The sequence below is a fragment of the Spinacia oleracea genome, chromosome 2, assembly GCF_020520425.1.
Source record: "Spinacia oleracea cultivar Varoflay chromosome 2, BTI_SOV_V1, whole genome shotgun sequence".
Classification (NCBI taxonomy): Eukaryota; Viridiplantae; Streptophyta; class Magnoliopsida; order Caryophyllales; family Amaranthaceae; genus Spinacia; species Spinacia oleracea.
The window spans coordinates 22,819,062-22,891,150 of NC_079488.1; the positions used below are offsets into that span (position 1 = coordinate 22,819,062).

At 37.9% G+C, this 72,089-nt stretch overlaps 1 protein-coding gene and 1 pseudogene across 1 annotated transcript; one reads left to right on the forward strand and one right to left on the reverse strand.

Moving 5' to 3' along the window:
* Positions 1–12,990: 12,990 nt before the first annotated feature.
* Positions 12,991–23,411, reverse strand: LOC110792043 (O-fucosyltransferase 20-like; annotated as a pseudogene).
* Positions 23,412–42,901: 19,490 nt separating this feature from the next.
* Positions 42,902–44,141, forward strand: LOC130467274 (protein FAR1-RELATED SEQUENCE 5-like). Its single transcript, XM_056835744.1, has 2 exons — positions 42,902–44,025; positions 44,138–44,141. The coding sequence occupies exons 1-2, from the start codon at positions 42,902–42,904 to the stop codon at positions 44,139–44,141; spliced, it is 1,128 nt and encodes a 375-aa protein (XP_056691722.1).
* Positions 44,142–72,089: the final 27,948 nt, after the last annotated feature.

The window sequence follows — 72,089 nt, forward strand, 5'->3', positions numbered from 1 at the left end:
ATATCGTATCTGTGCATTCTGAACATACCTGCTAATTATATATTAAATAGAAATATGGCTCTGTCGGCCCTGTTACATCGGATTTTCATACAAGACTTCCATACATAAAATTTCCTCAGGGTGTCTGCGTTCCATGAATTTTTCAGTGATGTTCCATCCATTTGCATTAGCCTGTACGATCCGGATACTACTTCCTCCCATATCTGGTATGGTCCTTCCCAGTTTGCTGTCGGCTTGCCTTGTTTTTGTGCTTTTCCGGTCGCGGCGGTTCTGCGGAGCACCAGGTCGCCTACCTCCACTTTTCTGTGCTTTACCCGCTTATTGTAGGCTCTGCTCATCCTGTTCTTGTACGCTGCTGACTTGATTTCTGCTTGTAGTCTAACCTCTGGCAAGAAATCTAGCTGGTGTCGGAGCAAACTGTCGTTCTCATGCTCTTCATAATGTTGAATACGAAAGGTGGGCAGTGCCACTTCTTCTGGTATGATTGCTTTCGATCCGAAACACAACTTGAAAGGACTCTCTCTCCTGTTGCTTCTTTAACCGTCGTTCTGTTTCCCTATAGCACCTCACGGACTGTGTCTGCCCATTTCCCTTTGATTCGTCCAACTTTTTCTTTAGCGCCGTGAGTATTTGCTTGTTGGCGGCCTCTGCCTGGCCGTTGCATTGGGGGTGACACACTAAGGCGTAAGCGAATTTGACTCGGTATTTTACCAGGAAAGCTCGGATAGGTGTCGAACACTATTGTTGTCGGTATTTCGAACCTTGTTATTATATTCTTCTAGATAAACTTCGGTACTTGGTTGGCCGTTATCTTTGCTACCGGCTCAGCCTATATCCATTTCGTGAAGTAATCTATGGCGACAATTAAGAACTTCCTGCCTCCAGAGGCTGTCGTGAAGGGTCCCACGATATCCATCCCCCATTGGGCAAATTGGATTGGGTTTAAGATGGGCATCAGATCATTTGCTGGCATTCGGATTACCGGAACGAATAACTGACATTTTTCGCACTTCTTAACATAATTATGTGCGTCTTCTAGCATGGTTGGCCAATAGTATCCCTGCCTTTGACAGATTAGGGAAAGTGTTTTTCCTCTCACATGGTTTCCGCAGATTCCCTCATGCATTTCTTTGATCAATCTTGTTGATTCGTATGCCGTTAGGTAGCGCAATAGGGGTAAGCTGAATGCTCTCTTATAAAGTTGTCCCTGGTATATGACGTACCAGCAGTCGTCTTTTTTCACCTTTTTTGCCTCATTGGTGTCGGTTGGTAATACTCCTGTTATCTTGTATGCCCAGATGCTGTCGTACCATTCCTTATCTGTCGTGATTACCATCACCTCTTTCCCTTTTTCCTCGGTACTTCTTCTGTGCATGGTCTCTATCATCACAGATCTGTCAAGCTTAATTTCTTTCGAGTTGGCTAGTTTGGCGAGGCTGTCCGCAGCGGCGTTCAACGCTCTTCGGACCAATATGATTTCGAAGGCTTCCAATCTTGCTGTCAGTGTTTTCAGCTTATCCAGATACCTCCTCATTGACGGCTCCTTGGTCTCATAATCTCCTGAGAATGGATTTGCTACCAGTTGGGAGTCGGTTGTCATTGTTACTTTATTGGCTTCTGCCAACAGACATAGTTGCACCCCAACAACGGCTGCCTCATACTCTGCCTCGTTGTTCGAGGCTACGAATGTGAATCTGATTGCGTATTCGAACTTGTCACCTTCCGGCGACGTCATGACTATGCCGGCTCCAGCGCCGGAGTGTGCGGTCGATCCATCTACTGCGATTTCCCAAGATTATGTTTCTGTATCGTCTTCTTGGTAGGACGCTTCGACCACAAAGTCGGCCAAGGCTTGGGCTTTTATTGCGTTGCAGGGGTGGAACTCCATGTCGTACTTTGATAATTCTATTGCCCATCGCAATAACCGGCCGGCTGTATCCATTTGCTGCAGAGCCTTTTCTAATAGGAAGTTCGTCAGAACCTCTATGGTATGTGCATCAAAGTACGGTCTGAGTTTTCTAGCGGCTATCAGGACCGCATAGGCTAACTTTTCTATCAACGAGTACCTCGTTTTAGCCGGGTTCAGGATGTGGCTGACAAAGTAAACCGGTTGCTGGCATTTTTGTTTCTCGATTATCAAGACAACTGCGACTGTGCGTGGTGACGTTAATACATATAATTGTAATATGTTGCCTTCTTCCGGCCTTGCTATGGTTGGTAGTGCCCTCATGTGGTTTTTTACTCCCTCAAAAGCTTTTTCTTCCACTTCCCCCCACTGAAATTTTCCATTCTTCTTCAAAGTGTTAAAGAATGGAATTGACCTGTCTGCAGATTTGCTGACAAACCTCGTTAGCGTTGCCATTCTTCCGGTCAGCCTTTGTACGTCTTTGATACTTTTTGGTTGTGGTAAATTCAGTATTGCTTTCACCTTGTCTGGGTTCGCATCGATGCCCTTCTCGCTGACCAAGAAACCTAAGAACTTCCCTGATTTGACTCCGAACACACACTTCTTGGGGCTTCATTTGATACCGCCGTAGAGTCTCGATTGTTCCTTGAGGTCGTCCACATAGTCGTTTTCCATTTTTCTCTTTACTATAGTACCTCGATGTTACGGCCCTTCTATTCTGCGAACACCCTGTCTACCAGATTTTGGTAAGTTGCTCCGGCGTTCTTCAGCCCAAACGGCATAGCTTTGTAACTGAATACTCCCCCATTTATTATGAAGGCAGTTTTTTTCCTGTCGGCCTTAGCCAGGCTGACTTGATGGTATCCAGAAAATGTGTCCAAGAAGCTTAGTAACGCATGACCGCTTGTCGAATCGACCAACATGTCGATCCTTGGCAGGGGGAAGCAGTCTTTTGGGCATGCTGGATTTAAGTTTGTGAAGTATACACACATTCTCCAAGAGCCGTTCAACTTCTTTACCATTACGACGTTGGATAACCACTCTGGATAATCACATGGTTCAATGAAACCTGCCGGCGGTAAATTTTCTACCTCTTCTTGTATTGCTTGAATTTTTTCGGTCGATAAGTTTCTCTTCTTCTGCTTTATCGGTCTCACCGTTCTATCGGCGTTCAACCGGTGTTCAATGACATCCGGGCTGATGCCGGGCATTTCGTCGATAGAGAATGCGAATACATCGGCGTGTTCCCGTAGCAATCCGATCATGTTCACCTGCAGCGTGGGTCAATATCGGTTCCTATCTTGACTGTTCTATCTGGCTTTCCCTCTACCAGCTCTATTTCTTTCGTTTCTCCTGCTTCCTCTAGCCTGGGTCTTCTGTTTCTCCTCCCGCCTCTAGCCTGGGTCCTGTTGCCATTTCATCCAGGTTTTCTATTTCTGGGGTTTGTCGTTTCTGTCTCTTCTCTTGCTTTAGTAGCAAAGACTGCTCACCTTATGTTCTCGAGTTTAGAACTTTTGCGGGCCTCTTCGTTGCCGCCTCTCTTGTTATGTTCATGGATGGGGTCAAATGAACTGGTGTTTTTAAGGATGTGAGGTAGAATGACCTGGCCGACTCCTGACTATCTCGAATACTCTCGGCCGTCTCTAAGTTGGACATGTATATCATTGTTAAGTGGTACGTTGACACTACTGCCTGTGCGTCGTGGATGAATGTTCTACCTACGATGATGTTGTATGCAGTCGGCACTTTTATTACCAAGAAATCTACCATTAAATCCCTTGCCGAATTACCCTCTCCAATCTGTATCGGTAGCTTGATGCTTCCTTCTGGGAAGACGGTAGCTCCTGAGAATCCTATTACCGGATAGTTGACTCACTACTACAAAATAGGGCTATAGCAACGCCCTTTTAGACAATAGTTTTCCCGGCGTTGCTATATCATAGCTATAGCAACAGTGAAATTATTATTAATTTGAGTAGACTTTGACTTTGGAAAAACGTTGCTATAGAAAAACTATTGCAACACTTCTATATTATGACTATTTTATTGTAACAGTTTTTAGTTTTTTAATGAGATATTGCAACGGTTTTTTTTGTTAATCATTTAAAACAAGTTAAAAATAAAATAAAATAAGAAATAGGTTTATTGAAAAACATTCAGTAGATCAGCTCGTTTGTTTTTTGGTTTCCCTCCCCAGTCCCCATTGCTTTTGTTCACCCAAAACCCTTAGAAGGCTTATGCGTTCTTTTTCTCTTCCGCTCTCTTTGTCGTTGTATTTTATCTTCCATCATCGTTCCTTGAAGCAACATGCGATTGTAGATTGACGTTTCTGAATTGGCTATTGCGGCTCTATATAGGAGATTAGAAAGTGGCGAAATCCAGTTCTGAATTGGCGAGAAGAACCGCGTTAGTTTGTATGTATCTCTTCAAATTTGACGTTTAATTTTCACAATTTCACAAATTTGTGTTGTTTTGAGTTCTAAATTAGGGTTCTTGATTTGGGAATTCGGTTAACTTGGGAATTTGGGTAATTGGGGAATTTGGTTCATTTTCATTCATGTGTGTATTGTTGATTCCAATGGGTTATTTCGGGTTATTTATTAAACATTCAATTGTTCTGCCGCAATTTTGTTTCTTTTTTTTGTTGTGTAGATCAAGTGGTTGTTTGGGGGTGATGTTGAGTTTTAATTCACAACTATGTTCTATACTATTGCTATATTGTTGTTGGTTTCTTTCTGTTTCTTGTTTCTATACTATTGCTATGTGCTTTCTGCTGCTCTGTTCTATATTGCTACTGCTGCTCTGTTCTATACGACTGCTCTATTCTATATTGCTGTACTCAGTGGCGGACCGACTTTAGGTCAGGGGTGGCACGAAAATAATAATTGCTAGTATATACGATGTGTTAATTTTGGGTATTATAAGTTGGTAACAGATTATTTATTTCATGATTTAAATTTTTGTAGTTGATTCCATACACCACAAATTTTAATTGATTGAGGTTTTTTTTAACTGAATCTCTAAAAGTCTAAAAATAATGTATAAAAATGAAAATGACGACTATTGTAATAGAGCAATCGTTGAAGGAAATTATTTTAATCTTGTTAAAGAGTTTTTTTCTTCTATAAAGAAAAACCTTAGTACAAGTTGAAAATATGAAGGTCTAATTTTTTGGTGGTTTGATTTGTAAGAAAAAAATTAACAATAAGAGCTTCGAAAAAAATAGAAATGGACATAATAGGAAAAAAGATTTAGAACAAAAAGAGACGGTGGAAGGGAGAAGAAAACAATCTTATTTGAGTTGGTATTCTAACTCGCGACCTTAAGTCATCCTTGATACGCTCGGACCACTACAGCTTGTTGTACTTAGGAACTCATTTTGTAGGTTTAAACATATATACGGTATTAGTTGTTTTTCTATAATGTTCACTTAAGCTTTTTTTTCCTTTCTTTTTTTCCTGCCCTAAGTAGGTCCGCCAATGGATGTACTACTGCTACTCGTTTTCAACTTCATAATATATAAGGAAATATATGGTAAAGTGCTCTGGTGTATACGGATGTTGCCCTTGTTGGTTGCAACTGGAATTGGGTTCTTTCTTGCTTTGTTGGTGTTGTTGAGCAGCATAGAACCTTATTCCCTTTGTACCTCGTGATATCACTATCAAATACCATGCCAACTGCACTTATAAACCCACGTACTTAGGGTCAAAGAGCTTAGCTTGATTTTGATATTTTAGAGGAGATGGGACTGGCCTAGGTAATGTAACTTAGAATCTTCAATCCAGAGCGGTCCTTAAATGAAAAAAAGAGGCAGAATTAGGGTAAGTATTTGTTGTGAAAAAAGTGTGCCTTAATCTTGTCTACTTTGGCAGTGACTTGTGAGGCTTGGTGATGACAATGTGATTGATATGAAGTTAAAAAAAATCAAGTTTTCTTTGTAATAGAATTCTCTGTAATAGTATCAGGATCACTAACATAAAAAAAAAGGAACTCAATGGTCTATTAGGAACACTAACATCAAACAGGAACTTCATGGTCTATTAGGATCACTAGTATTCAGTGGCCACATACTCACAAACACAATGGGTTATTAAGAAAATATTTGGTTGTGTTCTTTCGTCACTAATTTGTTTCTTGTCTTGTCTAACAGTTTATTTTTTGTTTTAGGAGGGTTCTCTAGCTCACTTGCCACTGTAACTTGTTTACGTTTGCTTGAGCTAATAAATTCTTCTTACTTTAGGGTGTTGTTTCTTGTTGTTCTTTTGTTTTCTGGTTTGTTCTAGTTGTCAAGTTTCTTTTGATGTTTTTGGCCGGCCTCTGTCTTTAGGCATCCAGGAAAGTTCCATTCTCTGCTGGATTGATAGATTTGTTGCCCTCTGTTTTGTTTCTCCCCTTATCTGCTGGAGACTGCTAGACGGGCTCCTATGACAAAGCAGTCACTCTGGTCCATCTTTTTTAAGTCCATCAGAGAGCGTTACAATTCTATTAGATATGCTGCTACTATAGTGTTTACCAGGTATGGTTTTTTTAGAAGACGAAGTTCTACATTTCTCTAGTTGAGTAGTTGTTAACTTATTTTATCTTGGCATTGCAAGTGAAGGAAATTATTCAACATATAATTACCCTTTATTTTTCACAATGATTTGATAAATCTTGGATGCTGATCTTGATGATATTCTTTTTGTTCCAGACCTACACACATGGGCATTTATCTGGTTTCTTTCTTGTATGAGTTTGGCATGTCTGGCATCAGCAGTGTCTTATTGGTATGTTTCTTCAGTAGCAAATATAGTTGTCATGTTAGTAAATTATGGTTTTTACCGTTTCTAAATTGAACAAGCGATGTTTGTTAATTCTGACTTCGACTGTTTTATACAGCTGAATACAGTAATATTCACACAAAAATAATACTCCTTCCATCCATTCTACTTTAAGCGCCCCCTGTTAATCTTGAATATATATTAGGAAATTGCACGAAAGTGAGATGTCTTTCTATTTTACTAGAGACTTCATGATTTAAGTCACAAAAAGAACTCATTAGAGTAAAAATCTGATGAAGATATCCTTACTACTAGCTGTCTTGGTAAATGATGCAGGCTTGTTGTCTTGCTACTTACCAGAGAAATATTTCTCTTTAATGACAAATCAAACAATGACTAAGAAATGCTAGTGTTTAAGGGACTTCCAATCAGAAGACAAAACTTGGCGAACTTTTGGTTTGAATTGTACATGCACTTATTTTGCTTCGCTGGAGCACTGAACATTGGCTTTAATTTCTCAATACGAGTAGCTTTTCATGTTCAATCCTGTTGTTTGAGGGTACTGCTGGAAAAAAAAAATTACTTTTGGATAACCTCCTTTGCAGTTCTATATGAAGGATGCAATAAATTTGAATGAAAGTAAATTTTCAAAAACACTGATGATTAATGTACAAGTTGGATCAGTTTTCTCACAGGTACTGTAACTTTTTTGCAGCCCTTACCCAGTAAAATGGTTGGATGCATCATACACAGTGGTTCAGTAGGGAAGTTAAATCTCACTACAACAATGAAAATAAGAAAATGGTTGGATGCATCATAAACAGTGGCCCAGTAGAGAAGCTTTTTGGTTTTTCATCATGGAAGATAGATGTCGTACAATATTATGTTAGCTAGGATCATACTTTTTTCCCCTTTTCTCTTGTTTCTGGAAATCTATTTCAAACACAGAATGGAGTGAACTGTACCTTACATCACAGCCAACTTGAAAACCATTTGTTCATTCATAGTCCAATATTTTTTCTTCATTGTTCGTAAGTTGGGATCACGAGTTTTTCATTCTGAATTATGTGTTCATATCTTTTTGTTCATGTATGGTTTTAGACATCACCATGATCTGTTCGTTCAAATTAATCATATTATTTCATTATATTTACATGCATTAATTTTCCTATTATATTGATTATTATTTTTTTGTTTACTGGATGGTAGATAGAAGGAGAATGATAGATAAAAGGATGGAAGGAAGGGAATATATTGAAGTTATTTTGGACTGATTTTGGATGGATAAATTAAATACTAAATAGGTTCTAGATAGCTTGAACTATTAGTGCTTTTTGGAGATTCATTAGTTTCCTTAATGGATGTATTTATATTATAACAATAATTTTTGTTATGGATATTTTATTTTAATAATAAGTAAAACAAAAATTTGAAATAAATGTTTTCTTTTTGTAGTAGTGTGATATTTTGGTATAATATTATCATCTTGATGTGCTACTAAATAAACGTGTATGAAACTGTTGCTATAAGCTCACATTAAAGTTACGCAATAGTTGTAGCAATAAAGGTTGTTATAGACTCACATAAAAATGTCGCAATAGTGTAGCAAGAAACGTTGCTATAGAATCATGTAAAAGTGTCGCAATAGCGGTATCAAGAAATGTTGCTATAGACTACAAAAGTGTTGCAATATTAGAGCAATAAACGTTGCCAAAAACCGGTGATAGTGCTGCTATAGCTAATTAAAGTGTTAGCCTAAAGATTAAAACTGTTGCTAGAAATCCTAAATAATTGTTACTAAAACTTAATAATTGTCGCCTTAGATATAATATAATTGTTTCCAAAAGTAAAAAATTGTTGCCTAAGAAAAGCGTTGCTAATGATAACTATGGCAGCAGTTTTATAAAGTTGTTGCCTAAGGCATCACAACTGTTGCCATAGAGTTATAGCAGCGCCACCTATTGGCAACGCCATATAAACTGTTGCTATAGGTCTATGGCAACATTTAATGGATCTTTGCCAACACATTTAGGCCGTTGCTATAGCCCTATTTTGTAGTAGTGACTCTCGTGAGTTCTTTCTCGTCTATTTGGAGCTGAGTGAAAGCTTCCAAAAATATTATGTTGGCTGAGCTTCCCCCATCCACTAGTATTCTTTTTACTGGAAAGTTTGCAACTTCCAGACCTAAGACTAACGGGTCGTCATGAGGATAAATGATTCTGCGGCAGTCTTCCGGTGAGAACAAAATTTCTGGCATCATAGGGGGTGATGGCCACTTTCTGGTGCTGTGGTAGTTTATGAGATGGCGATGCTCTTCCAAGCTCTTATCGGCCCCACTTATAGTTCCTCCATGGTATGGACCGCCGGATATTACCCACAATGTCGGCTTCTTTTACCCGACATTTCTAGCCTCTGCGTTACGACTGGTTTCTGGTGCTTTTTGTTCGATTCTGAGTGGTGCCTGGGTTGTCGGCAACCTATTGTTCGAGTTATTATTTTGCTGGCTGTGATTGTGCTGACTATTGTTGTCTTTCCGGGCTCTATACTGTGTCACGTAGCCTCTTCTGATCATATCTTCGATGTTATCTTTCAAGTCTCTACACTCTTCTGTGTAGTGCCCACAGTCCTTGTGAAAGGCACAGTATTTCGACTGTGGCCTGGGCTTGTTACTCATTGGAGGTGGTCTCTTCCAGTTTTCGTTCTTATTGATGTTGTAGATGTCAGCTCTTAAGGCATTCAGAGGGGTGTATTCGTGGAATGCCGGATAGGCATGGTTTTTCTGCTTTTGGTACCCTTTCCCCTGGTACTCTTTTCTCTGACTATCTCTCCTGTATCCCCCTTATTGTGGCTGGTGTGTTGGTTGGACAGGTCTGTGAGCGTTAGTCTTTGTCGGGGCCGAGTGAAAATGGTTTAGGATTGTCATTAGCTCATCGCTTTTGATGTATACATGGGCCTTCATCAACGCACTCCCTAAATTCGTGAACGATTTCCTTCCCAGGTACTTCTTGAATTCGCAGTTGTTCCTTCCACTCATCAGGGCTACCACGGCTATTTCTTGCTGCAAATTAGGTATACTTGTTAAATCGTTGTTGAACCTGCTGAGGTAATCCCTCATGGATTCTCCATTCTTTTGTGATCGTCATTAGCTCCCCGGGTGTTTTCTTTCTCTACTGTCGACTGATGAACCGGAGCATGAACTCTGCCTCCAACTGTGGGTAGTTATACATTGAGCCCTTTGGTAATCCTTTGTACCAGCCAGACGCTACCCCCAGGAGCGTGGAGGGGAACACTTTTCACCACATGGCGTCAGAGTCTGTATATGGCATCATATGTTGCTCGAACATGGTGCAATGGACCTCTGGGTCGGTTGATCCGTCATACTTACAGAGTGGGAATTTCACTTTTTTCATTGGTTCTTCTAGGATTTCCATGCACCGGGGTGAGTTTGCTGGCTGAATGGTATAGAGGCGCGACGCATACCTATGGGGTGCTTCTCTTGCTTCCTCTATGACCATGTTTTCGGGCTGGTTGCACAGGACGACCACATTATGCCTATTGTGCTGGGGTTCGGGTTGTTCTACGCCATTACCTCCAAATAGGGTTCTTATTGGCAATCTCTTCCTCTTTTTTCCGATGAGGATTTCCGTTGCTTGGTTACCGGCTAGTCTACCTGCGAGTGTAGGCTCTGTGTTGGTTTTTCTTCCTGATTTCAAGGCTGACGGTGCTGTCATCACTGCCTGTGTTGTGGCCAACTGTTCTTCTGAGAAATGACTGGTGAGTTCTGATGGCATTTGGGTAGGGTTTCTTATCGGGCTTTCAGATTCTGCCTCGGAGTCGTCGTCCTCGATCGTGTATCCCAGAAACTGGAAGGTGTGTCATTTTTTGTGTTGCTCGCCGCTATCGGGGTTTTGCTGACACCCAATTGACTTCCTAGGTGAGGGTTGGATTGTGATTCAACGGGCGTTACAATCGGTTCTCCTGCTGGCTGCATGGGTTTTAGGGGTGGTGTTTTTTTGATTGTCGACCGTATGCTTTGCGGGGTTTCCTTCGAGGTGTGTTTTTTTCTTTTCTTATTCGAATCCGACTGTGTACTTTCCATCTCTTGCTGAAGCTTATGGGTTTGGGGTATTTTTTTATTTTTTTTTACGGTTGTAGGTTTTATTTGTAGGTGGGGGTTCCCCTCCTTCTATTGCCAATTGTTCTGGTTGTGGACTTGGAACAGGATAAGGTTGACTTGTCTCTGGTACTTGATGCTGATTGTGTCCTGCACAATAGAATGGTTAACTTGCCTCGGGGGTGATCCGAGAATTACCCCTCCGATGCTTAAGTCAGATTACGCTGATAGCTCTGTAATAAATGATTGTAAGAATGATTGGGTGAGATTACGTACCTTTGGCATTGCATGGGGGTCCATATTTATAGACGGGTCCATTGTACGGAGAATACAGGTTATTACCCTTCGGTCCCGGATCCTCCTTTTGGGATCCGTCAGGTAGGTGCTGGCAGGGAAATCCGACTTCGGTTAGCCAGGCCCCAAATACCGACTGCGGTCTTGGCTGCCTTGCTTACTTTGTATCTTTATTTGTGACATGGGATGTCCTACCGGCTTTCCGGTAGGACTTCCCGTACAACACTGTAATCACATCCGAGTTTTGTTACAATTATTATGTAGCTTTGAATACCAGCATGCCGTAATATGTAAGATCGTATTCTGCTACCTAGATTAATGCCCATTTGATTGGGTCTGTTTAATTAACTGTATTCGGAGTAGTTCATATTGACCAATCAAATGTTGCTCTTGGGGAGAGCTCAAACTAAAGCAACACAATAGTAAATGATAGTTTTCAGCATTCTAGATGCTTCATTCAGTTGCTAAATTATGTGTATGTGATAGCATATACCATGTTAGAGTGGAAAGAAACATTCATAGCATCATTCTAACTTAGATTTTACCAAAATGAGCTTATGTTTGCTTCTTTCCTTACTTACAATTCGTTTTCATGTTCATGTGTTTTGATTTGTGAAAATGAGATTTCTAGCTCGGGAATCATGTTATACAGAAGACAAAAGTGCAACTCGCATTTATAATTTTTGGGAAGGAACAATAGAGAAAACCTTGAAAGAAAGTATAGTATGGGAAAGATCACCTGTCTCAAAACATTGAATTTAATATAAGTTCATTTTTTTATTTATTATTATGCTCAAATTCAAAGAATTGCAGCAAAAATTATTATAGATGAGTATTTTAATCAATATAACAAATAACAAAAGAGAAATAACCGGAGAAAAATATGATATAATCGACACATATATTGTAAAAATAATGGAAAGGCCTGTTTCTGCTTAAAGATTATCTTGACCGTAGATCCATCAATGGTTATTATACGTGAATCATCAAATCAAAAACAGTAGGGAGGTTTAAAAATCTCACAATTCTCAGAGTTTAGCAAAGGAACATAGGGAGTAAATTAGAAGCTTTTCATAACACAATTTGTCATAATTACTATTATTACCTTTTGTATAATGACTTCCGATAATTGATTTGTTGAACACGAGCCTCCTTAGATATATTGGTATTGTATTAGAGTTGTTAGTCCTTGTTACTTTCCCGACATATTTTTTTTGTTACATGTTTCGAAGATTGGATTACATGTTCCGATGGTTAGACTACATCAAATATGTTTAGAAAGAATGACTCCAATAACAAGGTATACATTTGATCCGATTTTCCACTGAAGGGTGCATATGAATTGCAAGATACGCTGAAGGGCCTAATTATCATTTGTATGCATATTTATCTCCAAATACAAGCTTGATCATTGTAAATATGTTTGCATTTACCATAAATTTTTTTGCACCAATCTTTTACGTAACTCTATCTAGCGCACGGGCCAACAACTAGTTGAAAATAAAATGGAGATGAGCACTACAGTTTAAAAAAAAAAAGTTCAGGTAATAGTACTCATACTGTCATACAATCATACATAGAGCTGAGAGCCTGGTACAAGCCTAGCTTGGAAACTAAAGGCACATCTCAACATTCTTTAGCACAAGTATAAGCACACGCCCTTTTATCCTAATCCAAACTGCAAAAGGACCAAGCTAAAACGTAGAAAACAAACTCCAAATCCTAATCCAAACTGCAAAAGGACCAAGCTAAGCTCAAATATGCCAAAATAGTCATGTAGAGGATAAAATCACATGTCTTTTTGCAATTTTTAATCACATTTTTCTCCATGATAAACCATACAGGCGACAATCATCTAACCACATACATTCACACATAAGAACATAATTACTGTTAAACTAGCAAGCGCTTACACATGATTAAAGCTTACTAATCTTGTATAACAGGAAAAAGAAATCAACTATTAGTGGTAAAATATGATTGGAACCAAATAATCCTCTCTCATTATTTTATAACAGCCATTTCAAAGCTTACATTACAATTGGTCTCTGCCATATTAAAGTTTAACTATTAGTTACATTGGGAGGATTTTGAAGTATCCACAATTGGTGTCTGGTATAATAAGTTCTGCAATTGACAGCTTGCAGATTGTTGTCATAGCAATAATAGAGCTCCGTTAATAACTCCTGTGTATAGTAAGTGTTGCAAACATCATATGGCATAGGTTTTCCACTATGAGCTGCTACAATGTCCTTCTAAGAATATACTGCAGTTGGACTAGGTAGGAGTGCTGAAACAAATTTAAGATATGTTAATATTAAGTATAAGTTATAATAACAAATCAAATGTAACATTGACAATAACACATTTAATATTTTAAAATATACTCACTTACTGTTAACTCACTTACTTGCCGTCACATCTATGAAGTCTCGATTGTAAATATCAATACTGTGTTGAAAATACTCCGGCTTATTAAACTGGCTGCATGTCCCGTGCTTTTCCCATTGCTTGCTCCAAAACGTGAAGTCTTGACCTAACAAATAATATTTCATGTCTGGCCAGTTCCATGTAAGATCAGCTTTTAATGCGTCGCTCAGATCACCCTGCTGCAAGATGTTGCTGGGATCACAATAAGTGAAGCAGAAGGTCTCGTTGTAGATGCTGGTTTTGAATTAGGCCAGAGGCCGTGAATTGTGAAATCCTCAAAGTCAATTTTGTTTCCGAAGCATGTTGTGGTCTTGCAGAAGTTAATCCCGTAAACCAGTGCAAGGATGTGGTTCTATGCACTAGGGGCAGCAGGAAGAACATTTGTTTCATTTAGTGGAGTACAATGCGTAAGTGAAGATGAGCATATTAGTATGATGAATATGAACAACAATTTTTGTGATTTCATTCTGAATTTAAGTAAGAGGATTAATTGGAAGGATTTTTGTGTTGTAAATAATCAAGTTTGTGTATCTTATTTATAGGGCTTACTTACAACATCATGGAATGAACAACGACACACACTAACACAGTACATTAACATATATGGTAGTATATCCACTAACATAGTACATAAATAGATCTTACAGCATGATTGAATAAACAATCAGCATACGCTAACCCACTAATAGATCTTACAGCATGATTCAATGAACAATCAGCATACGCTAACACATAAATTGCATTAGGTAGTAACAAACAAAGTTATCTAAGCTTATACGCATTCTACACATGCATTCACACCTTTATTTAAATTTTTTTCTTTTAAACTGTGCAAGGGCATTATCAAATTCATATAGGGATAAATGGTAAAAGATCATGCATGTACCAATTGTGCTCTGTAGATAAGTTTCAACGGGAGCAAATACCAGACCCCGTACCACTATGCTATCCACCTTCAGTCTTTGTTGTCTGCAGGCTGAATACCACTCTCCTCAGTCCTCAGTTGCAATTCATGGGCATATATTGATTTCACGTAGTATGCAAAGGATAAGACATTTTCCCCAAGATTTTCGCAAATAGGTATTCCTAAACCAGTTCTGCCATACCTGTGAAACGTCAAGTTTCAGGTCTTTATAAAACTCTCCCAATAACATAATGCACAAACAAAATGGCATATACCTTCGTATCCCAATGGTTTCTTAGCTCTGGCAATGTAAAGAAGATCACTTAAACTGATGAATGTTGTTAGTCATGATCCGTGGGGGAATGTTTTATCTGCTTCTCTCGTATCAACTCTCAGAAACTTCTGAAATTTTCATCAGCATTGTTTCAGTTTACCCAATGGAAAATCATCTGATAAGCAACAACAAATAAAAAATCATGTGAGTCTCAGTCAATGATAATTACAATGTAAGTTACAAAGAAAATAAAGAAAAGAGTCAGCATAAGTGTTAAACAGTTGGATAATTTTGTTGCGTTTGAGCGGCCAATTAAGTCCAGTACAAATGAACATGGTTTATCTTCTGATTGATGGAAGTTATGGAACATTTACAGATATAGCTGCATTAACCAGGCGACCAATTAAGTCCAGTACAAATGAACATGGTTTATCTTCTGATTGATGGAAGTTATGGAACATTTACAGATATAGCTGCATTAACCAGGAACATCTCAAGAAATAGTAATGTCGTAAACCATTACCGAGCAACCTCGAGGGCATTCAAGGGGCAAAGACCAGCAAGCTTTCTTTCATGGGAAGTCATGTTGGACTTGCCGGTAAGAAGTTAGGGCACCGCCTCCTTTCATTGTTTATCATTTCATCATACTCTGGGCTTAAGCCGGGTGAACATCCAGTTCTTATCCACACATCTTTCTCCATGCGCAGATGTAGAGCTACGTAAGGGCCTCTGCTGCTTATCCTCTGCGCGATCTTATTACCAAAATGTTGAATGTGGGGAGCAAACTTGAGTGCTTGAAATGCAACCTGATAAGAGGAAGTAAAAAATTGTAAGAAACAAAATCATTAACAAGTAAACAATATAGTAATAGATGATTATTGTAAGTCATGTAAGACATATATGATACCTTGCAACGGAGCTTCTGAAGATCAGACGGGAGATCCTTAGATAGCCTGGAATCTAGACCACGTAACAACAATACACAATACTTTCTCAGCTGCAAGGAAAACAAACACGTACTATGATTAGTTGACTCATCTAATGCAAATAAGTAATTATTGATAAAGGAAGATTTTAGCTTATCCATAAACAAAATACACAGAAAATCTAGCAAGCCAAATTGAATCTGTATAGGAAGTTGATCCTCTTAATGTTGCAGTAATTTAGATGTTGCAATAATCTGTATAGGCAACTTGCCTCTGCTTACTTCTTAATTAAGGTCCAGATCGTAATATTAACAAGTCAAAACGTAAACCCACTACAGAAACACAATATGAACTAAGTACAGAAAAATGATGCTAGCAGGCGACTCTAAGAATGGTAAACTGAACAATTTTAGGTGAAATACAGAACTGTTTCTTATATTCTTATTTTACTTGATTTGGGAGAACGAATTTAAAGCAAGAATAAGACGGTTTCATAACAATAAAAAGACACTAAAACATGCATTTAAACCCTTGCTCTTTCTCGGATTTACTGTTCGATACACTGCAAGAGACCAGAATACAGAACGGATGTGAAACCAATCTGAGGACGGAAGACAGATATTAAAGGTCGCAGGACAGATATAAGAATTTTTCTTCTTCTCAAGTCTTATCTTCAGATCTTCATTCCCTTATCCCGTTCAAAATAACATCAAGTGAAAATTCCAATTCAGTATAGTATTCCGACAACTTGCTCCTGGGATTTGAGGAAGATCCTAAGCCGTAGAGAGTATGTTCAGCAAGTTGGTGGTTGGAATGAGGTGGCTAATAATTGGAAATTCTCCGTAGGGAGAATGTACAGGAAAATGGAGGGTGATTTTGAGAAAGTTTCATGGAGAAGAAAGATTGCAGCTAGAGCATATTTATAACTTGGCTAGCTGCTCAGAATAGGCTCTATACTGCTGACATGTGAAAAAAATGGGAGATGCAGTGTTCTGTAACTGTGTGTTATGCAACAGCAAGCTGGAAACTATGGAACATCTGTTTTTTGAGTTAGTACTTCAGCTGAGGTGTGGAGCAGAATTTTTTGGCTGATCAGCTTGAACTCAAGCTAGCTGAGATTGCCCGAAGGAAAACATGCATTAGGGATATTCTTTAGTCTTTACAACATGTTAGTTGCTGAGACTGTTCATCGGTTGTGGATCAATAGGAATGCTGTAATGTTTAAGCAACAGAACATGCACAGTGAGTTAATTATGTCAAGTCAACGTATAGTTAGTAGATTGTAATCTAGTGTAATAAGCCACATTGTATTTATTGGTCAGGGTGATATAACTACCACCTCAAACAACATACCATATGCTAGCTAAGGCAACACTAGCTAAAACAACACTGCATAACAGAGGATTACTTCTCGTGTAATTGCCTACTCAGTGTTTGTTACAACAAAGATTACATATCAGCTAGATATTAGTTGATTAATCGGATTTTTCATGAAATACCCCCGAGTTTTTGCAAAATTCACCAAATGCCCCTCGACTTTCAGAAATTCACCAAATGCCCTCCACTTTTTAACAAATACACTAGATACCCTTATTTATAAACTTAATACACAAGATGCCCTTAATGACAGTTTTCCGTTAGCTCCGTAAACTTTTCCGTTAACTTTTCCTTAACTAACTAATTAATCTAATTAACTACCCCTTAAAAAAATCTAACTGCCAACTTACCACTAACCTTCCTCCTAAGTCATCCCTTTTATTTTCCCTTTCTCCTTCTTCCATGGATGCCTAATCCCTATCTGCTACTTCCCTCAGTTCCCGAGCTTCGTCTCCTCTCTCCCTTTCAAATTTTGAAAATAAAAAATCAAAATAATCCCTCACAAATTCAGTGAACATATGGAGCCTCTCCAATTCCAATTCCCCTGCAACCTCCTTCTATTTCCTCCACCACCTCTCTCCAATGGCGCCCTTCCACCGTATTTCCCCCAATTCTTACCATAATTTCCGCCAAAATATGCAATTTGAATCTGAGTAATAATCAAGCATATATCATGAATCGGTGATTTGATCTCGTGGAATTGATTTTTTTTTCAATTAGTTAGATAAAAAATGGAGGAATGACCGAAGAATTATGGGGGAAGGAGAGAGATTGGGCGGCGACGATTGATCTTCAGATTTCATTGGTGAGGAGAACAGGAAGAATGAAGGGGGAGGAGAAAGATTAGGGGGCGACGAAATCCCATCCCAACTTCACACAAACAAGTACTCAGCCCAGATCCCATCCCATTAGTTCTTATCACCAAAAACACAAGCCCACGTGAATTAAAATCCTCCAAAATCTGTAATTTTCCTGACTTTCTCTCTCCTCTGACACCGGCCACCACCATGAACACCCCAGCATCTCAAGATCAGATCACAAAAACCCACAAACAAAATTTCCCCCAAATTATCAATAGAGGAAGATAGAGAAAATAAGGAGATTTAGTAATGGTGTACCTGATAACAAGTTCATGGGCGAGATCTCTGGTATTTCCCCATATCGCAAGCCCTTTTCTTTAGGATAGTTAATTAGATTTTTTTTAGGGTAGTTAATTAGATTAAGTAGGAGTTAATTAGTTTAGTTAAGAAAAAGTTAACGGAGAAGCTAACGGAAAATCTCATTAAGGGCATCTTGTGTATTAAGTTTATAAATTAGGGTATCTAGTGTATTTCTTAAAAAGTGGAGGGCATTTGGTGAATTTCTGAAGGTCGAGGGGCATTTGGTGAATTTTGCAAAAACTCGGGGGTATTTCATGAAAAATCCGTTGATTAATAAATAGCAAGTGCTGTTTTCCTATTGGTCCTAACGGAGTAACAGGTCATAAGTTGTAATCTAGCAGTAGTATAAATAAGGTATTTTTTCCTAATAATTGCTTATTCATTCGTTTGCATAGTTTTCAACTTTTCTCAGTATTAGCTTTAAGCCCAGATCTAAGGATTTGGCAATGAAGGTATAAACATATCATCTTTATGTTAATGATTCCGCAAATGATTACAGTATTGTAACTATATAAAGTATCCCAAGTCACCTTATATTCTTATTTGATTTTACTATTTTCTCTGTAAAAAAGTTTCTTACCAAAATAATACGATGTAGAATTGTACATTCTTAGTTCCTAAACCTCTAAGCTTCAAGCAACCTTTAATGGCTAATCCTCTACTTTTCTGATTTAAATTTGTTGGTAATTCTCAAAGTAAGACACCTGGTCTATCCAAAACAACAACAGCTAAGCACACAATTCCTAACAATAGAATATTGAATTCAAATCCAAGTTGAAATCAGCTTATCAAGTATTCTAATTCAAAATCACTGAGCTATGAAACAAAATGAGCAAGTTACCCTTCCAAGGTAGTGATGGCGGATCCAGTGAGGGGTGGCATGAAAGGGAGTTTGACTCTCCTCAGCTGGTTTTTTCCTCAAAAGGGTTGATGGAAGTGAGGAAACAATCCTTACATCATCTGCATGCACACTCTTTTAGTGTTCCAAATCGAAAATATCCGAGAATTCACTTAACACAATTCAATTCAATTCAATTCAATTTGATAAACAATCTAGATAAGGAAATGAAATTGGAGAATGGAAAATGGTTTAAAGGGGCAACCTTTCATCTCCCAGATGATAATTGACTTGGAAAACTGGAACAACAAGGGCAGCTCCCAGTATTCTAGCAATAACAACAGCATCTACAATCTGATTTCGCTGTTGATTAGTACCGCCACTTACAACCACCATGAGATAAAGAAGATCTGGCAATGTAAAGAAGATCGCTTAAACTGATGAATGTTGTTAGTCATGATCCGTGGGGAATGTTTTATCTACTTCTCTCATATCAACTATCAGAAACTTCTGAAATTTTCAACAGCATTGTTTCAGTTTACCCAATGGAAATCATGTGAGTCTCAGTCAAGGATAATGTACAATGTAAGTTACAAAGAAAATAAAGAAAAAGAGTCAGCATTAGTGTTAAACAGTTGGATAATTTGTTGCGTTTGAGCGACCAATTACGTCCAGTACAAATGAACACGGTTTATCTTCTGATTGATGGAAGTTATGGAACATTTACATATATAGCTGCATTAACCAGGAAAAGCTCAAGAAATAGCCTTTATGCAATGACCAACCCATCACGATAAACAGTTGTATAATTATAAATCAATACCTTCTTTGAACATACCTTTGAGAACATACCAAAAGGAATGTCAAATTGTAGGTCCAATGGCATTGATGTTGAATTCTTGAACCTAAAATAACCAAGTGTTAGAAAACAAGGGGGGAAAGTGGGTAGAAAGATTAGAAACTATGTTATCAAGAGCTAGCCCTCTCACTCATAGCGGAATATCATCTTATTGTCCCTTGGAAACCAGAATGATTTATTATGGAAAGATAGTATCATAGTACTAGACAGGGTGCACCTATGAAGCTGTGTGTCTAGACCTGACAATGATGAACCAATACACGATTACTCGATCAGGACTTATTCGCAGCCAAAATTATTATCAAACCTGACTTGACCAAACCAAATATTGACCCTAACTAAAATTGGTGTGACTAAAATGTATTAAGTATCATTGAACCATTATAAGCTAATTGACCCTTGATATCTAACTTTAACTTTTTTATTTACTAAAAAGGACTAACATTAACTACTAAGGTTTCACTTAAGTGAAAAATTAAGAATATCAATATACTTCATAAAAGTTAAGAATATCAATATAAAAGTTAGCTATGGTGTAGTTAAAGTTAAGAAAAGTCTTATACTCCCTCCGAATCTAAATGTTTTTTCCATTTCCTTTTAAGGTGTCCCAAAATAATCTTCCCATTTATTTTCTTTCCTTTTTAATCTCTTCCTTGTAATTTTAACTTTGTAATTCTATTGATCAATAAAAAAACCTTGTAATCTCATATTCTCATTGGTTGGTTTAAGTTTGGATGGATTAATGAGTTGGCATTTTTATTCCTTAAATTCTATTGGCTCAACTATTTTGTTTTCTTGTGAAAATGGAATCAAAAAGCAACAATTCCCCATATAACTACATTAATAATAGTTAATCTTACAATGTTTCTTTTTCCTTAATAACCACGTAAAGTGACAAACGGGAAAAACATTTAGGTTCGGAGGGAGTATCACTTTATCTAACTTTTATTACATGCAGGCTAACTTTAAATGCAAAAAACCTAACTTTTACTTTTTGTTACTCAAAAAGGCAAACTTTAACTTCTAATGTTTTACTTAAGTGAAAATTTAAGAATATCAATACATACTCCCTTAAAGTTAAGGATGTGAATATAAAAGTTAGCCCTAGTGTATTAAAAGTTAAGAAAAATTTTATATCAGTTTATTTAACTTTTACTACATTAATGCTAACTTTTAATGCAAAATCGCTAGCTTTTAACTTTTTTTTAGTAAAGAAATGCTAATTTTAACTTCTGATGTTTCACTTAAGTGAAAAGTTAGGATATCAATATCAAAGTTAGTTATGGTGTAGCAAAAGTTAAGAAAAGTTTTACTTTTTCAGTTTACCTAACTTTAACTATGTGAAGGCTAACTTTTACTTTTTTACTCAAAACGGTTAACTTTAACTTTTGAGGTTTTCACTTAAGTGAAAAGTTGGAATATCAATATACTCCGTAAAAGTTGAGAATATGAATATAAAAGTTACCTTTGGTGTAGTAAAAGTTAAGAAAATTCTTATATCGATTTACTTAACTTTTAATACATGAAGTCTAACTTTTAAAACAAAAAAAAAACTAACTTTTACTATTTTACAAAAAAAAAGTCTATTTTACAAAAAAAAGAGTTAACTTTTACTTCTGAGGTTTTACTCAAGTGAAAAGTTTGGAATATTAATATAAAAATTAAGAATGTAAATATAAAAGTTAGCTCTGGTGTAGTAAAAGTTAAACAAAAGATTTATATCAATTTACCTAACTTTTATTACATGAAAGCTAACTTTTAATGGAAAAAAGCTAACTTTTACTTTTTGTTATTAAAAAAGGCTAACTTTATCTTCTAAGGTTTCACTTAAGTGAAAAATTAAAAAATTAAGAATATCAATATACTCCGTAAAAGTTTAGAATATCAATATAAAAGTTAGCTCTGGTGTAGTAAAAGTTTAGAAAAGTCTTATATCACTTTACCTAACTTTTACTACATGAAGGCTAATTTTAATGCCAAAAAAGTTAACTTTTACTTTTTTAAAGCTAATATGCAAATGTTTGAAAATTAAGGCTGTTAGCTGAAATGGTAGAGCAATGTGCATTTATGTACATGGTGTGGGTTCAAGTCCCATGTAGCCTACATATTGTTAGGTTGCGTTTTGGTTCGATATACTGAGAAATGACTAACAAATAAAGTTAGGCCAAAATTGGTAAAAGTCGTCCCAAAATGCCGATTTATTTTTCATAATAAAACCAATAGCCTATGTAGGCTTGAATCTACATCTCCGCGCAAGTTGCACGGTGCTCGCCCAGTTGAGCTAATAGGCTTACATTTCAAGTCAAGTACTAGATTCAGATAATAAAGTCACGGAAGAAGGTTGTTGAAATGCAGAACTCTTCCTTTCCTAAAAGTTAGAAAGCAAGCCCTTGACATCTTAATGGTTCCCCTGAAACTAAGTATTGTATTTTTATTTAGTACTTCACAATTGTTATGGGAGAAGGCAGATTTTCATTTGAATAAAGAGACTGCTGATTATCTGAAGCAGTTCCTGCTTTGCTAAACGCTTCCCTCCAGAACTTAAAACCTCTAGCTGTTAGTCTTTATTCAGCAGTTTGTAATTTTACATGGTCTGATCAGAAATGATATATTTCTGAATATAAGCCTATCTATTAAGGAGCAGATACAACTAAAGAATTTCCTCCAAGTAATTAGTGAATAAAGTTAGAATTGCACCTTATATAATTTGTATATTGGCTGCAAAAGGCAGTAGGAAAATGCTAGGTAATTAGGTATTTCCTCTTAACACCCTGTTACCCTAACTCCCTAACCTACTATAGTGCTGTTTCTGAAGACTTAACTACCTGATGCTAATCTCCGCAATAGCAATTCATACAGTAAGTGCTGGACAGTCGGTAGGCCTAGAAATATTTTACAAGGTTCTAGTAATAAAGTTAGTGTCAATCTAGTGACTGAGAGTGGAGCACTAAAAAGGTTACCTTCAGTATGAGATCTGGTTATACACCACCCCACCTCTCCAAAACCCACCCCACCACATTCATATCAGGCATCCGACTAATTCATGGAAACCCCCATACAGCAGTAGCCCGTGTACAGGATGAAACTTTTTCCTTCGCCACACTCATGTCCCTGTAGCAAGCTCACATCAACAACAACCAATTACTAGGTGACTTTGAAAAAAAGAAACCAAAGCATTAAGAGTTACAGTTACTTACACGAATTATTAATGCAGATGAATCAGAATAAAGAAGATACCAAAGTAAAACAATGCAGTAAAGGTATTCTACAAGATAAATGTTGTGCAATTTAAAAAGAAGAAAAGAACGTTTAAACCGCACATTACCATATGATTTTGCCAAACAACGCTGAAGCTAGAGCTAGCTGATCTAAAGCTATACTTATTGTAGAGACAAACATTTTATGTGTTGAGGTTTCAAATTAGCCTGTACACCAGCAAACAAAGATGGCATGAGGGACATGCTTTCCAACACTAGTCTCGCTAAATAATGTGTTAAAAGCATCATGCCCAACTCCAATTGTACTGTCACTGCAAATTTCAAGTAATCCAGAATTGAATACTCAGCCATGTAATAATATATTGTATAATTCCAAATACTCAACATCGATTCAAAATCCAAAATTTAGGGAAATCTATCTGTTGCAGTAATTATAAGATCTTGTAAATTTGGGGGAAGTGTATCTATGGCAGTAATCAAGTGTACAAAATCAAAAACTTCATCTTTAATTGAACTAGAAGAAAAAGCAAGAGAGAATAGAGAATGATAAAAAGAAAAAGAAGTACCTGGGCATCAAACCAGCAGGTTGAATGCCATGTTCAAGACAATAGAGCTCCCAGCAAGAATCCGACTTGAATTTTTTTTGTTTATACGATGAAAGCAAAATGCCTTCCTGAATTGCAGATTTTTTTGCTTCTACTAGCTCCTTCACGATTGCAGATTTTCGTTCGTCGCTCCCCTTGTTTTGCGCTTTTGCTTTGCTATTTCTCTCTCCTATTTTGCAAGAGGTGAAGGTTGGCAGTTTGGCACGTGTGAATTATTGGTGTACGTTAATATTGACTTACACCTGTTGCGCACAAGACATTAATACCAGCTCCTTTAAAAGGTCCCTTAACTTACACCTATTGTCCCTTAATTTCATATTTACAATTTGTTAATTTACGAAATCATAAATTAAGTCAGTGTTTAAAAATCACCTTTTGATTTCCTTAAACTTAAAAAGATCCCGTAAATTTTTATTCAGAGTTAAAATGAAAAAAGATTGTTGATATCAGGGATCGAACACTCCTCGCAGGCTGAAAGTAATATAGGAAGCATTGCAGTGACCATTGAAGCAAGGGGTATTAGCACATAACCTTTGGTAAAGTAAATTATTTTATCTATGGCTTCCATAATTGTATTAGAATCACTTTATTTGATTCTATAAAACAAATGACCCCGTATATTCAATTTACCTTGATTTCATTATTTTTTAAATGATCCCGTTAAATCAAAGGCATATAAAAAAAAGATTGAACAACTTTAAGATCTAGGTCATTCATCTGGGTTCCCAACCAGCCGCCACCATCACCGTCTTCACCACCATCAACAAACCTCCCTTCTCTTTCGAATCTCTTATTGCTTTTTCCTTCTAATATTACCCCTCTTACCCTAGATTCCGGCCGGAAATAAGAACACCAACGACCCACCGCCGTCGCGGTTTGACTCCAACAACCGCCCTTGGGTCGAAGACCACAACCGCCAAAACCCTAAACCGTAATTTGGGTTTATGAATCTGGGTTTATGAACAACATGAAGAACATAAGAAAATCAAAGTTTAATTACAAAAACTTTAATTCAAGGAAGAACGTGAAGAAAGGAAGAATATGAAGAACAGAAGAAAATCAATGTTTTCTGTGTATGAATATGAACGTGAAGAAAGGAAGAAAGGAAGAAAATCAAGAACAGAAGAATATGAGAATGGATGAAAAAAATTCAACCCAAAAATATGTTTTCTCCCTCCTGTTGAAAAAAAAATCTGAACAAAAAAATAATGCATTAATTAAGTTTATTGTAATCTGTGTAAAATTTGAAATTCAAATTTTAAATTAAATTTGAAAATTTGGAAAATTTTAAAAAAGGAGGGCATCTTTAAAGATGCCATTTCAGCCAATGAATGGCATGGAGTACAAGATTCCATGTACTCTAGAAGTACATGTAGCACCATCCCATTTTCAACACATACTTTAGTTATTGAGCACTTTTAGGCCTTTAGCAACGAAATCTTAGGATGATGCTAGGGATACACTTGGTGTACACTAGCATCTTACACACCACCTATAAAATGTTGCCAACTCATTTTTCTAAGATTCCCTTCAAATGAAATTTTCAATTTGAATTTCAAACTCAGTTTTAAAAATTCTAATTTTGAAATTCAAATATCTTTTACCTTTCCAACAAACAATAATTAATTTCCAAAAAAAAAAAAAAGAGGAGAGAGAAAACATTTTTTTCAATCTCCCTTTCACGTTTCTCTCCATCTCTTGTTCTTCCTTCTTGTTGTTCTTCGTTTTTTTTCAATGGATTCAAGTTTTTTTCTGGTTTATCATTTTTTACATTGGTCTTGTTCTTATGGATGTTATACGGTATTTTCCGCTGTGTTTTTTCCCGGGCTCGTGAAGAGGGGCAACACCACCGTAGACCGCCAGCGAAATAAATTAATTGTTCTTGTTGTTATGCATGTTCTTGGTTTCAATTAATTGGCGGATGACTTTTACCGGCGGCGGAAAAGCGGCGGTGGTGGTGGTTTATCTTGCTTTTCCTTGTGGTTGTTCGTGTTCTTCGTAGTTAATTAGGGATTTTAGGGATTTCTGTATTTTCAATTTGCTTCATTGAAATAATTTAATATGTTATTCTGATTTTAGTTATTTTGGGATTTCACTTACTGTGGGATTCTAGTTAAATTGGGATTTAAGAGTTTTTCCGATTTTAGGTTGTTCTTGTTGTTCCTCTTGCTGTTCATGTTCATTGATTTGGCCGGATGAATGGTGGCCTCTGTCGGCGGCGGAAACGATGGCTTTTAGCGATGGCGACTTTTAGGGTTCTCGAATACCTGTAAAGCCAAAAAAAATTCATTATTATGACTATAATTTTTACGGGATCATTTCAAATTTTCAGAAAATCATAAAGAAATAGATACGAAGTATTAATACAGGGTTATGGAAATCAAAAACCTTTATATAGGATCATTTTCTCTATGAGAAAACGAAAAGAGGAACTGAAGTTACTTGTTAAAAATGTTTATGATGTAATTGTTGATGTGCTGATACCCCTTGCTATATTGGTCACTGCAATGAATAAGTTTCTTAGTAATTATGAGTGTACCTGGGTTCGATTCCCAGTAAGGCCAATTGTTTTTTCAATATATTCACTTTAATTTTACGGGATCATTTTAATTTTACGGGAGCATGAAATTCATTTTTACACAATAAAAAACCTGTTAGGTTATGATACATATGACATTTACATAAATCATGCGGAAACAACCATTAACCCAGGAAACATATTATTTACACATAATCATTTAGCATAGTTTAGATGCATACTCTTTGTTGCGTGCCTTCCCTAGCTGCGCCCGAACCGAACAAGAACAAGTCTTTTAGGACTCCAAGTGTCGTCCCTCCGTAGAAAGTCCACAGCACGTCCGGATCCGCCTTAAGATTGACCAACTAGAATCGCCCTTAAGGTACTCAGAAAATTCGGCACTTTTGGGGCAAGATGGGTTTTAATTTTCTCTCAAAAAACTCACTTTTGAATACTTTGAAACTTGTATATAAATTATGACCCCTAGGCCTTTATTTATAGAGTTATGGAAAAGGAATCGTAATCCTAGTAGGATGCGAATTAATTGGAATTAGAATTCTACATGAATTCTACTTAATCAATTTATCCAATAGGAATAGACATTTAATCATACACTGACTCTTGCAGATTCAGGAATCTCGCATGAGCTCAAACTCACACACACACGGCAGCCACAAGGGCTGCCCACGCATGCGAGCAGCAGCCCACGCAGCGCGGCCCACGCATGCGCGGCCTTGTGCGCGCTGGGCTGTGGCGTGCGTGCTTGCTGGGCGATGGCCTGGCTTCGTGCTGGGCCTTCGTCCGGCAGGCCTCGTCCGATGCTAATTCGTACGATACGCTTCCGATTAAATTTCCATTTCCGGAATCTATTTCCGATACGAACAATATTTAATATTTCCGATTCCGGAATTAATTTCCGTTTCGAACAAATATTTAATATTTCCGTTTCCGGAATTATTTTCCGATTCCGGTAATATTTCCGATTCTGACAATATTTCCGTTTCCGGCAATATTTCCGATTCTGGTAATATTTCCATTTCCAACAATATTTTCCGATACGTACCATGTTTCCGTTTCCGGCAACATCTACGACTTGGATACTATTCATATTTCCGATACGATCCATATTTCCGTTTCCGGCAATATCATCGTTTCCGGAGTATTCATTTCTTGCCTGTGACGATCTTAGCTCCCACTGAAACCAAGATCCGTCGGTTCCGAATATTCATAGATGGAGTATTTAATGCCATTAAATACTTGATCCGTTTACGTACTATTTGTGTGACCCTACGGGTTCAGTCAAGAGTAAGCTGTGGATTAATATCATTAATTCCACTTGAACTGAAGCGGCCTCTAGCTAGGCATTCAGCTCACTTGATCTCACTGAATTATTAACTTGTTAATTAATACTGAACCGCATTTATTAGACTTAACATAGAATGCATACTTGGACCAAGGGCATTATTTCCTTCAGTCTCCCACTTGTCCTTAGGGACAAGTGTGCATTTCCTAATTCCTTTGTCGCTCGATGCTTGCTCTTGAACATAAGGTAAGAGTTGTCATCCTTATTATGTCCAGAGGTGTTCCTCGGTTTCAGAGTTCAACTGATCAAATAAACAGATAATCATAGCCTATGATTCATCCGAGCACGGCCATGCATTTCACAGTTTCTAGCTCTCCGAGTGGCCTTGTACAACTTTTAAGCATCTCATCCCGATTTATGGGAGGACAATCCCAATCTTGCGATCTTGAGATTAGACTTCGTTTGATAGGTGATTACCTGAGCGTTGCCTTTATAGCCTCCTTTTACGGTGCGACGGTTGGTCAACGTCAAAGCAACCAGTTCTCAAACAAGTAATCTCAAATCACTCAGGTATTGAGGATTTAGTGTCTAATAATTTAATGAAATTTACTTATGACAGACTTTCATCTCTTACAGTAAAGTTTCATAGGTCTTGTCCGATACTAGTCTTCCCAAAGTAAGTATCTATGCAAATGATTATGACATTGCCATGTCCACATAGTTCAAGAAACAGAACTACTAGTCATCTTGCATTCTAATCGTCTAACGTTTTCTATGCGTCCAATTTTATAGAAAACTCCGACTAGGGACCATTTTCAACCTTTGACATTCAAGTTCACTTGATAGACATTTCTTAGTCACAGGACTGGTCCTGACAGTCTATCTTGAATATATCGTCAAGTTGAAGGGACTCATCATTTAATAAACCACAAATTAAATGGAAAAATGAATTCCTTTCATTTATTGTGAATGATTAACCAATAATGTTTTACAAAGATTTAAACTCTAAAACTTTAAAACATTAAACAGAGACATCAAAGCCATTCTCCAATATGCTTGATTCCCATAGCTGCAGTGTGCGAGTTGTGCTTCGCTTGCGGCAGAGGTTTAGTTAATGGATCTGATATGTTGTCATCAGTTCCAATTTTGCTTATCTCGACTTCTTTTCTTTCAACGAACTCTCGTAGAAGGTGAAATCTACGAAGTACATGCTTGACTCTCTGGTGGTGTCTAGGCTCTTTTGCCTGTGCAATAGCTCCGTTATTATCACAATACAGGGCTATTGGTCCTTTAATGGAGGGGACTACACCAAGTTCTCCTATGAACTTCCTTAGCCATATAGCTTCCTTTGCTGCTTCATGTGCAGCAATGTACTCCGCTTCAGTTGTAGAATCCGCAATGGTGCTTTGCTTAGCACTTTTCCAGCTTACTGCTCCTCCGTTGAGGCAGAAGACAAACCCAGACTGTGATCTGAAATCATCTTTGTCGGTTTGGAAACTTGCGTCCGTATAGCCTTTAACAATTAATTCATCATCTCCACCATAGACCAGGAAGTCATCTTTGTGCCTTTTCAGGTACTTCAGAATATTCTTGGCAGCAGTCCAATGCGCCTCTCCTGGGTCTGACTGGTATCTGCTCGTAGCACTGAGTGCGTACGCAACATCCGGGCGTGTACATATCATAGCATACATTATTGAACCAATCAATGATGCATATGGAATCCCATTCATTCGTCTACGCTCATCAAGTGTTTTTGGGCACTGAGTCTTGCTTAGAGTCATTCCATGAGACATGGGTAGGTAGCCTCGCTTGGAGTCCGCCATCTTGAACCTATCAAGCACCTTATTGATATAAGTGCTTTGACTAAGTCCAATCATCTTTTTAGATCTATCTCTGTAAATCTTGATGCCCAATATGTACTGTGCTTCTCCTAGATCCTTCATCGAAAAACATTTCCCAAGCCAAATCTTGACAGAGTTCAACATAGGAATGTCATTTCCGATAAGCAATATGTCGTCGACATATAATACTAGGAAAGCAATTTTGCTCCCACTGACCTTCTTGTATACACAAGATTCGTCCGCGTTCTTGATGAAACCAAAGTCACTGACTGCTTCATCAAAACGTATATTCCAGCTCCTGGATGCCTGCTTCAATCCGTAGATTGACTTCTTTAGCTTGCATACCTTTTTAGCATTCTTTGGATCCTCAAAACCTTCAGGCTGTGTCATAAACACAGTTTCTGTTAAAACGCCGTTTAAGAAAGCAGTTTTGACATCCATCTGCCATATTTCGTAATCGTAATATGCAGCGATTGCTAATATTATTCGAATAGACTTTAGCATTGCAACTGGTGAAAAGGTTTCATCGTAATCCACACCGTGGACTTGCCTGTAACCTTTCGCAACCAATCTAGCTTTGAAAACTTCAAGTTTCCCATCCTTGTCCTTTTTCAGTTTGAAAACCCATTTGCTTCCAATGGCTTGGTAGCCATCTGGCAAATCGACCAAATCCCATACTTGGTTTTCAGACATGGAGTCTAATTCAGATTGCATGGCTTCTTGCCACTGCTTGGAGCTAGGGCTCGTCATAGCTTGCTTGTAAGTCGCAGGTTCATCACTTTCAAGTAATAGAACGTCATAGCTCTCGTTCGTCAAAATACCTAAGTACCTTTCCGGTTGAGATCTATATCTTTGCGATCTACGCGGGGTAACATTTCTAGATTGACCATGATTCTCACCAGATTCTTCTAAAGATCTCTGAGTTTCATCCTGAATGTCATCTTGAGCATTCTCTAGAGTTTGTTGTTCGACTCGAATTTCTTCGAGGTCTACTTTTCTCCCACTTGTCATTTTGGAAATGTGATCTTTCTCCAAAAAGACACCATCTCGAGCAACAAACACTTTGTTCTCAGATGTATTGTAGAAGTAATACCCCTTTGTTTCCTTTGGATAGCCCACAAGGATACATTTGTCAGATTTTGGATGAAGTTTGTCTGAAATTAATCGTTTGACGTATACTTCACATCCCCAAATCTTAAGAAAAGACACATTTGGAGGCTTTCCAAACCATAATTCGTATGGAGTCTTTTCGACAGCTTTAGACGGAGCTCTATTTATAGTGAGTGCAGCTGTATTTAGTGCATGTCCCCAAAATTCTAATGGAAGTTCGGCCTGACCCATCATTGACCTGACCATGTCTAGCAAGGTTCTGTTCCTCCGTTCTGACACACCGTTCCATTGTGGTGTTCCAGGAGGAGTCAATTCTGATAGAATCCCACATTCTTTCAGATGGTCATCAAATTCATAGCTCAGATATTCACCGCCTCTATCAGACCGCAGTGCCTTGATCTTCTTGCCTAATTGATTCTCTACTTCACTCTGAAATTCCTTGAATTTGTCAAAGGATTCAGACTTATGCTTCATTAGGTAGACATAACCATACCTACTGAAGTCATCAGTGAAAGTGATAAAGTAGCTGAAACCACCTCTAGCATTTGTACTCATTGGTCCACATACATCTGTATGGATTAAACCCAATAGTTCATTTGCTCTTTCTCCAACTTTAGAGAAAGGTTGCTTTGTCATTTTGCCAAGTAAACATGATTCGCATTTACCATAATCCTCTAAGTCAAATGGTTCTAGAATTCCTTCCCTTTGAAGTCTTTCTAAGCGTTTCAAGTTTATATGGCCTAATCGACAATGCCACAGATAGGTGAGATCTGAATCATCCTTTTTGGCCTTTTTGGTATTTATGTTATATACTTGTTTGTCATGATCTAATAAATAAAGTCCATTGACTAATCTAGCAGATCCATAAAACATCTCTTTAAAATAAAACGAACAACTATTGTCTTTTATTATAAAGGAAAATCCCTTAGCATCTAAGCAAGAAACTGAAATGATGTTTTTAGTAAGACTTGGAACATGGAAACATTCTTCCAGTTCCAAAACTAGCCCGGAGGGCAACGACAAATAGTAAGTTCCTACGGCTAATGCAGCAATCCGTGCTCCATTTCCCACTCGTAGGTCGACTTCTCCCTTGCTTAACTTTCTACTTCTTCTTAGTCCCTGTGGATTGGAACATAAGTGTGAGCCACAACCTGTATCTAATACCCAAGAAGTTGAATTAGCAAGTATACAGTCTATAACGAAAATACCTGAAGATGGAACGACTGTTCCGTTCTTCTGATCTTCCTTTAGCTTCAAGCAATCTCTCTTCCAATGCCCCTTCTTCTTGCAGTAGAAGCATTCGGATTCAGAAGTGGGTTGACTGACCTTCCTCTTTGCAGATTTGGCGCCAGTATGCTTAGTTGGGCTGGCCTTGTTGCCACCTTTCTTAGCATTCCTCTTCTTTCCAGATTTCTTGAACTTGCCCCCACGCACCATAAGCACATCCTGCTTATCACTTTTGAGCGTCTTTTCAGCGGTCTTCAGCATACCGTGAAGCTCAGTGAGCGTTTTGTCCAGACTATTCATACTGTAGTTCAGTTTGAACTGATCATACCCGCTATGAAGAGAATGGAGGATGGTGTCTATAGCCATTTCCTGAGAAAATTGCTGATCCAGCCGACTCATATTCTCAATGAGTCCAATCATTTTGAGAACATGTGGACTTACGGGCTCGCCTCTCTTAAGCTTGGTCTCAAGAATTTGCCTATGAGTCTCGAATCTTTCGACTCGAGCCAGATCTTGGAACATGTTCTTCAACTCACTGATGATTGTGAAAGCATCTGAGTTGATGAACGTTTTCTGCAGATCCGCACTCATGGTGGCGAGCATTAGACATTTCACATCCTTGTTGGCATCAATCCAACGATTGAGGGCTGCCTGAGTGATCCCGTCGCCTGGAGCTTCGGGCATCGCCTCATCTAGGACATACTCCTTTTCTTCCTGCATAAGAACTATTTGCAAGTTCCTTTGCCAGTCAAGGAAGTTTTTCCCGTTCAACTTCTCCTTTTCGAGAATTGATCGAATGTTGAATGAATTGTTGTTTGCCATATTAAAAACTACAATTGAAAAGAATAAACAAATAAATAACCATTCACAGTTTCTCTTAATAAACTTAAATTCTAGCATTCATGCATAATTCAATGTTTATTAAGCATTTTATTCAAGTTATGTGTTCCGGCAGGTGTGAATAAAATGATTCCAAGATCCTAAAATCATTGAAGAACTAAGCACAGTTTGTCGACTTAATCCTAGAACATCTTAGGTAAGCAAAAGCCTTTTGCTAATAGTCTAGAAACTATTCTTGGTTGATAGGTACGTCTAAGAACTTATTAGGTAAACCTATCGAATTTGCCACGACATAAAAGGACTCCTTACTTATATCGTTGAGTTTCACCAAAACTAACATGTACTCACAATTATTTGTGTACCTTGCCCCTTTAGGACCAATAAGTAACACCTCGCTGAGCGAAAACTATTACTAGATTGATGTAAAGGATATCCAAGCAAGTGTATATTTTGGCATGGCACCTTTTAACTCAATTTTTAAGTTTGGAACTTAAGGCTCTTACTATGTTGGTTAGATTTTAAGTGAACTAAAATCCTTAATCATGCAACATAATCAAGCTTTTGATCTCATGCATTTTAAGACATATTTAAAGCAATAAATAACTTAAAACATGCATAAGATATTTGTGATCTAGTATGGCCCGACTTCATCTTGAAGCTTTGACTTCAAAGTCCGTCTTGAAAATCTCCGTGGGAGGCACCATTTTCTTCAAATAGGATAAGTTATAACTAATTACAACTATTTGATGGTACGCAGACCATATTTGAATTGAAAAATAACTTTGGTGCTTTAGACCAATTACATTCAAATTAATGGTACGCAGACCATATTTTCTATCCTATTTGGGCCATACTAGTCACTTCATAACCTGCAAAACAGTACATATACAATATATACCATTCACCCATTCATTATCATGAATGGCCCACATAGCTGGTTAGTTAAAACACATTATGCATCACGTAAACATTTGCAGCAATTAATCAAGGTCACCAATAATCTACCAATTATTCAGTCCTTATTAATTCTAATCGAGTTGTTTTAACCTTAAGGATTTGTAGACCTAATCAAGAGTTTATGACTAAAAGCACTCCCACTCAAACCAATAAATTCATATGCTTTACTAATTTTAAACATAAAATTGTATTTCTAGTCTAACCGGAAACATACAAATTTAATTAAAATTTAAAGCTCATATAAATTTATAATTGAATCCAAAAATTTAATTTTAATTTCAGTCACATTTAAATTAATTTATGATTTTAATTTTAGTAAAATAATTAGAATAAATGCCATTTATTATAATTATAATATTCAAAATTAAAATCCAAGAAATTAATTCAAATTATTAATTTTAAAATCAATTAAAATTACGTGAACTGAAATTTTCAAATTAAACATTCAAAAACGATCTAATCGAAACGCAAACATCCTACGCGTTGCACGCCCATGGGCTGTACGCACACAGCCATTGCTGGCCATGTGCGCGCAGCCCATGCGCTCGTTGCATAGCTGCTGCTGTCCCATACGCAAGCCTCCGCACAGCGCCCACCGCACGCGAGCTATCGCTCGCAGCGCGCGCGCGTTACCGCGCTCGCTGGTGCGCGAGATCGCTCGCTGGTGCGCGCGAGCCATCGCTCGCTGGGGCGCTGCATCGCTCGCTGGTGCGCGCGAGCCATCGCTCGCTGGCGCGCGAGATCGCTCGCTGCGCGCGCGCGAGCCATCGCTCGCTGGTGCGCGACATCGCTCGCTGGGCGGGCGACGTCGCGCGCTGTGCGCGCGAGTGATGCTGTGCGCAGCGCTCGTGGCACGCGAGCTTGCGCTCGCTGCGCACGAGGTTGCGCGCTGTTGTGCGAGGCAGCGCGCGCTGTGGCGCAGCTCGCTTGCTGCCCACACGCGACTGCCTTGGCTCGCCCCTCGCCCATGCCCATCCGTTCATTGCTCGTGGCACACGACACAAGGCAGGGCTGCTGCCTTGCGCTCGTGCACTACGCCCTTGCTCATTGCATTCGTGCCGCACGGGCGACGAGCTCCCTTGCTCGTCGTCGCATGCCCGCATTATACAACACCCCTTAAGGGTAACACGAAGCGTCCATTGCTTCGTGCGTGCAAGTTATTTGAACGAATCGCATAAAAATTTAAAATTTATATTTAAAATTAATGACAAATTAATGAATAATATTAATTTCATAATTTTAGGGCGAAAAATCGAAAATTTATTATCCAATTGATTTCCGATTGATATGGATTCAAGTCTAGGTCATAAAAATTTAAAATTTATCGTAAATTTACAATTTTTATGGTGGTTTTTAATCATAGGTTTCTAATTAAATTACAATTAATTATGAAAATCAAATTAATTCTAAATTATTCTAATTTTCAACAAATTAATCATAATTACAAATTAGATTGCATAATTAACAAGACTAGGCATTCAAACTTGTTAAACATATGCAGTAGGTCAATCAAAAATTCAAGATTTATCAACAAGAATCGCAAATATTTAATTTAACATCTTAAATTTACGAAATTTTGCATCCGAAAAACTAAAACCTTCGAAAAGTCATAGTTAGGCTTCGAATTTGAGAATTCTGGGTTCGGCAGAAAAATACTATTTTTGTCAAAATTTTAGAATGCCTTTTACATGCGGAATTGACACAAAAATCACTCAATTCGGATGAGTAATGAAGAAACTGCCGAAAAACTGCGTACATATAATTAAATAAACGCAATTTGCAATTAATTAACAATTACGAAAATTAATCACCCCTTTTAATTCTTGCAAATTTGTAATATTTAACCATGTTCATGCAATTTAGATTATGAAAATAATAAGGGGCTCGTGATACCACTGTTAGGTTATGATACATATGACATTTACATAAATCATGCGGAAACAACCATTAACCCAGGAAACATATTATTTACACATAATCATTTAGCATAGTTTAGATGCATACTCTTTGTTGCGTGCCTTCCCTAGCTGCGCCCGAACCGAACAAGAACAAGTCTTTTAGGACTCCAAGTGTCGTCCCTCCGTAGAAAGTCCACAGCACGTCCGGATCCGCCTTAAGATTGACCAACTAGAATCGCCCTTAAGGTACTCAGAAAATTCGGCACTTTTGGGGCAAGATGGGTTTTAATTTTCTCTCAAAAAACTCACTTTTGAATACTTTGAAACTTGTATATAAATTATGACCCCTAGGCCTTTATTTATAGAGTTATGGAAAAGGAATCGTAATCCTAGTAGGATGCGAATTAATTGGAATTAGAATTCTACATGAATTCTACTTAATCAATTTATCCAATAGGAATAGACATTTAATCATACACTGACTCTTGCAGATTCAGGAATCTCGCATGAGCTCAAACTCACACACACACGGCAGCCACAAGGGCTGCCCACGCATGCGAGCAGCAGCCCACGCAGCGCGGCCCACGCATGCGCGGCCTTGTGCGCGCTGGGCTGTGGCGTGCGTGCTTGCTGGGCGATGGCCTGGCTTCGTGCTGGGCCTTCGTCCGGCAGGCCTCGTCCGATGCTAATTCGTACGATACGCTTCCGATTAAATTTCCATTTCCGGAATCTATTTCCGATACGAACAATATTTAATATTTCCGATTCCGGAATTAATTTCCGTTTCGAACAAATATTTAATATTTCCGTTTCCGGAATTATTTTCCGATTCCGGTAATATTTCCGATTCTGACAATATTTCCGTTTCCGGCAATATTTCCGATTCTGGTAATATTTCCATTTCCAACAATATTTTCCGATACGTACCATGTTTCCGTTTCCGGCAACATCTACGACTTGGATACTATTCATATTTCCGATACGATCCATATTTCCGTTTCCGGCAATATCATCGTTTCCGGAGTATTCATTTCTTGCCTGTGACGATCTTAGCTCCCACTGAAACCAAGATCCGTCGGTTCCGAATATTCATAGATGGAGTATTTAATGCCATTAAATACTTGATCCGTTTACGTACTATTTGTGTGACCCTACGGGTTCAGTCAAGAGTAAGCTGTGGATTAATATCATTAATTCCACTTGAACTGAAGCGGCCTCTAGCTAGGCATTCAGCTCACTTGATCTCACTGAATTATTAACTTGTTAATTAATACTGAACCGCATTTATTAGACTTAACATAGAATGCATACTTGGACCAAGGGCATTATTTCCTTCAAAACCTTTATATGGGATCATTGTATCTACGATATAATCAAAAGGGTAACTGAAATTACTTGTTAAAAAGACATAATTAAGTACAAATATGATGTAATTGTTGATGTGTTGATACCCCTTGCTAAAATGGTCACGACAAAGAAGAAAGTTCCCTAGTCTGATTACGCGTAAAGCCAATTTTTTTTTATTATTATGACTATAATTTTACGGGATCATTTAAATTTTAAGAGAATCATCTTTTTATTTATTTTTAGTTTGAGGAATTAGATACGGAGTATGAAATTCAGTGTTTATGGGATCAAAAAACCTTTATATGGGATCATAGTATCTACGAGAAAATGAAAAGGGTAACTGAAGTAACTTGTTAAAAAAGACATAGGTTAAGTACTAATATGATGTAATTATTGATGTGCTGATACCCCTTGCTATAATGGTCACTAAAATGAATAAAGTTCCCTAGTTTCGATTATGAGTACATGCGTTCGAATCCCAGTAAGACCAATTTTTTTTCATTATTATGACTCTAATTTTACGAGATCATTTCAATTTTAAGAGAATCGTAAGGCGATTTATTTTTAGTTTAAGGAAATAGATACGGAGTATGAAATTCAGTATTCACAAAATGAAAAACCTTTAAATGGGATCATTTTACATATGAGAAAATGTAAAGGGGACCGAAGTAATTTATTTTACATATGAGAAAATGTAAAATTAATTTAAGTATATTTATGATGAAAAAGTTGATGTGCTGATACCCCCTTGTTATACTGGTCATTGCAATAGTTAAGTTTCTTCGCAATTATGGGTACCTGCGTTCGAATCCCAGTAAGTACAAATTTTTTCATTATTATGACTTTAATTTTACGAGATCATTTCAATTTTAAGAAAATCATAAGGCGGTTTTTTTTAGTTTAAGGAAATAGATACGGATCTACGAGAAAATCAAAAGGGGAACTGAAGTAACTTGTTAAAATCACCGTAAGGCCAAGTACCCATTTGGATGTGCTGATACCCCTTGCTGTATTAGGTTACAACAAGATGTGTTGTCTCCCGTGTTCAAAATCTTGAAAGAGCAAATAACAATTTCATCGCTTTTTTTAATAAAAAATCTGTCAAGCCACGCACACACTTGGTAAGTATTCTACACGAAGAAGACCCGGCCGACCCGAGATGCTTATCACTTATCACTTCTACACTGAATAGATTAAAACAAGTATATTTTCCTTCATAAATGCATGTCCATTATCATTTTCTAATTAGATAATCAAAGAAAAACCTAAACCCTAAACCCTAAACATAAAAGTAATCATTTTTACGAACCAACAGAATCTTAAACATATATGTTCATTTATGTTTATATCTCTAGATGGTTCATTTATGTCTATATAAAGAAAAAATGAACCATCCAGAGAATCTTAAACATATAAAGAAAAACCTAGACCCTAAACCCTAAACAGATATGTTTATTTATGTCTATAAAAACACAAACATAAATGAACCATCTAGAGATCGTATAAAAATATAAATGATCCCGAGAATATAATAATATTTATAATATTTTCGAATGATATAATAGTAATTTCCATAAATCAACATTATCTTTTTAAAGCAAGACATCCACTTCCACAAACAGAACAACAGTGAGGCGATATTACCCAAGAATTGCAAATTCAATCAAGCATCAACCGGATACTACTATTCTCAATCAGGTAAATCTAAGTAATTTAAATTATTTTTTATAGTTTTTTCAATTTTATGGGGTTAGTGTTCGTTGATTCATGTAACCCCAAATGCATTGCAGATTCGCAATTGCAAAATGGCTAAGGTGAATGTAGCAAATTTTACATTTTGGCATGGTGGTAAGGTTATATTTTGGCCAAAATTACAATACAAAGATGGGGAATCCATAAATGTGAAAATGTATGAAACTCAGTTCGCAGTTGACAGTGTGTTAGCCTTGATTCGTGGGATGGGTTATGATGATTTCAAAATCAGATATGTCCCTTCAATAGGTTGTTTGCCCACCGAATTAGTTGATGTAGTGGATATGGACGATTTCAAGAAATTTAAGGAAGTGGCATTCTCAATAGGTTATATTAACATAATCGTGGTCAAGAATGTTATGAACGCGGCTGTAACGCAACCTTTAGTGTGTGATGAACAAGAGACGAAACCACAGCGACCACCTGGTGTACAGGTCTCAAACCAGGTACGGTTTATCGCTCTATTTCTTAATATTGATTCTTCTAAATATGATATTGATATTTATTAACAACGACATATGATACAAAAATATTGGTTTTTACTAATAACCTAAGGTACAAAATAAAGTACTGATATTTATGAATAGCAGATATGTGTCCCTTACATTTAATATGGAATACATGTTTTGACTTTTTTGTAAAAAAGAATTGATAATTGCAACAGTGTGCTATTAAAGGAGATGGTATACGTCGGTTTGTTGAACTCATTGGAAATTTGATTCCAACACAGAGAACATGGGTTGAAGAAATGGGGTTTAACAATTTGCTCAACTTTTCTATTACTAATATTGATCCGAGCTTTGCAAATTGGATTGCATCGAGGTTTGATCCTGTGACCTCTATGCTTAAAATAAGGGAGAACCTGTCAGTTTGTATAGATGGGGAAATGGTTGGATGGGTATGAGGCGTTCCGGGTGGCAATTATTTCTTTGACGTATTGAAGGCCTCCCGTCAAGACTACAAGGATTGGAAATTGCACTATAAGGAGGAAACAGTAAATGGTTCCATCAACGAATCAAGACTTTTCGATAAAGTATGTTCGGAGAAATCTAACAAGACCATGTTTAAGCAACACTTTTTATTCTACACACTGGGTGTGTTTTTATGTCCAATACGGAAGAGCGGTCTAATAAGTTCAGTGCATATTTACGTACTGGACAAAGCTAGAAAAGCTTACGAATACAATTGGGGTAAGTACGTAATAGAGTGGCTTATCAAAGACTTATCTAAAATTCACAAAAACATAGAGGGGCGGACGTTTTGCACATTGCTATTGGCGGTGAGTATCTAAACAACTCATTATTGTATGTTACATGTTAGAACAGTAGATAATGTACATCTTTATGTTTACAACTCATATACTTAGGATCACGCATGCTAGGAAAGTAGAATGGAACCCGAATGGATGCAGAATTTGCTGCTGGAAACAGGATGATGTTGATATGGCAATAAAGTCAGACCTTCAATCTAAGGGTCATTATGGAAAAGCAAAGGTATATTCTTATATACTCAGAAGTTGTATAAAAACATGAAATATTTCCCATATGTGTTAACCTTCATTTTACTCATTTCCTTGTACAGGCTGTTGAAGGCGTAGTTTATGGGAGCCCTTACCCAACTGCATGAGAAGATAGTAGTAGTGAATACACTTGTTTATGTAATATGTAGTAGAATGAATTGTAAATTTTTTTAGTGTGTTATGTGTATTGGATATGTAGTAGAGTTAATAGTTTCAAAGTGTGCTACGTGTATTGGATGTGTTAAATTGTAGTTGTAGCTATAAAAATGATGTTGTAGTACGTTTATAAATTACTATAATTTATGTTATTATAAAATATTTTTGTTTCTTTGATTGAATGTTGTTATAAGATTAAATCTGAATTTTGTTTAATAATAGACTCATTATATAAGTGAAAGAATTATTTACGATTTCAAAGTATCATTTTATCAAATGAAAACATTTGTTTGGTCCTATAAAAGGTCATGTGGAATTAAACAAAATCATTTTATAAAAAGAAAACAGTTGTTTAGTAAATAAACATGTCATGTAAGATTTCACAAGATCATTTCTTTAACAAACATAACATTCATTAAATCTCTAACGGTAAACTAATCCTTTATTAATTCCCATTTGAAAGCTCACTCCAACGGTAAACTTTGTAATCCTTTAAATACAAATCTTTCACAGGCACTTTCGACTTCAAAAGTATCACTTCCTTTTTTTCAGATTTCACTGTCCACATGACTGTAATCAAAGAGTTGTCACATATGGAAGATTCATCTTCAACAAATACCTCTAACCTCAGTGCCAAACGAATTGGTGGGTTCATCTTATGCGATCACAACCTGCCAGCCAAGCTTCAAGTGTGCAAAAAAAACAAACAATGCCGGACGCAAATTCTATTGTTGTTCAAATTAGAAGGTAACTCCTAAATAAAATAAGTTATAGAGTTTTATTTAATTTACTCAACTATAGTCATATACTAAAATATTCTTGTATTAGGACGAAAATTGTGGATTTTTCTGTTGTGCAGACGATGTTAACCAACTCGAAGCTCATATGTTAAAGGATGAAGTCGCACAACTAAGGGAACAATGCTTGGTTTTGAACTTCGAGGCTGAGAAACTAAAGGTTCAAAATAGGTTGCTAAATGGAAAGGTTGTCGACATGAAGACAAGTAATGACATATTACTACACAAGCTGTCCAAGAACGAAGAATATATCAACTATGAAGCTGATTTTATGTTGCTTTTTCTTTATTGCGTTGTGTCTATTTTGGGTGTTTTCTCGGTAAAATAAATCACCTCTTTTTAGTTCATCACGCGGGGTTATAATTGGTAGTAGGTAATTTAAGGTTTGTGATCGCAATATGCCTAATATGTATTATTTCTATGATTTTAGAATCCATATTTGAAGTGTCAACTTAATTTGTATTGCAAATTAGACGTGCTGATACCCCTTTGTCATATTGGTTACTTGAACGCTTCCTAAACCTCATAAAACACCAAGGTTCGAATCCTAACAAGACATTAGGATTTTGTTTTTTTAAATATCACATGTTTTATGGAATCAATATTTACATAAAGAAATCAAATACATTTTTTATGTTTTTTTCCCTATCTAAATATTGTTTGATCCTTTTAAAACAAAAAAGATTTTACGTAAAATATACCCCTCCAAAAAATTCGTGCAACTTTGATCAAAATTAAAATAGTTTCAAACGTGCATATAATTAAAAAAAATTATATCACATATTTATGGGATCAATATTTACATGACGAAATCAAAATCGATAAAACCACAATCATTATGGCTTTTATTTATCCTATGTACTACAAACCCTTTCCATGAAACAAAAATCATGTTGTATTTTTTTAAATCGATCAGTACATTAGTTTATGGGATCATTCTTTTTAAAATAATCCGTTATTAAAATGTCAAATAAATTTGTATTGCAAATTAGACGTGCTGATACCCCTTTGTCATATTGGTTACTTGAACGCTTCCTAAACTTCATACAACACCGGGTTTCGAATCCTATAAGACCTTAGGATTTTGTTTTTTTTTTAATGTTTTTTCCCTATCTAAATATTGTTTGATCCTTTTAAAACAAAAAAGATTTTACGTAAAATATACCCCTCCAAAAAATTCGTGCAACTTTGATCAAAATTAAAATAGTTTCAAACGTGCATATAATTTATTACCACTATTTCCCATATGAAGTTTAAACATCACTTTAAACACTGCCCCCCACTTATAAATAAAATTCATAATTATGGGATCAAAATGTTCAAATTTCAATTTAGGATATTTTTTTTTATATCACATATTATGGGATCAATATATTTTCAAAACTACATATTGTTTGATCCCTTTAAAACAAAATAGATTTTAGGTAAAATATACCCCTCCAAAACATTCGTACATGAACGATCAAAATTCAAATAGTTCAAACGTATATATAATTTATTAATACTATTTCCCAAAAAGTAGTTTAAACGTCACATTGTCCCTATATAAATATAATTCATGATAAAATTTCAAACTTCATCTTGGGGTTTTAGAGTACTGTAAAATTTTCTCTCCTTGCCGTGAAGTACTAGCTGCCACAAGGCCCACAACGATAGAACCGGCGGCAACTTTTTCTGGCGTATACTTCCGACTTCCATATATTGCCGGGTGAGAACTGTAACATTTTAATAACTTATTAATGTTAATTAGATATTATTATCATTTTTATATTGCGATTTTGATTTAATAGACGTAATTTGAATGATGTGAAAATTGTTAATTAAGGTGATGAATCGATATTTTCGTAAAGTAATGTTTGGGTGCCTATTATTTTATGTACTCATATTACAAAAAATTAATTTTGTAAGCCATAAGATTATATTGTCAATTCATGTCTATCTTACACCTTATCTTACAATCACCACAGTGAAATGAAGACTGATCCCCACATTTCACGCAAAGGTGTGAATATAGACCTAAATGAAGTGTTAGATGATATGGCAGAGCTTCATTTGAGTGAAGAGACATCAAACCAAGCCGTGCATGATAACGCACTGGAGAATCAGTTTAATAATGACAATGTAACTACAAATTTCAATATAGACCTAAATGAATGTGTGGAAGGGACCATTGAGTTGTCTTCAAAAGATGTGGTGGAACAGGGCGAGGAGCTTTCTACAAATGATGTTGTGGAGGAGGCTCAGGTGGACGAGGAGGCCATTGAGTTGTCTTCAAATGATGTGGTGGAACAGGGCGAGGAGCTTCCTACACATGATGTGAGGGAGGAGGCTCAGGAGGATGAGGAGGCATCCGTAAACCATGTTGATAAAATCCCAACTGTGGGGATGTCCTTTACTCCGGGCAATGAGTTTGCTGATTACTGCCATAAGTATGCGTATAATAAAGGTTTTGAGTTCTCTGTGAGATCAAGTTCATTAATAGATGAGTACCGTGAAGAAGGAGTTAACAAAAAGGGGGTAGGGGATAAAGAGCCCATGTATCATATGATGAGAAGGATTCGATTTATTTGTAACAAAGGAGCCCCGAAAAGGGGGGAAAGAACTAAAGTTACGGGGTGTAAGGTGTTTGTAGATGCGCGGCTAGAGAATGACATGATGGTAATCAAGCATTGTGATTTGTCTCACAATCATGATCTTTATCCGGATCACACCCGGCTAATGGCGAACTATCGATGTATTGATGAACAATCTTTTCAAAAGATGGTTCTGAATGATGCAGCTGGGATATCTTTGAATAAGAGCTTTAACTCGCTTGTGATTGGGAGTGGAGGACATGCAAATGTATCATACAATCACCGCGACCTGAGAAATGCAGTGAACTTGGAACGTAGGCGTACCATATTTGGAGGTGATGCAGCTGCTGTTGAAGCACACTTTATGAAAATGCATGAATTCAATAAAGACTTCTACAGTGCAATCCAAACGGATCAAGAAGAGAAGCTCTTGAACGTTTTCTGGGCTGATGCAAGGTGTCGGGCACAATACAAAGATTTTGGAGATATTATCAGATTTGATACAACTTTCCTATGCAACAGGTATTATACATGTATCCTACATGATATATATTTTTTGAAAAAACACCATTTTAACATTTACGGGATCATTAATTTTTTACAAACAGTTATAATTTTTTTTTTTGAAAAACAGTTGAACATAGCATCTGTATTTAAAATACATTAGATTATCATTTATAGGATGATTTATGTTTATTAATGAAAATTAATTAAGTTACAATTTATAGGATCGTATTAGTATCATTTATGTTTCATACACTTCTTTTTCATTTAAAACACATCATATTTTATTTTAAAGGATCATTTGTATGTACTAAATATTGAAGGTAGCATCTGTATTTAAAATACATTAGATTATCATTTATAGGATATGTTTATTAATGAAAATGGATTAAGTTACAATTTATAGAATCGTGTTAGTATCATGTATGTTTCATAAACTTATTTTTTATTTAAAACACATCATATGTTATTTTAAAGGATCATTTTATATTTACTAAACATTGACGTTCTTGATTGGATAAGTAACAACAATGATGCGAATAATATATCTTTTAACTTTATTTATGAGGTACAAAATGCCTTTTGCTCCTTTTATTGGCTGCAATCATCACGGCTCATCAATCGTCCTTGGTGCTGCCCTAATAACCCACGAGGATGCAGAATCATTTGTTTGGGTATTCGAACAATGGCTGCGGTGTATGGGAAAACCCCCAATGGGCATCATCACCGATCAGTGTAAGGCTATTGGAAAGGCAGTCCAGACTGCATTTCCTGGTGTGCCGCATAGGTTATGTGTTTGGCATATTATGCAGAATGCAAGCAGAAACTTGGGCAAGTATTTGAGCTGGAAAGAAATAGATAAAGATTTTCAAGTAGTCGTGCACGACACACTGACCATCGAAGAATTTGAGGATGCATGGAAATCCATGGTTACGAAATTTGGGTTACAGAACGACAAATGGATAAATGAAACTTATCGTATTCGGGCCAGTTGGGCCCCTGGTTATTGGCGGAGCTCATTTTGGGCTGGAATGTCATCATCACAACGGAGTGAAGGAATGAACCGCTTTTTCAAAATATATGTAGGCTTAAACACGTGTTTGATACATTTTTTTTGAAGGTTAAATGTGTTAAGGATATTCTCAGTGATGTTGTTGATGGCGATTCTAGTACGACCCCAAGATGGAACAATGTCATTCGGGTGGTGGGTCTACCGATAACAACATCATTGCCCCATACAGGCATGCTTTGTATGCTTTACCTGAATAGCCAGATTCGTGGCGAGAAAGATCATTCATTTGGTTGGATAAAGGTATGAAACGTTTTATTGACTATAATATGGTAATAAGTTGAAATGGATAGCTAACAATGACTTAACATGTAATATGCAGGAGTTTATAGAGAATGAAGAATTGCTGAGAAGGCATCTTATCTACAAAATATCGTCCGATTCGACCAACGAAGAAAAGGCGAAATTTAACAAGAACCTGCGAATCATATCTGAGTAGCCTGATCAGAATTTTGTAAGCTATAAGATACTAAAAGCTTACATGCTATAAGCTACTATATAGCCTTTTGGATATTTTGTGGGACATCAAACAGAAGTTAAACTTGCGTGAATGTTTATTTTTATCAGTGTGTATTAAATTCCAAAATCGCCTTTTGGATATTTTGCGAGAAGTTATACTTGCGTGAATGTTTATTCCATTATCGGTTTTTTATTCCTGTAAAACTGAATTAATTTTCCATATCTATTTCCTTAAACTAAAAAAAATCGACTAATTATTTTCTCAAAATTCAAATAAATGAAAAAAATTGGTCTTGTTCTATTTGTTTTTAATAAGTTACTTCAGTTTCCTTTTGATTTTGTCATAGATAAAATTATCCCATACAAAGGTTTTTTTTTATTTCTATAAAACTGAATTTCATACTCCGTATCACTCGGAGCTTGTTTAACACTAGGGCACAATTATCTCTTGTACTTATTTTTTATACAAAGTAAGAATTTATGTATTCTTGAATTACAGATCTCCATTTCATAATAAGGAACTTTATTTCTTTGTTTTGGATAGTGAATGGTGAGATTACAAGTAAAAGTGAGAAATTGATGGAAAACAAAGTTACATTTTTTTAAAAACATTAAGAAATTGGATATCGGATATATCCGGGATACCCGATCCGAAAATTTTTGGGTACCGGATATTGGATATCCGAAACTTTTTGGATCAGATACAAATATCAAATTTCACAATTTTCGGATTCGGATATCCGATCCGAAATCAGATATCCGATCCGTGCTCACCCCTAGTTTGTAGTATATAGGATAAATAAAAGCCATAATGATTGTGGTTTTATCGATTTTGATTTCGTCATGTAAATATTGATCCCATAAATATGTGATATAAAAAAAATTCCTAATTTGAAATTTTATTATGAATTTTATTTATAAGTAGTGATAATAAATTATATGCACGTTTGAAACTATTTTAATTTTGATCAAAGTTGCACGAATTTTTTGGAGGGGTATATTTTACGTAAAATCTATTTTGTTTTAAAAGGATCAAACAATATTTAGATAGGGAAAAAAACATAAAAAATGTATTTGATTTCTTTATGTAAATATTGATCCCATAAAACATGTGATATTAAAAAAAAAACAAAATCCTAAGGTCTTGTTAGGATTCGAACCTTGGTGTTTTATGAAGTTTAGGAAGCGTTCAAGTAACCAATATGACAAAGGGGTATCAGCACGTCTAATTTGCAATAAAAATTTATTTGACATTTTAATAACTGATTTTTTAAAAAAGAATGATCCCATAAACTAATGTACTGATCGATTTAAAAAAATACAACATGATTTTAGTTTATTGGAAAGGGTTTGTACTTTGTAGTACATAGGATAAATAAAAGCCATAATGATTGTGGTTTTATCGATTTTGATTTCGTCATGTAAATATTGATCCCATAAAACATGTGATATTAAAAAAAACAAAATCCTAAGGTCTTGTTAGGATTCGAACCTTGGTGTTTTATGAAGTTTAGGAAGCGTTCAAGTAACCAATATGACAAAGGGGTATCAGCACATCTAATTTGCAATACAAATTAGGTTGACAATTCAAACTAGGAGCTTGTTTAACACTAGGGCACAATTAGCTCTTGTACTTATTTTTTATACAAGTAAGAATTTATGTATTCTTGAATTACAGATCTCCATTTCATAATAAGGAACTTTATTTCTTTGTTTTGGATAGTGAACGGTGAGATTACAAGTAAAAGTGAGAAATTGATGGAAAACAAAGTTACATTTTTTTTAAAACATTAAGAAATTGGATATCGGATATCCGGGATACCCGATCCGAAATATTTTGGGTATCGGATATTGGATATCCGAAAGTTTTTGGATCACATACAAATATCAAATTCACAATTTTCGGATTCAGATATCCGATCCCTGCTCACCCCTAGTTTGTAGTACATAGGATAAATAAAAGCCATAATGATTGTGGTTTTATCGATTTTGATTTCGTCATGTAAATATTGATCCCATAAATATGTGATATAAAAAAAATTCCTAATTTGAAATTTTATTATGAATTTTATTTATAAGTAGTGATAATAAATTATATGCACGTTTGAAACTATTTTAATTTTGATCAAAGTTGCACGAATTTTTTGGAGGGGTATATTATATTTTACGTAAAATCTATTTTGTTTTAAAAGGATCAAACAATATTTAGATAGGGAAAAAAACATAAAAAATGTATTTGATTTCTTTATGTAAATATTGATCCCATAAAACATGTGATATTAAAAAAAAAACAAAATCCTAAGGTCTTGTTAGGATTCGAACCTTGGTGTTTTATGAAGTTTAGGAAGCGTTCAAGTAACCAATATGACAAAGGGGTATCAGCACATCTAATTTTCAATACAAATTAGGTTGACACTTCAAATTCTATTAAAAAGAATGATCCCATAAACTAGTGTACTGATCGATTTAAAAAAAAAAATTGCTCATGTTGCACGCATGTCAGGGTTGCAGTGACCATCATGATAAGTGGGTATCTTCACGTCTATAGTTTAAACATAAATTCTTTTCATCTATTTAGATGGAGAGTATGATTTTATTTGTTTTTTGATGTACTTAAAATTGTAATGATTCCACGACATCATAATTCATGTTAAAGTTTTAGTTGTTATCGTATTTTATGTATCATTGCAAAATCATCTGTTACGATGGAATTAGTTTAGAAAATTTTATAAGCGTGTTTATACAATAGGATTATTATGACCACGCCTTTTCCTATAATACAATACAATAATAAAATAAGTCGTGAAGGCTTGACAAATGAATTAACTTCGCCACTTGAGTATTCACCACATGTTATAGATATGTTGAATTATGAACCTAAGTTCGACACAAAAAGGGTAATTGGGAGAAAATAGTTTTATTTTTATTTTGATTTATTTTGTTAATAATAAATTTTATATTTGAGGAGTTCATGTCACTATAAGAAAATGATGTCCATAGTGACAATTTTTCTATGACGCTTTTAAGAAGCGTCACAATATATTTGCCTCCACGAAAGCCAGGAATGCATATATTGACGGTTTTAAGCGCTTAAACAAACATTGACAGCAAAAGGAGTCGCAATATACCAAAATAAACCCCTTTTCACTCCCCGCTGGATTGAAAAATTCAAAGATTAAAAATATACAATCCCGCTTTTCAGTTTTCACATACCCACGAAATCTTCCTCAACCTCCCTCTACCCTCAACCGACTAGCCCTCACTCTAGATATTCTTCAGCAAAATCTCAAATTATTCTCAAAATAATCCCAGATTATTATCAGCAAAATGATCTCCTCAACTCAATTCTCTCTCATCCCTTTCAAGTTAAATAGAAAATCTGGAGAAGCATATAATTCTCACTTTCATCGCTAATTTCCTCTTTAATTACAAGCTTCTTTGGATTTCACGATTTGATTTTATAATTGCAATATTGAAGATTCATTCGAACCCAATCGCAACACCGTCAACAGATCCATCGCCGCTAATTTCACTGGTAAGTTTATTTTATTTATTAATGTTCTATATTAGATCAAGTTGATTGTACAATTAGTTTCTGCAATTGAGTTTTAGGGAGATGTATCGATGGAACAAGTATGTGGTTAAGGAAGGGGATTCTTTTATGGGAATCAGGGACACAAAAATTCTACTGATTTTGAACCTTTGAATTTTAAGGGGAAACATATGCTAATTAAAAATTCTGCAATTACTTTTTCTTTGTTGTGAACTTCCATAATGAATTGAGTGTATACTGTGAATATGAGTCTTTGGTTTTTTTAGTTATACAGATTAAGCAGAGGCTTCGCTTATGTTCCTTGTTGTGCCAAGCACATAGCTATTTCATTAGGGTTATTATCTGGTTGAACTTGCTGAAGTTATACTCGCTGAAGTTATACTTGATGAAAAAGGTCTGTTGACCTCGCTGAAGTTATAATAGTCTGATACATTGCATATTTTATGTCCTGTGATGTTTTCAGATGAGAAAAGGCATACTGCAAGGGGTTGGTCAATGCCTAATCCGCGAGTTTAGAATGGTTTGCCATGCTTTGCAAGGAGATGTCAGCAAAGATTTTTTTGAGGTTCCAAAAGACTGAATTAGTTGTTTTTCCTGTCATATATATGGCATGTGTGTGGCTATTAAGTTCTTGTTTCTACCGCAGCGTTGCCGAGCAATCTTGGTTGACAAAGACAAAAAATCTTAAGGTAAATCTTACTGATGTTTTTCAACTGAATGGACTGCCTGTTTCATGATACTGTCTTAGCTAGTTAATGTATCTCTTTGAATTTGACTTGATTTCTCTAGATGTTGTGGGTTACTAGTTTAGTGGAATCCTTTGCAGTTAGATCTGATTAGCGGCCTTGGCTTTGTTGGTCCATTCAGTCATTTCTGGAGTGTTTGCCATCTCTTCCTCTTGGTTTTGGTTAAAATGTTGATGCATGAGAGTTTATAAACTATTTCATTAGATTCAATGTCCTATCTGCAAGGAAGTAGCCATTTTTGATAAGTTATATTAATTTCAGAATCTTTATGCTATTTACATGGGATTTCGAATGTCTAGAATGTTCATATTTCTACTCGAGAACCAATCAAATTGGAGTGGGACTACACTCTATTTCATAAAATTTTGAAGTGATTAAAATCCATATCTTGTTTAATTTCTCTTGATACCCGATTATTACATGATTGCATTTTGTTTTTCTCATGGAAGATGACTTGTTCTTGAACCACCGAATGTCTATCCTATGTATCTTGGATTTCTAACATTGCTTGGAGACGTCAAAGTTAGTCATAGTTTGAATTAAACACCCTATTGAAATGAATTTCACCATTTGCAATGTTAGAAATATGAAATCCATGCTCACGGGGTCTGATTGGTTAGCAGGTATGAAGGCCTAGACAAGTTTATTAGGTTGAGGCTTCGACTATAGCCTAATACGATGCGTTTTGTAGCGACTAAAGTTGTAGTAGACGATATTATCTTCATGCCCTTTGACTTGTTTGCATTTTTCACATACATGGGATTTGCACTTTTCATAAAGTAGGTGACTGGTCTTGCCTGAGGGTTATTTATTGCTATAAAATTTGACTTTGTGTTCCAGAGAGCCTCTTTCACTTGGTAGAGGTTCACGAAGACATGATGGTTGCAGCAAAGAGAGCACAATGACATGGGATAGAGAAGGAAATTGCACACATATAACTCCTGGACTAGTCGACAAGATGAATGGAGATGATGGCATTTAAGTCGGTCCACGAGGAATGGTTGGAGCTGCCCTCACAGGTACGACTTATAAAGTGCTAATTAGTCATGAAATTTTTCATGCTTCCTTTGTACTTTATAATAAGAATTATATTGATTAGGGGACAACATAGCAGTTTCCATAAGATGATTGATTGTTTTGAGTTTCCTTCATCATTAATTGTTTTCTCTTAGGGTGTAAAAGGACATTAAATTGTTTCTCGAGATCTCAATTCCCTCCTGGAGATCTAAGAGGGCCTTTTATTGTGTTTCGTCTTTATTTTGTTTATATTTTATACGAATTATACTCTATAGTAGATTTTTCATCTTAAAGTGGTTAATAGATTGGGTGGAAGTTGCACTTTAGTCATGTAGTTTACACTTTACACAGATTCCCTTAGATTATCAGCTTATTATGCTAGCTCCTTTTAGTTTTTACTAATGTGTCTTTTTCCCCTAAAATTTGCAAAACTGTCTAGGACTAGTTAGAGCAGAAGGAGGGGGAGCCGGAGCCAGAGTCCAACCCCTAACTTTAGATGGGAGCCTACATCGATTGATAGGAGTAAAAGAAGATTAATTTGGAGTTTCAACACAAGTATGTAGAGATTTTTCTGCTGGAAGATGCAGGAGAAGGAACAGTTGCCATTTCCTTCCATCCTTGATTTTAGAAGGTGGTGCTTGGCCGATAATTCAGGCAGCAAATTTCCGGTATGTACATGTGAGGTATCAGCTCCTGTACGTCAACATGTTCTTCCTGTTGGATAGTGCATTTATTTCATGGTTTGAACAGCAGAATGATGCAGCATGGAAACAATGGTTCGCATATTCTCTCCCCGTGAAGGAAGAAGAGGGTAAGGACAGATGAGCTATGGGATGTTTCTTTATTTTTTACTTTACAGCATGTAAAATTGTCAATTGTTGCTAAAAGTTTTACCAGGAAAATACTTGTAAAACCTAATGGGTTTCATGATAGCTAAGAGATGCAAAACATCTCTTTATTAGTTCATCCACTTTCAATAATGTGTTAAATGCCATCATTTCATTTTGATCCCAACTGAAGATGTTGAATCAAGTGAATGTTTCAAGTTCTATATAAACTCTCTTCTAGCACCATTTTGTAGTTTTTAACTAAAGGCTTTGCAGATTTGATTATTTGGATATTACTTATGTATGTATAGGGACAAGATATTTGAGAGGGTATTCTGGATTTCTGGTTACCTTCAACTCAACAGGTCAGACTCTGGTCTTGCTGACAGAACCTACTATAATAGTATAATTATTCTGGATTGGAACATGTTGGTTGTGGTTCCTCCCCGGAAATTAAGGTCTCTGTTGTACTGCAGGTGCATTACTCATTCTCTTGTCAACGTTTTGGGTGATATTTAAGTGAATGTGGTTTTTTTTGTTGACAATTAATATTAGGAGGCTTAATGTGCAAGTTTTTTGGGTGTTATAGAAATTTTTCTTTGATATATGAATTGCTCTGATTTCACATGCTTTTAGTTAGGTAATTCTATGTATATTTAGGATAATAAAACAATCAATGTATATTTAGGATAATAAAACAATCAATGTGTGAGGGGGTCGAAAAAGCACGAGGCTAATGCTTGACCTCGTCCCTCGTGGGTGTGACGATACTTTTTATTCAATCAAGTGTAATTGGATTTCCTGTGAGTTTACACCCAATTGACTAGTAATATAGGAGTCGCCATTCAGTTTTTAACGACAATGAGAAAAACTGACAAAACCCGGTTATCGTGACATAAAGGGAGTGCAATTATGTTTGACCACGACGGCCGTAGGTTCCCTTGTGATCCCTGGTGTGGGGATCTCTCAACATACACCCGCAAGGTAGAGATTGAGGGTTCGGGGGACTGTAACTACCGAGTGGAGTACTTCGCTCGTCGATAACTCCAGAGGCAGGATATCCTTACTAGCTCAGCATACATAATTGAAGGGGCATGCGTTAACTATTAAACTAATCTGAGTTGATTTTAGCAATATGCAACATATAATACTAAATCGATCGCAATTATCTGATTTAGATAGCATTAAGGGACCTAGCATGATAATTCAATTTCCTAAAAATATTATATTTGTTAGGCGTGATAGAACAATCAGATTTAGTTAGTTTAACAGTTCATAAAAAGGGCGAGGAAAGCAATTAAATCATCGAGAAGGGACACATTACGACGCACCCTTGAGAGGTGCGTCACGGTTCTTAGAAAACTAACCACTTTGACTTTGCTATTTCTCCTTTTTATTTAACGAATCTCAATTATGGGACAGGATACGTTCTGTTCGATTTATGGATCGATTGCGACAGAACGCGTGAACAGTTTCGCAGCGTGAGGCTTAGGCTAAGGGTTGGAGTCAATACTCAGAATATAATTGTGTTGTGTGTTCTTCTCACGTCGAATTTGGGGCTGTATTTATAGGGAAGAGTTCGTGGAAAGATAGAATTGCAGAGTTCTAATCCATAAAGAATTAGGAAAAAACACGTACCCAGGTATTTTCAGCGCCCAGGCCTGGGCGCCGAAGATTTCGGCGCCCAGAGCCAGGCGTTGAAAATAGGGTATGGGCTGTTTTCCTTAGTCAGATTCGGATTCCTGAAATCCGTAGAGTTTGAGATTTAATCGAGTCTTTTAGTGCGTATTAACCTTGCGACGGGATGCGTCTGGGCCCGTTACGAACTCTAGGCTCGTTAGGATTTTAATTAATACGTAACTCTTATTTCCGAATCATATTAGGAATAGGATTCTCGCAGTTTTCAATCTCATTTAGGATTTATGTTGGAATGCAACACCTGATTCTGACAGGTTTCTATCCTTTATGATTTGCCACTTTTAGAAGCTACCTTTTACGGCAGTTACTATTTTTAGCAGGTTTCCATAAATAGCAGTTTCCTATAAATATCAGGTTTCGGGTGAAATGAAAAGGGGAATTGAGATTCGTTTATTTTATAGGAGATGCGTTGTCAAGTGGAGATTTATGCTTTCATCATCGAACCTTTCCCTTTCGGGAATGGGGGACAAAAGTAGGTGTCTACAGTTAGCCCCCACTTTGACTGAGTCTTGGAGTAAGACGATGGTCAAAGTATTAGACGGAGTGCGTCACACAAGCCATGGTGTGTGTGACCTTTTTTGCGAGGGTCTCACGAGCCCCCGAGTGATAACATTTGACTTCAGGGTCATCACTTTAAATGTCAACATATCCCTCACGTGTCATTGGGATTAGTCAACTGATAGTATAGAAACTTCCTCACTTTGTCATTGGAATGATCTAAAGGTGTGTAGAAACTCCCTCACTTTGTCATTGGGAGTAGCTACAGATGTTTTCGAAATCAAAGCTATAAAGTGTAATTGGGCCTGGCCAAGCCCAATCACGAGGTAAAAATGTTTTTAAAGATTCTCATTTTTAGGGCTAGCTAAACGAGAAAACCCCCTTGTTTTTATGGGACGCAAAACGAAGGAAAATCCAGCATATCGCTCTTTTTTGGAAAAAACGGAAAACCAATCATTTTAATTTTTGGAAAAGGGAAAACCAGAAAAAGTTATCTCTGCAGCGACTAAGGACCCGCACGGTTAGTGATGCAGACCCCGCCGGCTAAAGATGGCGAGCCTGTCCGCTAAGGGTGGACACCCCGTCCGATAGAAGTGGACGAATCTGTTTTTGAAATTTGAAAATAAGGACCTACGCGGTTTGTGACGTAGACCCCGCCGGCTAAAGATGGCGAACCTGTCCGCAAAGGGTGGAAACCCCGTCCGATAGAAGTGGACGAATGTATTTTGAAATTTGTTTGTGCTTTTTGAAAATAAGGACCTACGTGGTTTGTGACGTAGACCCCGCCGGCTGAAGATGGCGAGCCTATTTTGAATTTGAAGACTTTATTTTTCGAAAACTGAGGACCTGCGCGGCTAGTGACGCAGACCCCGCCCGCTGAAGGTGGGCGAGCCCTGTCCGCTAAGGGTGGACATCCCTGAATTCGTTTTTTCGATTTGGGAACTCGCGCGGTTTGTGACGCGATCTTGCCGACTGAAGATGGGCAAGTTCCTATTGTTAGGTTATGATACATATGACATTTACATAGATCATGCGGAAACAACCATTAACCCAGGAAGCATATTATCTACACATAATCATATAGCATAATTAGATGCATACTCTTTGTTGCGTGCCCTCCCTAGCTGCGCCCGAACCGAACAAGAACAAGTCTTTTAGGACTCCAAATGTCGTCCCTCCGTAGATAGTCCACAGCACGTCCGGATCCGCCTTAAGATTGACCAACTAGAATCGCCCTTAAGGTACTAGAAAATTCGGCACTTTTATGAGCAAGATGTGTTTTAATTTTCTCTCAAAAAACTCACTTTTGAATACTTTGAAACTTGTATATAAATTATGACCCCTAGGCCTTTATTTATAGAGTTATGGAAAAGGAATCGTAATCCTAGTAGGATGCGAATTAATTGGAATTAGAATCCTACATGAATTCTATTTAATTAATTTATCCAATTAGGAATAGACATTTAATCATACACTGACTCTTGCTGATTCAGGAATCACGCATGAGCACAAACTCACACACACACGGCAGCCACAAGGACTGCCCATGCGTGCGAGCTGTAGCCCACGCAGCAAGGCCCACGCATCCGTGGCCTTGGCGCGCGCTGGGCTTGTGGCGTGCGTGCTTGCTGGGCGACGGCCTGGCTTCGTGATGGGCCTTCGTCCGGCAGGCCTCGTCCGACGCTAATTCGTACGATACGCTTCCGATTAAATTTCCATTTCCGGAATCTATTTCCGATACGAACAATATTTAATATTTCCGATTCCGGAATTAATTTCCGTTTCGAACAAATATTTAATATTTCCGTTTCCGGAATTATTTTCCGATTCCGGCAATATTTCCGATTCTGACAATATTTCCGTTTCCGGCAATATTTCCGATTCTGGTAATATTTCCATTTCCAATAATATTTTCCGATACGTACCATGTTTCCGTTTCCGGCAACATCTACGACTTGGATAATATTCATATTTCCGATACGATCCATATTTCCGTTTCCGGCAATATCATCGTTTCCGGAGTATTCATTTCTTGCCTGTGACGATCTTAGCTCCCACTGAAACCAAGATCCGTCGGTTCCGAATATTCATAGATGGAGTATTTAATGCCATTAAATACTTGATCCGTTTACGTACTATTTGTGTGACCCTACGGGTTCAGTCAAGAGTAAGCTGTGGATTAATATCATTAATTCCACTTGAACTGAAGCGGCCTCTAGCTAGGCATTCAGCTCACTTGATCTCACTGAATTATTAACTTGTTAATTAATACTGAACCGCATTTATTAGACTTAACATAGAATGCATACTTGGACCAAGGGCATTATTTCCTTCAGTCTCCCACTTGTCCTTAGGGACAAGTGTGCATTTCCTAATTCCTTTGTCGCTCGATGCTTGCTCTTGAACATAAGGTAAGAGTTGTCATCCTTATTATGTCCAGAGGTGTTCCTCGGTTTCAGAGTTCAACTGATCAAATAAACAGATAATCATAGCCTATGATTCATCCGAGCACGGCCATGCATTTCACAGTTTCTAGCTCTCCGAGTGGCCTTGTACAACTTTTAAGCATCTCATCCCGATTTATGGGAGGACAATCCCAATCTTGCGATCTTGAGATTAGACTTCGTTTGATAGGTGATTACCTGAGCGTTGCCTTTATAGCCTCCTTTTACGGTGCGACGGTTGGTCAACGTCAAAGCAACCAGTTCTCAAACAAGTAATCTCAAATCACTCAGGTATTGAGGATTTAGTGTCTAATAATTTAATGAAATTTACTTATGACAGACTTTCATCTCTTACAGTAAAGTTTCATAGGTCTTGTCCGATACTAGTCTTCCCAAAGTAAGTATCTATGCAAATGATTATGACATTGCCATGTCCACATAGTTCAAGAAACAGAACTACTAGTCATCTTGCACTCTAATCGTCTAACGTTTTCTATGCGTCCAATTTTATAGAAAACTCCAATTAGGGACCATTTTCAACCTTTGACATTCAAGTTCACTTGATAGACATTTCTTAGTCACAGGACTGGTCCTGACAGTCTATCTTGAATATATCGTCAAGTTGAAGGGACTCATCATTTAATAAACCACAAATTAAATGGAAAAATGAATTTCTTTCATTTATTGTGAATGATTAACCAATAATGTTTTACAAAGATTTAAACTCTAAAACTTTAAAACATTAAACAGAGACATCAAAGCCATTCTCCAATATGCTTGATTCCCATAGCTGCAGTGTGCGAGTTGTGCTTCGCTTGCGGCAGAGGTTTAGTTAATGGATCTGATATGTTGTCATCAGTTCCAATTTTGCTTATCTCGACTTCTTTTCTTTCAACGAACTCTCGTAGAAGGTGAAATCTACGAAGTACATGCTTGACTCTCTGGTGGTGTCTAGGCTCTTTTGCCTGTGCAATAGCTCCGTTATTATCACAATACAGGGCTATTGGTCCTTTAATGGAGGGGACTACACCAAGTTCTCCTATGAACTTCCTTAGCCATATAGCTTCCTTTGCTGCTTCATGTGCAGCAATGTACTCCGCTTCAGTTGTAGAATCCGCAATGGTGCTTTGCTTAGCACTTTTCCAGCTTACTGCTCCTCCGTTGAGGCAGAAGACAAACCCAGACTGTGATCTGAAATCATCTTTGTCGGTTTGGAAACTTGCGTCCATATAGCCTTTAACAATTAATTCATCATCTCCACCATAGACCAGGAAGTAATCTTTGTGCCTTTTCAGGTACTTCAGAATGTTCTTGGCAGCAGTCCAATGCGCCTCTCCTGGGTCTGACTGGTATCTGCTCGTAGCACTGAGTGCGTACGCAACATCCGGGCGTGTACATATCATAGCATACATTATTGAACCAATCAATGATGCATATGGAATCCCATTCATTCGTCTACGCTCATCAAGTGTTTTTGGGCACTGAGTCTTGCTTAGAGTCATTCCATGAGACATGGGTAGGTAGCCTCGCTTGGAGTCCGCCATCTTGAACCTATCAAGCACCTTATTGATATAAGTGCTTTGACTAAGTCCAATCATCTTTTTAGATCTATCTCTGTAAATCTTGATGCCCAATATGTACTGTGCTTCTCCTAGATCCTTCATCGAAAAACATTTCCCAAGCCAAATCTTGACAGAGTTCAACATAGGAATGTCATTTCCGATAAGAAATATGTCGTCGACATATAATACTAGGAAAGCAATTTTTCTCCCACTGACCTTCTTGTATACACAAGATTCGTCTGCGTTCTTGATGAAACCAAAGTCACTGACTGCTTCATCAAAACGTATATTCCAGCTCCTGGATGCCTGCTTCAATCCGTAGATTGATTTCTTTAGCTTGCATACCTTTTTAGCATTCTTTGGATCCTCAAAACCTTCAGGCTGTGTCATAAACACAGTTTCTGTTAAAACGCCGTTTAAGAAAGCAGTTTTGACATCCATCTGCCATATTTCGTAATCGTAATATGCAGCGATTGCTAACATTATTCGAATAGACTTTAGCATTGCAACTGGTGAAAAGGTTTCATCGTAATCCACACCGTGGACTTGCCTGTAACCTTTTGCAACCAATCTAGCTTTGAAAACTTCAAGTTTCCCATCCTTGTCCTTTTTCAGTTTGAAAACCCATTTGCTTCCAATGGCTTGGTAGCCATCTGGCAAATCGACCAAATCCCATACTTGGTTTTCAGACATGGAGTCTAATTCAGATTGCATGGCTTCTTGCCATTGCTTGGAGCTAGGGCTCGTCATAGCTTGCTTGTAAGTCGCAGGTTCATCACTTTCAAGTAATAGAACGTCATAGCTCTCGTTCGTCAAAATACCCAAGTACCTTTCCGGTTGAGATCTATATCTTTGCGATCTACGCGGGGTAACATTTCTAGATTGACCATGATTCTCACCAGATTCTTCTAAAGATCTCTGAGTTTCATCCTGAATGTCATCTTGAGCATTCTCTAGAGTTTGTTGTTCGACTCGAATTTCTTCGAGGTCTACTTTTCTCCCACTTGTCATTTTGGAAATGTGATCCTTCTCCAAAAAGACACCATCTCGAGCAACAAACACTTTGTTCTCAGATGTATTGTAGAAGTAATACCCCTTTGTTTCCTTTGGATAGCCCACAAGGATACATTTGTCAGATTTTGGATGAAGTTTGTCTGAAATTAATCGTTTGACGTATACTTCACATCCCCAAATCTTAAGAAAAGACACATTTGGAGGCTTTCCAAACCATAATTCGTATGGAGTCTTTTCGACAGCTTTAGACGAAGCTCTATTTATAGTGAGTGCAGCTGTATTTAGTGCATGTCCCCAAAATTCTAATGGAAGTTCGGCCTGACCCATCATTGACCTGACCATGTCTAGCAAGGTTCTGTTCCTCCGTTCTGACACACCGTTCCATTGTGGTGTTCCAGGAGGAGTCAATTCTGATAGAATTCCACATTCTTTCAGATGGTCATCAAATTCATAGCTCAGATATTCACCGCCTCTATCAGACCGCAGTGCCTTGATCTTCTTGCCTAATTGATTCTCTACTTCACTCTGAAATTCCTTGAATTTGTCAAAGGATTCAGACTTATGCTTCATTAGGTAGACATAACCATACCTACTGAAGTCATCAGTGAAAGTGATAAAGTAGCTGAAACCACCTCTAGCATTTTTACTCATTGGTCCACATACATCTGTATGGATTAAACCCAATAGTTCATTTGCTCTTTCTTTAACTTTAGAGAAAGGTTGCTTTGTCATTTTGCCAAGTAAACATGATTCGCATTTACCATAATCCTCTAAGTCAAATGGTTCTAGAATTCCTTCCTTTTGAAGTCTTTCTAAGCGTTTCAAGTTTATATGGCCTAATCGACAATGCCACAGATAGGTGAGATCTGAATCATCCTTTTTGGCCTTTTTGGTATTTATGTTATATACTTGTTTGTCGTGATCTAATAAATAAAGTCCATTGACTAATCTAGCAGATCCATAAAACATCTCTTTAAAATAAAACGAACAACTATTGTCTTTTATTATAAAGGAAAATCCCTTAGCATCTAAGCAAGAAACTGAAATGATGTTTTTAGTAAGACTTGGAACATGGAAACATTCTTCCAGTTCCAAAACTAGCCCGGAGGGCAACGACAAATAGTAAGTTCCTACAGCTAATGCAGCAATCCGTGCTCCATTTCCCACTCGTAGGTCGACTTCACCCTTGCTTAACTTTCTACTTCTTCTTAGTCCCTGTGGATTGGAACATAAGTGTGTGCCACAACCTGTATCTAATACCCAAGAAGTTGAATTAGCAAGTATACAGTCTATAACGAAAATACCTGAAGATGGAACGACTGTTCCGTTCTTCTGATCTTCCTTTAGCTTTGGACATTCTCTTTTGTAATGGCCTATTCCATCACAATAAAGACAGCTTGATGTGGACTTGTCCTGCTTTGATTTAGCATTGCCCTTGGACTTTCCACCTTTCTTGAATGGTCTCTTTCTAGCCTTGAGTAAATCTTTGGCTTCACAGTCCAGTACTATTTCAGCCTTTCTGACAAGGTGAATAAATTCTGCAACTGTTTCTTCTCTTGGTTCACTTAGGTATTGTTGCTTGAAGCGACCAAACCCACTGTGTAGTGAATTGAGCAAGACAAAGACTGCCATCCTTTCGCTTATTGGTGTTCCTAGTAGACTTAGGCGATCAAAATATGAACACATAAGATCCACATGGAACCTCAGTGGGACGCCTACCCTCTGTTTAGTGCGAAGGAGCTGAACATGTGTTTCTTGGACCTCCATCCTATAACACCTGTTGGGAGAACTAACCTTTAGCCCAGACATTGATTCAATCAACTCATGGACGTTCAGGTCCCTGTCCTCCGTACTTCCACGACAGATATCCCTCAGATTCTTGATGAGCGTAAAAGGTTCATAGGCTACAAACCTTCTAGCCCAATCATCAGGGATATTGTTCAGCATGAGACTCATAACCTTTTTGAGATCCGCATCCCAGGCGAAAAATCTCTCAGGGGTCATGTCTCTGGCATAGTAGCTTGGCATGGGATGTGATAGTACATACTCAAGTCCATTGAGTTTGACTATTTCAACTAGCTTAGCTTCCCATTCAAGAAAATTTGTCAGGTTCAGCTTGACCATAAGCTCAGAACCCATGATGATGTTTTGATTGTTGTTTGCCATATTAAAACTACAATTGAAAAGAATAAACAAATAAATAACCATTCACAGTTTCTCTTAATAAACTTAAATTCTAGCATACATGCATAATTCAATGTTTATTAAGCATTTTATTCAAGTTATGTGTTCCGGCAGGTGTGAATAAAATGATTCCAAGATCCTAAAATCATTGAAGAACTAAGCACAGTTTGTCGACTTAATCCTAGAACATCTTAGGTAAGCAAAAGCCTTTTGCTAATAGTCTAGAAACTATTCTTGGTTGATAGGTACGTCTAAGAACTTATTAGGTAAACCTATCGAATTTGCCACGACATAAAAGGACTCCTTACTTATATCGTTGAGTTTCACCAAAACTAACATGTACTCACAATTATTTGTGTACCTTGCCCCTTTAGGACCAATAAGTAACACCTCGCTGAGCGAAAACTATTACTAGATTGATGTAAAGGATATCCAAGCAAGTGTATATTTTGGCATGGCACCTTTTAACTCAATTTTTAAGTTTGGAACTTAAGGCTCTTACTATGTTGGTTAGATTTTAAGTGAACTAAAATCCTTAATCATGCAACATAATCAAGCTTTTGATCTCATGCATTTTAAGACATATTTAAAGCAATAAATAACTTAAAACATGCATAAGATATTTGTGATCTAGTATGGCCCGACTTCATCTTGAAGCTTTGACTTCAAAGTCCGTCTTGAAAATCTCCGTGGGAGGCACCATTTTCTTCAAATAGGATAAGTTATAACTAATTACAACTATTTGATGGTACGCAGACCATATTTGAATTGAAAAACAACTTTGGTACTTTAGACCAATTACATTCAAATTAATGGTACGCAGACCATATTTTCTATCCTATTTGGGCCATACTAGTCACTTCATAACCTGCAAAACAGTACATATACAATATATACCATTCACCCATTCATTATCATGAATGGCCCACATAGCTGGTTAGTTAAACACATTATGCATCACGTAAACATTTGCAGCAATTAATCAAGGGCACCAATAATCTACCAATTATTCAGTCCTTATTAATTCTAATCGAGTTGTTTTAACCTTAAGGATTTGTAGACCTAATCAAGAGTTTATGACTAAAAAGTGCTCCCACTCAAACCAATAAATTCATATGCTTTACTAATTTTAAACATAAAATTGTATTTCTAGTCTAACCGGAAACATACAAATTTAATTAAAATTTAAAGCTCATATAAATTTATAATTGAATCCAAAATTTAATTTAATTTCAGTCGCATTTAAATTAATTCATGATTTTAATTTTAGTAAAATAATTAGAATAAATTCCATTTATTATAATTATAATATTCAAAATTAAAATCCAAGAAATTAATTCAAATTATTAATTTTAAAATTAATTAAAATTACGTGAACTGAAATTTTCAAATTAAACATTCAAAACGATCTAATCGAAACGCAAACACCCTACGCGTTGCACGCCCATGGGCCGTACGCACACAGCCATTGCTGGCCATGTGCGCGCAGCCCATGCGCTCGTAGCATAGCTGCTGCTGTCACAACGCAAGCCTCCGCACAGCGCCCCATCGCACGCGAGCTATCGCTCGCAGTGCGCGCGCGAGATCGCTCGCTGGGCGCGCTGGCTCGCTCGCTGGCGCGCGAGATCGCTCGCTGGCGCGCGAGATCGCTCGCTGGCGCGCGAGATCGCTCGCGGCGCGCGCGAGCCATCGCTCGCTGGGGCGCGAGATCGCTCGCTGGCGCGCGAGATCGCTCGCTGGCGCGCGAGATCGCTCGCTGCGCGCGCGCGAGCCATCGCTCGCTGGTGCGCGACATCGCTCGCTGGGCGGGCGACGTCGCGCGCTGTGCGCGCGAGTGATGCTGTGCGCAGCGCTCGTGGCACGCGAGCTTGCGCTCGCTGCGCGCGAGGCTGCGCGCACTTGTGCGAGGCAGCGCGCGTTGTGGCGCAGCTCGCTTGCTGCCCACACGCGACTGCCTTGGCTCGCCCCTCGCCCATGCCCATACGTTCATTGCTCGTGGCACACGACACAAGGCAGGGCTGCTGCCTTGCGCTCGTGCACTACGCCCTTGCTCATTGCATTCGTGCCGCACGGGCGACGAGCTCCCTTGCTCGTCGTCGCATGCCCGCATTATACAACACCCCTTAAGGGTAACACGAAGCGTCCATTGCTTCGTGCGTGCAAGTTATTTGAACGAATCGCATAAAAATTTAAAATTTATATTTAAAATTAATGACAAATTAATAAATATTATTAATTTCATAATTTTAGGGCGAAAAAATCGAAAATTTATTATCCAATTGATTTCCGATTGATATGGATTCAAGTCTAGGTCATAAAAATTTAAAATTTATCGTAAATTTACAATTTTTATGGTGGTTTTTAATCATAGGTTTCTAATTAAATTACAATTAATTATGAAAATCAAATTAATTCTAAATTATTCTAATTTTCAACAAATTAATCATAATTACAAATTAGATTGCATAATTAACAAGACTAGGCATTCAAACTTGTTAAACATATGCAGTAGGTCAATCAAAAATTCAAGATTTATCAACAGGAATCGCAAATATTTAATTTAACATCTTAAATTTACGAAATTTTGCATCCGAAAAACTAAAACCTTCGAAAAGTCATAGTTAGGCTTCGAATTTGAGAATTCTGGGTTCGGCAGAAAAATATTATTTTTGTCAAAATTTTAGAATGCCTTTTACATGCGGAATTGACACAAAAATCACTCGATTTGGATGAGTAACGAAGAAACTGCCGAAAAACTGCGTACGTATAATTAAATAACCGCAATTTGCAATTAATTAACAATTACGAAAATTAATCACCCCTTTTAATTCTTGCAAATTTGTAATATTTAACCATGTTCATGCAATTTAGATTATGAAAATAATAAGGGGCTCGTGATACCACTGTTAGGTTATGATACATATGACATTTACATAGATCATGCGGAAACAACCATTAACCCAGGAAGCATATTATCTACACATAATCATATAGCATAATTAGATGCATACTCTTTGTTGCGTGCCCTCCCTAGCTGCGCCCGAACCGAACAAGAACAAGTCTTTTAGGACTCCAAATGTCGTCCCTCCGTAGATAGTCCACAGCACGTCCGGATCCGCCTTAAGATTGACCAACTAGAATCGCCCTTAAGGTACTAGAAAATTCGGCACTTTTATGAGCAAGATGTGTTTTAATTTTCTCTCAAAAAACTCACTTTTGAATACTTTGAAACTTGTATATAAATTATGACCCCTAGGCCTTTATTTATAGAGTTATGGAAAAGGAATCGTAATCCTAGTAGGATGCGAATTAATTGGAATTAGAATCCTACATGAATTCTATTTAATTAATTTATCCAATTAGGAATAGACATTTAATCATACACTGACTCTTGCTGATTCAGGAATCACGCATGAGCACAAACTCACACACACACGGCAGCCACAAGGACTGCCCATGCGTGCGAGCTGTAGCCCACGCAGCAAGGCCCACGCATCCGTGGCCTTGGCGCGCGCTGGGCTTGTGGCGTGCGTGCTTGCTGGGCGACGGCCTGGCTTCGTGATGGGCCTTCGTCCGGCAGGCCTCGTCCGACGCTAATTCGTACGATACGCTTCCGATTAAATTTCCATTTCCGGAATCTATTTCCGATACGAACAATATTTAATATTTCCGATTCCGGAATTAATTTCCGTTTCGAACAAATATTTAATATTTCCGTTTCCGGAATTATTTTCCGATTCCGGCAATATTTCCGATTCTGACAATATTTCCGTTTCCGGCAATATTTCCGATTCTGGTAATATTTCCATTTCCAATAATATTTTCCGATACGTACCATGTTTCCGTTTCCGGCAACATCTACGACTTGGATAATATTCATATTTCCGATACGATCCATATTTCCGTTTCCGGCAATATCATCGTTTCCGGAGTATTCATTTCTTGCCTGTGACGATCTTAGCTCCCACTGAAACCAAGATCCGTCGGTTCCGAATATTCATAGATGGAGTATTTAATGCCATTAAATACTTGATCCGTTTACGTACTATTTGTGTGACCCTACGGGTTCAGTCAAGAGTAAGCTGTGGATTAATATCATTAATTCCACTTGAACTGAAGCGGCCTCTAGCTAGGCATTCAGCTCACTTGATCTCACTGAATTATTAACTTGTTAATTAATACTGAACCGCATTTATTAGACTTAACATAGAATGCATACTTGGACCAAGGGCATTATTTCCTTCACCTATTTCTTTGGTTCTTTGTGATTTCTTTTGAGAATTTCTTTTTATCCATTCTTACAAGAGCGAATTCTTTCGAGGGATGCCCGAATTTAGTTGTAACCTGAACGTGGGCCGACAACGTGTTCAGACGGACCTTTGTTTTGCGACCGTCTGCTTTCGTGATTTTGAGCTAGCCTTTACGGCTCGACTTGGTCTCCGATCAGAGGACCGTGCACAAGTGTCAATGACGACCTCTCGATGAGGTCGAACCTGTTGTTTTTTTGAGATATCCAAACATGATATGGTGTACGGCGCAGTCCGGGAACGTAATTTTGATCGTGCGTTCCTTGTTGGAGTCTATTTTTCGCGAGCCCCCGAGCATTGGGGCTCGTCGGTTGTTTTTCGCATCTTGTAATCATGTTTGGGGTCATGCTCGTATGTGCGAGCGACCTTTTATAGTAGTGTGCTACTTTAGCGAAGCCGTGGAGTGCGACTTTAGTTTTCAGGCGACATCCGGTTTTAGCTTGGCCCGGATTAATCCTTTGACAGACAAACATTTTTTATTCGGAAAACCAACGACTTAACGACACATATTTTGGTGTTTCGAAGAATGACCATGATATTTAACTTGTTTTTTTTTTTTGAAAAGCGTACATAAATATTTTCTGAGACGAGTCTAAGTTTCGACCAAGTTTTTATGTTTATTTTTTTGCTTATTTGGGAGCTAAAGGTGCTTTGGGCTTGATCCTACTTGCAATAGGGCCTCGTGTTTAGCAACACGGTCTTAAGTCCTTTCCTGTTCCGCGTTTTGTGAAATCTGGGCCTTGGGCTGCATTTTCAGCGCTCAAGGCCAGGCGTTAAACATTTCGGCGCCCAGCCGTGGGCGCTGAATGTCTTTTCCTGGTGATTTTTGACTTTCGGATTTCCTAACACGTTTCCGAATGGGATCAGGATGTTACTGGGTGCGTCCAGCTATATATAGGGGCTAGATACGTCCCTATTTTTCACCACTCTCAAATTCTTTCTCTCTTTTTGCTGCGTTTTAATTACTCATTGCTTTTGCCATGTCGACCCCTATTTTCTCACTCCAACGGACTGTTAGGCGTTGGCTACGAGCCCTTACTCCCACAGAAAAGGCTTTGTTAAAAGAATACCACTTAGAGGCACTTTTAGGCTTACAACAAATTAATATTGATTATAACTTTCTGCATGCTGCCCTAAGCTTTTGGGACTCTGATCATCATGTTTTTGCCTTTCGGGGCAACGAAATATGTCCTATGCCCGATGAATTTGCTGCGATCCTTGGTTATCCTACCAATGCTACTCCTGTTACCCCTGGCACTATTAAAGAGGGTAAAACAACCATAAGAGCTTTCCTAGGACTAGATGATAACATGTTTGCTGAAATTGTTGTAGATGATAAGGTTAACTTGGCAAAACTTGTAAAACATCACTTTAGGCCTAGTAAGAATATGACCGAACAGAAATTGAATATCCGAGCCCTTGTATTTTGCTTGTTGAATCATTATTTGATGTCAAATAACAATGGTGAGTTCGGTGACATAAGGTTGATCCCCTTGATTAGCCAGATGGAAAGTTGCTATTCTATTATGCCGTTGGTTGTTGCCGAGACTTTGCTGAGTGCGGATGAGCCGAAGAAGGATGCCAAATCTGAACATTTTAAGGGAAGCCCCCTATTACTGCAGGTAATCGATTTTTTTTTCTTGCGCACGTATACGTCCCTTTTGCATATATTTCTTTTTGCCTGGGGCTGAGTTTCAGCGCCCAGGGCTGGGCGCTGGAATTTTCGGCGCCTGGTCCTAGGCGTTGAAACTGCGCCCCAGGAACCGTTTTTTTTTCTTTCTTTTCAATCTTTTGATTCGATCGTACCTGTTTTCGCAGATTTGGCTTGCGGAACGGCTTAGACTTTTGGAAGCTCCTGCCGATCCTAAACATTATCGCCCTATAGCTTTGGGTAACCGAAAATACTTGCACCCAGGCCAGGACGAGGCCGAATGGACCTCCTTTTTTACTTATGGTATTTGTTCTATTAAGTGGGTGGTACCATGGTGGGGTTTGACTACTATGACAGGGGGTTCTGATGTATCGGTTTATGTTTCTTTGTTGGGGCTATCTCGTCCCATTTATATTTTCCCTTACCGAGTCATGCGTCAATATGGTTTAAGGCAGACTATCCCCTTTTCTGATACGGTACCACCTAAGGTAGCGGCCTTTTTACAAACACGGGTCCTAGCGTGGGCTAAGTATTATGATGGTCTCCCGCGTTGGGCTGTAGCTACAAATGGCTTTGTGGGTCTTTCTGAAAACTACAAGTTGTGGATGAGCTCCGATGATAAAGATGTGAGGACCGAGGCTCGAAATGGGGAGCCGGCTGAGCTTTTGATACCTCGTATTCGTGTTAAATATGAGGGTCCTGATTCTGCCAGACCTCGTACCTATAGTATTAAGACTGTGAAAGCTCGTCCTGATCGAAAGCGAAAGGAAGTTCCTCCCCGTTCCAGTTTTAGGCCTAAAAAGATGCCTAACATGAAGGGGCCTGCTGTTGTTAAAAGAAATGCAAGCTCTCGCGGAGATCGTCGCCGGAACAATGTATGGGTCAGGAAGGCTCAGCCGCCTGTAGAAACAGTGGCTAGTCTAGTTGATGATAATAATCCTTCTCCCACCATTGTCTGTGCCCTTGAGGCTGAGCGGGGTATAACTGAGAATGTTTCTGAAGCCTTGGCATCTTTGGAAGTTAGTGTCCAGAAGCCGGTTCTTATGGAGATTGATATTGGGGCAGCGCAGAAGACTATGGGGGTGGATCCTGCAAACATTGCCCTCTACAAGACTTTATTTGATGATCTGGAAGAACTAGAGTAGTGTAGTTCTTGCTAGGGTGTAGGTGCCCTCTATTTATTTCATTTGTGTTTGTTTTTATTCTTAGCACTTTGTTTTCCTTCTTATTATTTTTTAATAAAGGCGTATTTTTATTTTTCATTTTCATTTATTTTGTTTCTCCTCTTTTTTATGTTTTTATACGGCTAACACTTTTTGCACAAAGAATATTCGTATTATTTTTTATTGGACCGAATCCTTGGTAAGGATTGCCTACGTATCTTGTCAGAATCAGGTCGCGCGTAGTTCTAGCTTTAGAATAAGTTCTAGTATGCCGGATTTCGGTAGATATGCCCTGAGGTGGAAACATATTACTTAATCGGTCAAATGAGTGAAGTATTATCATTATTTTCATCTGCCGTTTTTTTTTTTGCCATAAGTCGCGTAAAATATGAAATTCGAAATTCGACTAATTTGTATGGCTATATTCTTGGTTGGTAAGCCTATTTGGATACTTGGATACGTACTTTACCCCCCAAGTGTTCTTTATTTTTCCGTTGTGTGCGGATAAAATGACGAGCACTTTCTGAAAAGAAAATTTTTGTCAGGCAGAGAGTTTCAACGCCAAGGCTGGGGCGTCAGAAATTTCGGCGCCCAGCCCTGGGCGCTGAAAATGACTTGGGCAGTCAATTTTTTACGCTTTGCTTCACATGTTCTTGCATTTATTTCTTTTTTTTGTGCCTTGATATTTTGCTCGTATTTAAAGGCCAATTTTGAGGCTACTTTGGAGGCTTTTTTGACTGTTAGCGCGAAATGCTTTTTTGTCCGAATCAATTTTTTCTATTCGTGACTCGAAACAGTTTTGAAAATGGGGTTAGGGTGCGGAAGTTATGAAGATCTTTGTGTAGGTTTTTGAGGTGTTGTTAGTGAAGGGTATGATGGAATCTATGTTTTATGAATCTGTTTTTTTGGTAACATTTGCATTGTTTTGGATTTTGATTTCCTTTGATTCTGGGTTGCATGGATTGACTCTTATGATGACACCGGTTGGGCTTTTTAGGTTTTGGGGATATGAATGGGATAGTGTGGTTTATTTTGTGGGTTTCGGGAATTGGTTCCCATGGCACTATTTCAAAACCGAGTGGGCTTTGTTTGTTGGGCCTGGAGTGGGCCGCCTCTTTATTTTTGTATTTGCAAGTACATTTGGTGTTTATTTAGTGTTAGAATAAAATTTTTAGGAGAAATATTACGCCTTTATTGATTCGGAAAGTAAGGAAAACACACTGAAATAAAACTGACCCATATTCTAAGGGGCCTTAGGACCATCTAAAGTCTCTATTATTTTCTATCAATCTAAAGAACTACTAGGCGCTTTTTACTAATGGTGCTCTATATGGCTCAAGCCTGGGGTTTAGTCTCATAAAAATTCGGTCCTTCACCGGTACTCATCTTGAATTCCATTCCTTTTGCATTGACCCACTGATATGTCTTCACCCATCCGTTCTCGACCTCTTCTAGTGTTGATGCAGGAGAGATTAACCGGGTTGGATCGAAACCTTCATCTTGTAAAGCTAGGGCAGTCATCACAGTCTCGTTCTCCATAGGCCTCGATTCGTTAAACAATGTCCATAGAGCCTGGTTGTCCAATATTTCAGCTGTTTTAGTCTTGGTGAGGTGGGGTGCCTCATCCAAGGTGTGGCAGTCATGGAAAATTTCAAATCCGGGTTTTAGCAAGCCATCCTGAACGAAGGGTTCAGGGAAATCACAGCATGGGTGTTCTTCTCCTTCCCGAACGAACATCCCGTTAAGGGTCTTTTGATACGGGGGAAGGAGGGTGGTTTGTTTGGCTTTGTTAAGGCGTAGCCTAGACAGGCGGTCAGCAATATCTTCCTCCGTTGGTTCATAACCTAAGCCAAAGGGAGTAGATTTGTCGGGAAAAGGATGGAATGTGTATTCCTTCTTCCTTATGCCCAATGGGGTTCCAGGGAAATAAACTTGAGCTAACAGCATTCTAGGGATGACTCGGGATGCATGCGGGTCTAGGAATGCTGGATCATAATCTTCGATGAACTGGATTGCTTCTTCCATTTGGAACCCATAAAGGTCGTCTGCAGTTTCGGCCGTTCCAACCATAGTACAACTGACGTCGAGGGGAGGGGCGCGGATTTCTAGTATTACCCCGTTATGGTTGAGTTTAACCATTTGGTGCAAGGTAGAAGCCACACCTCCTAAGTCATGGAGCCAAGGTCGCCCCAAGAGGAGGTTGAAAGTGGGCTTGATGTCGATTATTTGAAACTCCGTGGTGCGTGCCACAGGCCCGGTTTGTATAGTAAGGTTGATTTTTCCCAATACAGGCCTTCGGGAGTTATCATAAGCTCGTACCCCTTGCGTGGAGGTTTGGAAGTCATCGTTTCCTAGCCCCAAGCAATGGGCGGTTCGCAATGGGCAGACATTAACCGCCGAACCGTTATCTACGAGCGCTAGAGGGATGTTTTGTCCTTTGCATCCAACCACTAGGTAAAGGGCTTTATTGTGAGCACCCCCCTCTTTGGGCAAGTCTTTGTCAGTGAAAACTATGGCCTTTTCTCCAGCATCTCTCATGACATGGCTAATCAATGAGTCAGGTGTGATATCTGTAGGTACTGAGATGATGTCAAGTGAGCGAATAAGCTTTTCGCGATGTTCCTTTGAAGTACACATGAGATCCCAGATGGTAATCTCGGCCTTGGTTCTTTTTAGTTGTTTCAGGAGAGGGTTTTCAATGACTTCTGCGACTGTGGCGTGCCGTCCATTCTCAGGAGTTTGCCTAACCGGGATGTCGTCCATAGGAGGTGGGTGAATATCCGGTGGGTATATTCTTCCGGATCGGGTGAGGTTGTCGACCTCGGGCTCCTGAGGGGTGGTGTCAATGAGAGCATACCCGGGCCAAGTTTCAGTGAAGAGGTCCTGGCCCGACACTTGAGATAAGTAAATATCTTCAGCATCATCATTCCACACGCCGCACACTTCTCTCTCGATTCGATCCATAGGGACCACAACGAGTGTTGCCCCTTGAGGCGTGATGTACACCGTGGGGTCGAAATTCTCTGGTTGGTCGAGAGAGATGTGACAAGAGCCGAGTGGGCTCTTGTTGTTGTTGGGTTTGCCAACGTTAGGGAGAGGTATCACTTCATCCTCTATCATGTCCTGGATCGTATGTTTTAGATTCCAGCAGTTTTCAGTGTCATGCTCATTTCCTTGATGGAATTTGCAGTAAGTACCTTCGACCCAATATTTGCTTTTGACAGGAGGGTCACGGGTGGGGCCTATAGGTCTCAACTTTCCTTGATTGGTTAGTCTTTCAAAGGCTTGTACCAAAGTCGACCCGAGTGGGGCAAACTTTCGGTCTAGGACCCATCTTCCAGGGCTTCTTCGGGCGGGAGTCTCTTCTACAGCATGGACTTCTTGGGCTTGGGATGTGTTACCCCGATTATAGGTTTTGTTCTTATATGTGGGTTTGCTTTGTATGGTTTTGGCGAGGTCGTCCTCGATCTTTATTCCCACATCATAAACTCTTTTGAAAGTGTCAAGTCCCAGGTACCTAAGGTGTTGTCTGTAAGCCGGGTCCAGGTTGTCAATGAATTTTTGGACCAATTCTGTTTTGGGAGGCCTATTGATTAGCTGGGCCGCCTGGTCCCTCCATCTAGCAAAGTAGGTCGTGAAACCCTCATTTTTCTTTTGGAAGAGAACTTCCATCTCGCGCATGGTGACTTGGAAATCCATGTTCGACGAGTATTGCTTGATGAAGACATTGACAAAGTCTTCCTAAGTGGGGAAGAGCTTAGGGTCCTTGTGATAGTACCAGTTGAGCGGCACAGGTTCCAAGGACAAAGGAAAGGCAGGTAAATACATGGACTTGTCCACGCCTTTCAAGTTCATGGCATTCACAAAGCTCAGTAGATGATCACGGGGGT

Coding starts and splice junctions, on each gene's coding strand:
- LOC130467274 (XM_056835744.1), top strand. CDS start 42,902: ATGAAGACTGATCCCCACATTTCACGCAAAGGTGTGAATATAGACCTA.